This window comes from Delphinus delphis, chromosome 9 (assembly GCF_949987515.2).
Source record: "Delphinus delphis chromosome 9, mDelDel1.2, whole genome shotgun sequence".
Lineage (NCBI taxonomy): Eukaryota > Metazoa > Chordata > Mammalia > Artiodactyla > Delphinidae > Delphinus > Delphinus delphis.
In genome coordinates, this window is record NC_082691.1 from 95440886 (window position 1) to 95501833 (window position 60948).

General features: G+C 40.8%; 2 pseudogenes; one reads left to right on the plus strand and one right to left on the minus strand.

Moving 5' to 3' along the window:
- LOC132430559 (MSL complex subunit 3-like) overlaps positions 1 to 432 on the minus strand; it is a 1826-nt pseudogene extending 1394 nt beyond the window's left edge.
- A 30005-nt stretch (positions 433 to 30437) lies between these two features.
- On the plus strand, positions 30438 to 59519 carry LOC132430560 (taste receptor type 2 member 39-like; annotated as a pseudogene).
- The last annotated feature ends 1429 nt before the right edge of the window (positions 59520 to 60948 follow it).

Here is a 60948-nt window from a genome sequence, read left to right on the forward strand (position 1 = left end):
GAACTTCAGGGGTTTCTATAGTTTTGTTCTTTCTTCCATTTCCTTTTTTGCGTGCAGCTCTGGTTCTTCCTTCACTTCAGTCTTTTCTTCAATATCACTTTCTTCACTTATTTCTTCATCTTTTTCTTCACTACTGTCATCAGAGGAACTGCTGACTGAGTTTTCAACATTTTCATTTTTTCTTCAGCAGGGAGGCTTTTTAAGAGAGTCCACACCAGGCAGCCTGCAGCGCTTCCTCTCTTCCTGTGCTTCTCTGGCGAGCTACAGCTTTTCTTGCCAATTTACGCTGCAATCTCTGATTTTCATCGGTGTCACGAAGGACATGATCTTCAGCTGCCCATCTATCCCAGCTTCTGTTCCAACATTAAAATGGATCAGATATTCCGGGATCGTTCTGCCTTTTTCATCTTTCCCAACGATAACATCGACCATCTTGGCAGCCATCCAGCACTCGCGCCTTGGTGGGGTCAGGCTCGAAGCACAGCACTTCCTCCCCTGAGTGGAATTTAAATTTCATGCCCTCGCTGCCACTCGTTTGCTCATCGTGGTGGAGGGCGAGGCTCTGGGGTGGGCGGAGCGCGGGCGGTGGGGGACTCGTTGAGTAATTCTACATTCCAGGTTTTTGTTTACGATACTGCCAAATTAACATAGGTGAAGTTTAAGTTGAATGTAGAATCAACTTTTCTCTGCGTCGGGGTCTTCTGCAGACCAGAGTTTCCTCGGTGTAGGCTCTGTGGAAGCCCTTGCTACAGAACAAAACCTCTCTCGGGCCCAGGAGTCCTGCACCCCGTGACCCAGGGAAACTCAACTTCAGTCAGGAGATAATGAGGTGTCCCATCAAACCAGGCCAGGCGTCGCCTGAGACATTACAAGGCAGGCTGCTCAAGGCCTTGGTTGGCCATTTAGTGCGTGCTTTGCACCAGGCCACACACTGCCTATACTCGACAGTCTGGGGTCCCCGATGTGTCCTCAGTTTCCCTTACTCATTCCTGGTGAGCATTCTCACTGGCAAGAGATCCTGTTCCTCTCATTCAAGTCATTCATGCTGTAGGTTTTATAGGTCAGATTTCTGTTAAGATGTCAAATAGCAGGTATAAAAAGCCGTTGTGTCCACACAATAATCCTCTAGAGACTTGGAAGCCATCTGAAAGACCCCTCCTTGTTACACATCTTTCTCTCTCCACATCCATCTTCTCAGTTCTCCTGGCTGAGTTATTCCTATGCATTTTGGCTTCTCTTCCTACCCCAGAAAATGACTCTTAAAAAAAAAACATAACTGGGAATGCAGACGGGGGTGACGGTACCACCACCACGGTTTTTTGTAGCGATGATTCTGATCATCAGTGTCTTGGGACATGTCAAGCTTCTCAAGAGAATGAAAAAGTGGGGATGAAGAATGGGACAGAGGGATGGACAGAGTATGGACCTGAATATTCCCTTATGGTTCACTGGCCTTTACAAGGGGCGGTGACAGAGGGAGGACACAGAGGGAAACAGCAAACTGGGGCAAGCAGACCGGCCGGCAGCAAGAACTGGAGCGAAGAATGATGCAAGAGGACGACGTGTCAGGCAGCGAAAGGTCTGCGAAGACTCGAAGAGAGGCCAGAGACGCATCAGGAAGGAATCTAGGCTGAGCGTGCCCTGAACCCAGGTCTCTAAGGAAGGAGCAGATGGGGTGGGATGGCACAAAGACCTTTAGCTCCTCCCCAAGGGGGGGGGCAAGATGAAACCAATGCAGGGAATGGAGTCTTGTTGCCATGAGCTTCATGGCTGCCCCCAAATCAGCAATAGCACAGGCGGCAAGAAGACAAAGACAACTCGAATCATTCATCGTATTCACGCTTCACTCATTCATTCAGGAAAATATGGCTGACAGCGTTTGGTACTACCAGCGCTCTAGGAATACAGTGGTGAACAAAACAGACCCAGAACTTACAGGCAAATTGGGAAAACAGACAACAGAGAAGTTTTAAAATGACAAACTATGACCAAGTGCTATGAAGGCAATGAAAGGGGCATGACAGAGACTGGGGGGGAAGGCAAGGGACTCACCCATGTAAGGTCCCATCCGCCGCCCAAGTCCAGATGCAGGATTCGGCCGTGGCAGTCGCACCCGGTGGACAACAGCGCAAGTGCAATAGGTTGAAAGGAGCAAAGAGGTCCCTCTCACGCTTCCTGCGGGTGCAGTTGCCAAACCCGGGACCTGTGGGGCAGACCAGAGTAGACAGAATCAACACAACACCAGGGTGGAGACAACTCACCCTGCTCGGGCCCCTTTCTCTGTACTCCCTTCGTCCTGCTATCCAGGCACTCCTGGCTGGAAGATCTGAACCCAAAACGCACTGGGAAAAGTGGAAGCGTCCAGCTCTCCTCAGTGCTGACGCTGTGCTCCAGCAGGCTTGAATACAGCACGACAGCAGGTCTGAAGGAGCAGCTGCCTCCCCTGGGGACTTGGGAGCATCCTCAGTTTGGGAGATGTGAGCTCCAGGGTGCAGGCAGGCAACTGCGAGGCCACAGGGGCCTCCCGGGGAGCTGTGACCGCTCTCTCTCCCTCTGCTGTCCCCTCTGGGCACGGGGCTCAGAGCAGCCCAACAGCCCTGCGATCTGGGCTCTGGGGCGAGGCAGAGAGGGAGGAGGGGGAAAAGCAATGGGCACCAGTTGCTTTAGACGCAGACAACTCAGGAGCAAAGACAATGAGCTAAGAAATCTCCACCTCTGGTCAACCCAGAGGGAAAAACTGGATCCAGCTGTCTTCTTTTCTTATAAACTGGGAAAGAGAGAGATGCTGAAGTACTAAAAACATCTCTTTTAGAAAAAAAGGAATCACCAGGACCTGAGCATCAAGATATCGGGGAGGTTTACTCTCCTGCCCAAGAACGATCTTTGGAGCATCTTCTCCCAGGGCTTCAGTTTGCCCACTTAAGCAGGGGGCATGAGTCCTAAATGCAAATGTCTGAGTTGGTACTGGGAGGAGAGGAATCCATGATGAAGGGATCATGGTCATGCTTAGCAGAGAAAAGGTATCAACTGAAACCAGAGTGAGACATTGAGGACGTGCTTACAATTATGAAATAGTAATTATACATGCACACATGTACTATTTATAATTTTGTATATCACATAAGTTTATGAAGAAATGAAAAAATATTGCAAAGACACATTTTAATAGAGGTAGAATTCCATCCTTGTGAAAACCCAAACCAAAGGCATCTTGTACTTCTTTATCAGCAAGACCAGCTTCCCTGACTTCACCAACCCAAGGACACGCATCACCTCTACTGCCTAAGGATCCGGGGAATTACATACTTCTTCTTCCTTGTTCCTGATCTCTCTCACAGCAATAACACCTTTATCATGTGCTTCCCACAGGCACTGTCTCATCTGAGTCACTAAACAACCCCGTGAAGCAGCTGTTATTGGCGTCTTCATTTCCTCGCTGATGGTACAAAGGAAGCCGTTACTCTAGGATGCATCTAGGTGGTAGCACCTGGGTTTGAACCCCAAAGAGCAGAGAACAAGTGATCTTTGATTTGTGTACTTTAGACTTTTGTAGACATGACCTTGCCCACACTCATACCTAACTCACCTTTAACATTGCCAAGTTCATAGATCTGCAGATCTATGAACATTTCAAGTTATCTCATACAGCATCCCGTGCCACGTAACAGTTCAGTTTTGTCTGTGCAATTATTTAAGTATTTTAATGGGAAGATAATAAAAGGAGAACATGGAAAACTGAAAAGTGATGATGCCTGTGATTAAAAAAAAGTATACATCTCATAAATGTAATCAAGTAAAGCCATGTTGAGAAACATTGGGCATAGTAAGGGTGGAGCATTTTTGGCTTCCATCCAAAGCTGCTTGACTCTATGTTCAAAGAAGAAAGAACAAAATTAAATAACATTAAAAAAATCCTGGAATGCATAATGTAACCAGATACATCAGCTGATAGATCAGCTAGAAATAGTTTGAGAGTAGCGGTGTCTTTTTTGGTGGAATTCATCAGTAGAGGTAGAAAGGGAAGAAAACATCACACTAAAGATGTGATGAGATGAACACAGGAAAGGCCAGAAACGTGTCTCATTGGATTCAGTAACTAAGCTAAGCTTACTCTGTCACCAAGTCTCCTCACACGCAGCTAAAGTCCTTCTGTCACCCGAGCAGTGTGTTAACTTCTATTACTTGGGCTAATTGCTATGCAGGTGGAGCCCAGTAAGAAGGAACAGGCGCCTAAGATGGCACATTGTGAAAAGAACACACCACCTACTCCCTAACTTCCCAAGTGTTAGAAATCAGAAGCATAGCTAAGGAGAAGCAGGATTACACTTCCCTGAGACCAGGCAACCAAGTGTGGGGGGGTGTCTAACAGCATTTTATGAAGGGAAATGGGTAGATACGATGGCTGTTAAGGCCACGATGGAAAGATAACACATGGTGCAGAGTGAAGGCGAGATCATGAGTCATGCCCACGGGAAGGCTTCTCTGTGTCTGCTACCCTGCAACCCAAGACTGGAGACCACCCTCAGCCCCACCCTCATATATGGGAAGAGCTACTGAGAAGTCGTTTAGGATTTCCTATTCCATTTCATCACAAAATCAGGGTAGTTTTCAATCCTGGTACTTAACTTGCACTGGACTTATTTTCTTTCTCCAACTTTCCTCAATTACATCCCTGGTGATACACTTCTCTTATTCCAGGATTCCTTGGACTTTCCTGGAAGAACCAAAAAGGAACCTCCTGTTTTTCCACTATTAGGTTTTTACATATATCCAGAAGATACTGTTTGGTTACCCCTAATATCCCATCCTATGCCTCAAATGAGACAGCTCTGAGTTGCAGGTAATGATGAAATTGTTGATTTCTCATTTGGAATCGTACTTTGGAGTCCACTGTTGAGAATTAGAATTCCAGGCAAGACTTCCCACTCTTGCCTTTTATTCTTCATTCTCCATCCTCTATTCAAAACTCTTCTGTTGGGGCTTCCCTGGTGGTACAGTGGTTGAGAGTCTGCCTGCCGATGAGGGGGACGCGGGTTCGTGCCCCGGTCCGGGAGGGTCCCGCATGCCGCGGAGCGGCTGGGCCCGTGAGCCACGGCCCCTGGGCCTGTGCGTCTGGAGCCTGGGCTCCACGACGGGGGACGCTGCAGCTGTGAGAGGCCCGCGTATCGCAAAAAAAAAACAAAGAAACGAAAAAAACCTTCTGTTTCCATTTGGCTTATCTTCTCTTGGTCCCCTAATCACCCTTTTTGCTCTTTAACTCCCCATAACCTGACATAGAATAGCTCTACCCATCCAAAGATCTGGTTTACAGAGTACGTTCCCCATAGATCTGTGGGAGAAACAGTCCAAGCTTGGTGAACATCTACTTTCATAATAAATTTACATAACAATTCTGGGGGGGAAAAACACAGTACATCTATCTCAAAGGCTGATTCCAGGATAGAGTCCCATGAACATTTGTCTAAGCTCTGGAAGATAAGATCTGAAGGCAGAATTTAAAGGAAATATGACAGACATGCTTCTGTGAGATATCTGTCGTTTTCTACAATTCTCATCCTTTTGCCCAACCTATGGGAAAAATACGTTTTTCATGCTGGAGCTGTAAATACCTCATTAAGTTCATGAGCACTTAAATATGGTCATGGGCACAACTATCATCACTTTAATGTTCAAATGATAAAGTGTAACAAAAATGGAGAGGGTTTTGAAGCCCCAAATCATTTTTTTCTTTATATTTTTTAACATCTTTATTGGAGCATAATTGCTTTACAATGGTGTGTTAGTTTCTGCTTTATAACAAAGTGAATCAGCTATACATATACATATATCCCCATATCTCCTCCCTCTTGCGTCTCCCTCCCACCCTCCCTACCCCACCCCTCTAGGTGGATACAAAGCACCGAGCTGATCTCCCTGTGCTATGCGGCTGCTTCCCACTAGCTCTCTGTTTTACATTTGGTAGTGTATATATGTCCATGCCACTCTCTCACTTCATCCCAGCTTACCCTTCCCCCTCCCCCCCCAAATCATTTATAAGCAATTTTGTAACATATTTTGCTTGTATCTAGAAGCTGTGAGTGATCCATCTGAGGCTAAAGAAATGGTGGTAGAGAGAGAATGAGGTGAGGTGGAGAAATTGCGGGAGTGGGGAATGTTTAAAGAAACTGGGTTTAGAAAGTCATCACAAGGAACACAAGAAGAGCTGAATAAAGTGGAGGTGCTGCGATAATCATCCCACAAGAAAAATATCAAAGATAGAACAAGAGGATAGATGAAGAAATACTACCAAAGAGATTCTGCTTCATGCTAAGGCAAGACATTTGGCAAATCAAATGTAAGTAACTGTTCCGAGTGCCCAGATTCTGAAGAGATGCTGCTCAAAAATCCAAGGAAAAGGGCTTCCCTGGTGGCGCAGTGGTTGAGAGTCCGCCTGCCGATGCAGGGGACACGGGTTCGTGCCCCGGTCCCCGAAGATCCCACATGCCGCGGAGCGGCTGGGCCCGTGAGCCATGGCCGCTGAGCCTGCGCGTCCGGAGCCTGTGCTCCGCAATGGGAGAGGCCGCAACAGTGAGAGGCCCGCGTACCGCAAAAAAAAAAAAAAAAAAAATCCAAGGAAAAGTCTGAGGGCAAAGCTTATGGATGGATTTGCAGCTCCAGCAGGAAAAACGTATTTTTCTCATAGATTTGGGAGGAGGAGGAGAAGGCTAGAAAAAAAGAGAGTGAAAGCAACAGAGAGAGAAATAACATTAACAGGTAAACAAGCTCTTCCTGAGTGTGAGTGATTTCCTGACTTAAAAAAATGACCCCAAACCATGCTAAAGGAAGAATGAAATCAGGGAGTCCACCAGTGATTGTCTGCCTCTTCAAGCTTACACTTAGTAAAGACGAGGCACCTGTAATTAATCTCAACTGTATGTAATCTCTGCTTACATTTTCCTTAAGCTGTTTTGCCTGCGAGCAGATTCTGAGCTTGTTGCACTTCCTGGGGGTTGGTGGATGGTTAGATAAACCGTAAATAAGAGAAACGGAGACAGTCAGGAATTACAGGATATTTGTTTTAGAAAAAGAATATCACCCTCTGATGTCATCCCTCTTCCTACTGTATAGGCAATAGAAAAATGTCCCAAAGCTGATGGGGTGAAAACTCTGCCTGGAAGAGAATCTTGAATTTGGGCCCACTCAAGGAGAGTTTGGTCACTTTCTGGCCTCCTTGGAGGGGAATACTTGGTAGGTGGGTGAATGTGAAACCAAAGGGTAGTTATCAGATCCATTAAACTGTAACTTGCTTAATAAATAATGAGCTGGAACCTGCCTTCACTGATCAAGCTCGCTTTAACTGCTGCTACAAAAGCCTTGCATGTCCTTCAAGCATCATGTAGCCTCAACAATAAGCTGTTTGTCCAAGCTGTTTTCCAGGAACTTGGAGTCAGCTGCGTCCAGTTCAAGTTTGGCCGGTTGAAGCTGGTTGGAACCACTGAGCCTCCAACTGGGCATGCGTGGGTGCCCGTCTCGGTGACCTTTTGACTTTAGAGGGCCAACAATTCCACACTCAGAACATGCTAATGCCACCATTTTCTAAACATGCACACCGTGAAGAATCCTGTAGCTTAGTTGCACCTGCACAGAACGACCATTATGAAACTGAGTCCTAGGACTAGTTTATAATTAAAGCCAATGCTTGGATTTATACTCTTGTTCCTGTCGTTCCTCTTTTGTTCCCTTTTGTCCTAGCCCGTGCCTGTTTGATCACGTTTGCCTAATCCGTAAGGAGTAATGAATGTCAGGTGTCTTGAGACACAGCTTTCTGATAAGCATCCCTGTTTATGTGCTGTTCTGAGTTATCTTTCAGAGTCAAGTTACCTGCACAGATTACGTAGGGTCAGACCTCAGGTCATGGACCAGTAGACCAAAAACACGTAACAGATGAAGAAATAGCACAAGAAGATGACTGATCACTAGCTTTTTTGTTCTTCCCCTTTAAAACCCTTGACACAAAGACCAGAATGGAGTGGATCTGAGCCTCCCACTCCCTCACTTGGCGCCCTGCAATAAAATCCTTACTTTGCTGCAAACTCCTGCTGTCAAGACTGCAGCTCTCTGTGCCACGGGCATGTGAGCCCTTAGCTCGGTTTCCATTATCTCAAATTTTTCTTATTTCTAATCACTCTTCCCCACATTCTCCATGCCTCAGCTCTAGCCCATAAATATCACGAGCCCCTCACCTTCGGGGAGGAAGATTTGAGATTTGTTCTCCTGTCTTCTCACTTGGCTACCTCGTGAATAAACCCTTTCTCTGCTGCAAACCTCGGTGTCTCAGCATTTGACTTGCTGCACGTCGAGCAAATGAAACTCGTCCAGTAACAAGTGTATGGTTGAGAATTCCCTTAGGAATCTGGGGGGCTTGGGGGATGGTGGAGATGGGCCCATAAATGGGTACAATATCTATGCTCTGTCTCTCACGAGACTAATTACTCTCACTTTGTGCGGACTTAGAATCTAAAGAAATAAGTGGAAGCAATGATCTCCTCTGAGATGGAACACACCTTTTTTTTTTTAACTTTTTATTTTATATTGGAGTATAGCCGATTAACAATGTTGTGATAGTTTCAGGGGCACAGCAAAGCGACTCAGCCATACATATACATGTATACGTTCTCCCCCAGACTCCCCTCCCATCCAGGCTGCCACATAACATTGAGCATAGTTCCCTGCGCTATACAGTAGGTCCTTGTTTGTTATCCTTTTTAAATATAGCAGTGATTTTTTTTAACTTAGGAATTTCCCACTTCCTCACCTTGCCTTTCACCTCTTACAGTCCTCAGGCATTCTTTCTCATGCTCACATCACAACAGGTCTTCTTTTGTCCCAATTTCTGAGCTCAGATAGCACTCCTTTTCTCTACCTCCTTTCTATGTGTCCAAACTACCCAAGTCAAGACCAAGATGCATAAGAGTAATGGTAGTCATGGTGTCTAACAAGAGAAAAGAAAAACAGTTTCTTTTAGAAATAATTTGTGCTTTTTTCTTCTGATTACCAAAAGATAGAAATAAAAATTGCCTGTTATCCATCTACCCAAAGAAAATGAGAGTCACCATTTTGGAAAATCATAGCTTTTGAACCAAATTCAAAATGCCAGGTCTGAGAAATCATCCCACAGCCCTGTACACATGCATAGAAGATCTCTTCAGAGAACCAGGAAATTTCCCATCTCTGTCCTCATTCTCTGTTTATTAATCTATTTTTTCCAACTTTCAACATAGGACACTCTTTTTTCTAGGTTCAATTTACTGTTCTTCAGTTTTGCTTAATTACAAGTGTTGTATTAAAAAACAGAATATGTTTTCAGTTCAGTTTTAAGTTTATTTAGCCCTAAGACTTTTTTTGGAAACTTCACCCCATTCTTCCCTGGGGAGGTGTGGTATAAATTAAAGAAGAAACGTACACACTTTTTTAGCAAATTTTTTCCTTTCATGAAATTTGGAATGCCTGTTTATTATTCCTCATTCTTTGATAATTTATTTCGTATTCTTTTGACAGTTCACCTAGCCAGATCGAGAACCATTTTTGGTTGGACTAGGAAAGCAACTCAGAAGATGTTACAGTAAAGAAGTAGCGTTGAAACTCTGCCACAGCTACTACAGATTATAGACTAAATTTCTTATCAACTTCCTCATCTTTCTTGCTGCTACCTCTAAATAAAATGATGCATCTGTAGGGGCCATACCCCCAAGCTTCAGCCTGCCTCACAAAACCCTGTAGTCCCTCTATCTTTCAGGTGCCTGGTTAGAAATAATGAATTGTGGAGTTAGAGAATGGTGGAATAGGACACAATCTGAATGGCCCAGCTAATTGATAGAATTATAATTTATAGACTTGATCTGTAACTTAAATACCCACAGTTCTGAGTTCTTAATGACAACGAGGAAAGCAAGTCATTGGAGTGGAGTTCAGGAAGAAGTCAATGGGGTTGAGACGATCACTAGAGGCCAAGGTGTTGAATGGATTATCCACAGACATACTCATTACCTGGAATGATGGCATAACAGGGAGTGAGAAAGATAATTCCCAGCCAGAAGCCCAAGTCTTCGCTGATGTCTGGGAGAGCAACAGGTTACAGGGAGGAGTGATAAAGGAGAATATAATGAATGAAATTAGCCCCAAAGTAGCAGAGATAATCAAATTTAAAAGACTAAACTCAGACATCATCTTTTCCAAGAAGAAAGCACCGACTCCACCTCCACTTATGGCACTAAATGAATCTTTGAATGTCTGCATAGCACTCTGTGAAAATTTCTACTGTATTATATGCCAAGTGGTGTCCATTAGGTTACATCTCTCTTAATTATGATCTTTCCTGGTAACTCGTACATAGAAGGCGCTGACTAAAAATTTGTTAAATTGAACTCTTCTACTATACTGTACTGCCTCCATCTAGTGTGATTAACGTTCACGCCTCACCTATTCCATGATGCTCAACCTAATTAGAATTAGCAGAGAGAATGTTGGATTGAGCATTATAGGTTATTTATCACTGTAAATGTTAAAAAGCATGAGTGTTAAAGTCGGAGAGCCCTGGGTGGCTTTACAAAGTCAAATCCTGACTTCACAATTTAGGCAACCTCTTTGAGCCTCCATTCCCTTCTCTGTAGAAGTGGAGAAAATAAACACACCACAAGAATGTTGCATACATTAAAAGTAATTTGCACTGTAATACGTATACAATTACCTAACAAGGTGCATTACATACAGTAGGGTTTTCTTTCTCTGTCTCTTTTCCTCTGTTTCCCTCTCTCTCTTCTCACACTCCTGAATTTGAGCGTGGTCATGCGACTTGCTTGGACCAGGCACATATCAATAGAAATGCCGTGACTCAATCATGGTGCACACGTTTAAGAGACTCCATGTTCTATTCCCACATTAACTAAGGAAACATGTAATTGTATTGAGATGCACAAGAAAGGCACCTAGAATCTTGAGCCATATCCGCACAGAAGATAGCTGCCCTGGACTCAGGATAGATTTTGCCTAGTGAGAGACTTTGGGTGTGTTAATCCACTCCTATTTCTATTACGTTTGTTACTAGAGCATCATCTAGCCTATTATGTAATATACCTTTGAACTTTGCCTTCTCTGAAAGCTCCTCTATCCTTTTGGGAAGTAGCCCTATGTTAATTCTTTAGCATGAATAGTAGAGGACAGCTATCGGAAGAATCTTTTGCTGATAGCTATGGTGTTGCAACTGCATCTCTAAATATAATCTTATCTTTCTTAAAGTCCTCCTGTTTCTACTAGCAAAGATGCTAGTAGAAACAGGGCACTGTTACAGAATATTGTTCTATTATGATTATGTTTCTGATTTAGCTTCCTTTTTCTATGAAAAAGAACGAGAACTGATGCTAGCTCCCTGACCAAAAAAATCAACCTGGAAAACACTACAGAAGAACTAAATGGACATATTAGAAATTTACTATTTTAGAAAAAAAAATTTTAATTTCTAAATAAAACAGTATTTATTTCTACTTATTATTTTAATATTGCTGAAATAATTTAATATGTATAGATATTGCATTTATTTCATTAAAATTAACAATTTGTTCATTTAATTAGTATTTATTTAACAATTAGGTTTTTTTAGGCATAAAAAAATAAAGAAACCAAAATAAAAAGCTCAGTAGATGAGCTCATCAGCAGAATGGAGGCAACAGAGGAATGAAGCAGTGAACTGGAAAACAGAACAAAAAAGAAAATGGACAGAAAAAAAATGAACAGAGCTGTGAGACACAGATAAAGCAGTGCTGAAAGGGAAATTTATAGCACTAAAATGTATACACCAGAAAAGAGAAAAAGTCCTAAATCAATCATCTAAGCTCCCACCTTAAGAACATAAAAAAAGAACCTGCTGTATAGCACAGGGAACTCCACTTCACTTCGCTGCACAGTAGAAACTAGCACAACATTGTAAAACAACTATACCCCAATTAAAAGATGTTTTTTGAAAAAAAAAGAAAAAGAAAAAACTAAAAGTTTCATTTCCAGAATAAAGAACTCCTAAAACTCCACAACAAATAGACAAGACAATTAAAAATGAGCACAGGGAGATCAGCTCCGTGCTTTGTGACCGCCTGGAGGGGTGGCATAGGGAGGGTGGGAGGGAGGGAGACGCAAGAGGGAAGAGATACGGGAACATATGTATATGTATAACTGATTCACTTTGTTATAAAGCAGAAACTAACACACCATTGTAAAGCAATTATACTCTAATAAAGAAGTAAAAAAAAAAAAATGAGCACACGACTTGAATAGACTCCGAAGTTTTATATTGTGTGTGGTTCTGAGTAGCATGATGGAAAAAACAAAAAAAGAACCTAGAAAAAGAAAAGTAAAATAAACCCAAAGCAAAAGAAGAAATGAAATAATAAACCAAGAGCATAAATAAATAAAATCGAAAACAGAAAAGCAGTAGAGAACATCAATGAAAAGAAGATCTGGTTCTTTGAAAACATCAATGAAATTGGCAAATTTCTAAAAATGCAGACAATAAAAAGAGAAGACATAATTACCAGTATTAGGAACGACGCAAGAGATATCACTATGGACACTGAAGACTTACAAGGATAATAAGAAAATACTATGAACAACTCTACACACATAAATTTGACAATTTATACAAGATAGACCTCTTCCAAACTAGCACAACTCACACAATATAAAATAGCTGTGAATTCTGAATACCCAATTACTATTAAGGAAGTTGAAGTCATAATTTTAAAACTCTCCAAAAAGAAACTTTCAGGCCCAGAAGGTTTAACTGGATAATTCTACCAAAAATTTAGAGAAGAATTAATATCAGTTCTATACAGCCTCATTCAGAAAGTAGATGGAAAGGGGATATGTCTCAATGCACTCTAGGAAGCTAATATTACCCTAATACTAAAACCAGGTAAAGACAGTGCAAGAAAACCATAAATTAATATCCTTCATGAACATATACTCAAAAATCCCTAACAAAATATTAGCAAAGAGAATTGAGCAATATGTAAAAGGAATTATCAAAATGACCAAGTGGGGATTATTCCAGTGATATCAGAGAGATTCAATATTCAAAAATCAATGTAACCTACCGCATTAACAAGCTAAAAAAGAAAAATTACATCAACCAGTGCAGAAAAAAGCATTTGACAAATTCAACACTCATTTATAATAACTCTCAAAAAAATAGAAACAGAGGGGAAACTACCTCAACCTGATAAAGTGCATCTGCAGGAAAAAAACCTGTAGCTAACATTGTGTTTAATGGTGAAAGACTGAATGCTTTGCCCTTAAGACTGAGAATAAGGCACAGATGTCTGCTCTCATTACTCTTATTCAACATAGCACCAAATACAAGTTCTAACCAATACAAAAAGGCAATAAAAGGCATTTATGTCATAAATGAATAAATTAAAATGCTCTTACTTGCAAATGACATATTTGTCTATGTACAACTCTTAAGAAATCTTCCCCCAAAGCCTACCTAGAACTAAAAAGTGAGTTCAGAGGTTGCAGGATACAAGATAAACATGCAAATATCAATTATATTTTATATGCTAGCAGTGAACACATAGAAGATACTGAAATTTAAAATCTAACACCATGTACAATTTCTTAAAAAAGTAAAATACATAGGTGTAAATCTAACAAAATACATATAGGAATTGTATGCTGAAAACTACATAATACTGATGAAAAGAATCAAAAGATCTAAACAAACAGAAAGACAGGCATGTGAGTGGATGGGAAGTCTCAGCATCGTAAACATGTCAGTTCTTCTCAAATTGGTATACAGATTTAGCACAACTCTTATCAAATTTCCAGCAAGATTTTTTATAGATATCAACAAGATTATTCTAAAATTTACATGGAAATGCAAAGGAATTAGAAAAGCGCAAACAATTCTGGAAAAGAATAAAAAGAATAAACCCAATTTCAAGACTTGTTATATAGTTACAATAATCAAGATTATGTGGTATTGGCATTCAAGTAGACACACAGATAAATGGAACAGAACAGATAACCCAGAAATAGATCCATACAAATATGTCCAACCGATTTTTCACAAAGGTGCAAAAGCAATTTAATGAAGGAAAGATAGCTTTTTCAACTAATAGTGCTGGAGAAATTGGACATTCATAGATTTAAAAAAAACAAAAACAAAAAACCTTTAGAACCCTGACCCAAGTCCCATACCTTGTACAAAAATTTACTCAAAATGGATCATAGACAAATATATAACATAAAACTATAAAACTCATAGAAAAAAAGTATAGGAGAAAATTTTTTCAGGAGCTAGGGCTAGGCATAAAGAGGCCTCAAACTTGACATGGAAAGCAAAATCCATAAAGAGAAAATTGGATAAATTGGACTTCATCGAAATTTATAATTTTACTCTAGAAACTAATCTGTTAAGAGGATGAAAAGTCAAACTCTAGACTAGAAAAAATATTTGCAAACTAAACATCAAAAAAAGGCTATATCTAGAATATATAAAGAGCTCTCAAACCCAACATTAGAAATACAAAAAATCCAATTAGAGAGCTAGCAAAAGACAAGAAAAGGCATTTAATCAAAAAGGATATAAAGATAGAACAAAAAGCACATGAAAAGATGTTCAACATCATTAGCCACTGGGAAAATGGAATCACAATCAGATATAACCCATCATACATTTACTTATCAGAATACCTAAAATAAAAATAGTGACAACACTATATGCTGGTGAGGATGTGGTGAAACTGGATCACCCATACATTGCTGGTGGGAAGGTAAAAAGCTATAGCCATTATTGAATAAAATAAGGGTTACAGCACAAGGGTTACATTATAAGGGTTGAACACAAGCACTGTAATACCACAACAGTTGATCTGATAACCAGGTCACCTACTAAATGACTAACAGGCGTGATGTGTTGGACAAAGGGATGATTCACATCTTGTCAGATGGAGCAAAATTTGCTCACACTACTCAGAACAATGCATAATTTAAAACTTATAAATTGTTTATTTCTGGAATTTTCCACTTAATATTTTTAGACCAACATGTCAACCACATAGGCCATGGGTAACAAATCATAGAAAGCAAAATTGTACGCAGGGGTTGGGGGGCGGTTACTGTATGTTTTTTTAAGATGTTACCATTGGGCGAAACTGGGTTAAAAGTAAATGGGATCTTTCTGTACTATTTCTTATAAATTCTTGTGAATCTGCTATTATCTCAAAATAAAAAATTTTAAAGAATAAATAAAAGCATCTGCACACAAAGCATGATTATGTTTTCCAAGAACACACACAGAAAATAGAAACTGAGCAGATTAAATTGCTTGCTGGTAGGAAAGGTGAGGAAAATGGGAATGAGAAATGAGGGTAAAGGATATACTTTGTTAATAGGTGAAAACGTTTTAAATTTTAAAAAATACTCTTAATTCAGTTGGAGCTCATTAGTTGGTTCATATTCAGTTGGTTCATATTCAGTTGGTTCATATTCAGTTGGTTCAATTCAGTTGGTTCAGCTCATTAGAGGCTGACTTGCCAGTAGTGGACTGTAACACAAGACCTATAACTCTTTATTGAATGCATCCAAAGTCATAAATGATGGGTCACAGCCAAAAAAATATACTTCTATGAGGTTTATACACTATCCGCAGAGTTCCAGATATACTCATAGGTATCACACAATTGGCTCAGATAGGTATGCAAAATACTGTTCCATTTTGGTTCCAGGTGTCAAGTATTTACACAACCACTGATGTAATTCGAGTCACTGTGTCACTACAGAAACCATTAAGTTGGCAAGTTTCCCATGTTTGGGGCAGGATGTTAACTGGCTCATTTTAATTGTTTGGATAATTAATTTGTAAAGGCATACTGCCATTAAAGAACAAAACAGGTTCAGCCTAATAAATATTATTTTTTAAAATTTTTTATTGAAGTATATAGTTGTTTTACAATGTTGTGTTAATGTCTGCTCTACAGCAAAGTGATTTAGTTATACATATATATACATTCTTTTTCATTATGGTTTATCATAGGATAGTGAATATAGTTCCCTGTGCTATATAGTAGGACCTTGTTGTTTATAAACTAATCTTATTATTTTTATGTCTTAGTTCTCTTTTAAATTTTCTGTGAAAGCATTATGTTTAAAGACAGAAGAGGACCACTTTCTGCTAAGGGTTTTTAGTAGATATTTTAAATAAGAAACTATGGGGAAATTCACTCGCAAGCTTCAGATCTGGAATTCCGGGAAGACTTCAGGTTTATCAATGCTTTTCCGCGTTTATGAGAAAACAGAAAGTTTAACAAACTCAGGCCCATTTGATCTTTAAGAATGTATTCAATTAGCAAGCTTCTATTCAGCAACTCTATATGCCAAGAACTACATTAGATACTGGTGAAAAATATAAATCAGACCTAACCTCTATCCTTGAAGAGCTCAAAATCGAGTAAAGAAGACAGGTAAACAGAAAATTATAATTTAATGTGGAAAGGAATAAAGATATGAGCAAAATCCTGGGTGAGCAAAGGTGAGTAAAGAGAGGGTTGTAACTTGTTCTGAGGGAGCCCAGCAGAAGTGATATTCAAACTGTTCTTTAAAAAGAAGTAAGTGTGAGTGACAGAGAGGGAAAGGAAGTGCATTTGAGATAGAGGACAGGTATATGCCAGGCTTGAAGACATGACAGGAAATGGCATCTTTCCCACTTCAGGTTCTAAATCAGAGTCCTAGTTACGGTTCTTCTGGTTGCAATGCAATCTAGGAAAAGACCTCAGCAAGGTGAGAAATCAGGCATCTCTGAGGGCTAGCCATCCTTCCCTCCCTACATCCCCCACGTCACTCTTTTGCTCCTCCAGCTACTCTTTCACCCTCTTCCCTTTCCTGACCAACTTCCTCTGAGTCTCTCTACCTGATAAACCTTCAGGACCATAAACCCGTATAAAGACCACCACGCCCCAACTTATCCTAACTTTCAGGTCAGTCATCCACCACTGGATGACTTAAAACTGCTGAAAGAGAAAATCTAATTGGTCCACTCTGTTTTCAGACATGTCCACTGAACATGGTGGACAGTTCACCCAGCATCTCATATGGATAAAGGAGACATAGTCTCCCTTTCTATCCCTCCTTCAATATTGAGGTGCCTGGTTGATTCTTCTGGGTTCATGTTTCCATACGGAGGGGTGGCATAATTTCAGTGTTTTGCAAGCCTGGCTACATGATACAACCAGTTCTAAGTTGTATTTTAAAATACTGATGCCAAGGCGTTATCCCCAGAAATTCTGATGTCATTAATTGGTCATGGAGTGAGGCTCCCCAGGTGACTCTATTGTGTACTCACATCAAGAACCAGAACCTTAGTGCACCGTGGGAAAGGAGACGATCAGCTTCCTGGGTCAGCGACTAATGATGTCCTTACAACTTTGGTCATCGTCATCAGCCCCGTACCCAGATCCTCTTTGACAACTTCCAGCTGATCATCCCTTAGGCACAGAATTGCCAAAACCAGACAGTATTACCTCGAGGGAAGGAAGCAGCTTATTCCCTCATACTTATATCTCTCCCTTCAGAAACGCAGACATGGCAGATTATAGAATAGGGAATAAGCGAATGGAGAAGACAGGACAGTGTGTGATAGGTTAAATTCTCAGTGGATTTCCTGTACTCTATTAACCGGTGGTGACATTAGCTATGTATATGGCTTACGCAGTGATCCCGGGGCAGCTGAGCTTGACAGGCAGCACCCTTCCTCCCTATGACCTCACCTCCCTCAGTATTTCTCCCTCTTTGGTGCAGAAACAGTTCCTTCAAGGCTCAGTGAGGGACATCTTTTTATCTCACTCTTCCCCAGCCCCTAACATAGTCATTAAGTTAGAGAAACAGTCATCTCTCCGTTTGGATTATCTGCCTGGTTGAAGAATACTATAGGGGGTGGGTATGTTCCCTGGGATGACCCTCTAGGAGTTTGAGAAACAGGTCCTCCTTCAGTAGCTACTGGGGTGACTCAGTCCTGTCCAGGCTATTCCAGGACCAGCAGTCACAAGGTTAATTTTCTGTCCCAAAGATTCATGTCTCCCGAATCACCCAAAAACAACACTGTAGGATTAACCCAATGTCCTAAGTGATTTAGCCCAATGTTTCCTGGCTTGGCCCAGCATCCGGGTATCTATTCTGGTCTTCGACTTCCAGGGTCAACATATGGAAGTGGGGCAAAGCAGCAGAAAGACAGCTCTGGGGGCGCACAGGCATATACAGAACTCACAGACCCATGTGCAGAAAGACACTGACTTCCATTAGAAACATCAATACGCAGGTCCATGCACAGGCACATCAGACTGTGATCACCCACGCTCAGCTAACACGTGAAGTCACACACACACGTACTAGAATATCATTCCCTGCCCCCCCTTCCATGACTCATGATCAACACTTGCACAGATGTGTGTCAGAGGAGGATATGGTGAGCAACTAAAGCTGTCTACTTCTCCTCCTGTCTCACCTCCTTAGCTATTATCCTACACATCCAGGGATGTGAGGCCTTTGCCTATGGAGAAGGAAGTGTAATTCCTTTAGGAGATGACCTAGTCAGTCCCATTGCTCTTCTCTCTACCTAGGGGAAGAAGGGGAGCTCCCCTCCTGGCATAGGAGAAGCCCAAGAGTGAACCCACACGGTGAAGGCAGGAAGTAGGGCTCAGACATTTTGATGAAAAGAAAGTTTTCTTTCTCAAATTCTTATCCCTGCCACTAGAGAAACATTGGCCACGGTGGAGGGCTGAGAATCCTAATTCAATACACTTCTCTCTTTCAGCCTTCTCCTCATATCCCTTTACTTGCCAGAGGGCATCTCTTTCATCCCTCTACTTCCAGGAGTTGGCAGTTGCCATGGTGATGAGAAAGCCTGCGCGCAGGAACGAAGACCCAACGCAGCCATAAATAAATAAATAAAATAAATAAGCACGACGGAGAAAAATAAAGTAAGGCAAAGGGTGAATAGTCTGCAAGTGACCATTTTAAAAAGCTTATGATGGAAGAGCTCCCAGAAAGTGAAACATTTGAGCAGAGTGAGCCAGCCATTCACACACCTAAGGGAGAGGTTGACATGTAGGACGGAGGCCCCGAAGCAAGCGTTTGCTTTTGGATTGTTTAACAAAGAGCAAGAGGCCAAGGCAAACGAAGCAGAGTAAGGAAGAGGAACAGCAATAGGTGTTGAGATTGGAAAATTTTGTAGTGACCAGATCTCCTAGGGCTTCCTAGGCCATGACAGGGGAGGGGAATTGACATTTACTCTACGTATAATGGAAAGCCATCAGGAAAGGGTCTTGTTGCTGTTTTGAGGGGGTAGTACACAATCTGACTTATTTTTTTTAAAGGATCACACTCTGGCTCCTACCCATAGAACAGAATATATGAGGGCAAAAGTGGAAGCAAGGAGAACTGTTAGCAAATGCTGCCCGGGTGACGGGGGCTTAGGGCTTGACGGAGGGGGTAGCATCAGAGATGGGAAATGTGACGGCATTCTAGGTACTTTTAAGGCAGAAACCACAGGATTTGCTGGTCGATTGGATGTGGGTTACAAGAGAAAAAGCACCATCAGTGATGGCTCCAAACCACGTTCAGGACATTCAGAAGCTCGGTTTGTTTGGAACACAGATTCCGTCTATGGCGCGTGCACATCCTGTTGATAACATCCAAGGCTGTTTGCCTGAAGGTGGGGTCCCTGTGTGTGACGGTGTTGGGCAGTAGGAGAAGCACACAAAAATACTTCCCTCATCTCCCTCCCTACATCTCTCAGTCTTGCTTCCACATGGCTTCCTCCAAGGTCAATAAAATCATGGAATAATCACGTCAAACTATTTCCTTAACAAACACTATATGTATTTGAAACGTAAGTACATTAGTCTAAATTTTAAAATGCCAAAGCCCTGCATACCCAGAGATTTTGATTCAGATCTCTAAGATGGGCCTCAATGTTTTTTTTTTTTAACTGCTCACTCAATTCTTACTCACATGGGGATTTGAGAACCTATGGTTTATTAAATTCTAATGCTCCAACTTCATTAGAGCTTCAGGTTAAATTCGTAACTAAAAACTCCTTAAAAACATCATCAGGGAAGAAGGGATTGAACCTCAGGGCAGGGTTATAATATCTTTAGGCTTGTTTTAGACCACGCTGGGAGATGTCCATCTTCCTGGCTATCTTTTTAGCTTTCAGGTTTCCCTCAAGTTGCTGCTCCCTAAGAATATGACCCCCCACCCTAATCTATGTATTTTAGGTTTTCTATATCATTGGTAGCACATCAGAATCTCCTAGAGGTTTTTATCAAAATACCAAATTCCTACGTCATTTTACCGAACTCCCGAATCAAAATCAATGTGTATGGAGTCCAGGAATCTGTTTTATGTTTAAAGATACAACCAGCACAACACTTGCCTACTGGCCATAGTATTAAACAGCTTCTACTCTGGGCGCAGAGTCTGCCAAACGGGTTCTTCGGGACCTGAGCCATTCAGACTTCTCCCTTTCTGAACCCCGAATCCTTCTAATTTGACCTCTGCCCACCTCTCCATGACCCATTTATACCTTAACCTTCTCCAGATTCAACCAGCTAGGTACTTTCCAGGCTCCCATCCCCATAAAGAATGTAGTTTTCTTCATTATCTCATTCACTTCATTCTGAAGTTTTCATTCTTCCATGAACATGGTACCTTGTATAACTCAACGTGAAGAATACAGTTTTTTCAACCTCAGGCACTAAAATCTCTGGTTGATTAAAAATGTGACTACAGGGACTTCCCTGGTGGCACAGTGGTTAAGAATCCGCCTGCCAATGCAGGAGACACGAGTTCAAGTCCTGGTCAGGGAAGATCCCACATGCGGAGCAGCTAAGCCCGTGCACCACAACTACTGAAGTCGGCGCGCCCTACAGCCCCCACACCACACTACTGAAGCCCGCGCACCTAGAGCCCGCGCTCTGCAACAAGAGAAGCCACCGCGGTGAGAAGCCTGCGCATCGCAACGAAGAGTAGCCCCCACTCGCCCGTCACAACTAGAGAGAAGCCCACACATGGCAACGAAGACCCAACACAGCCAAATAAATAAATTTTTTTTAATGTGACTATACAAGCATGTCTAGTAACATCAACTTTGAGGTACTGTATCTCTTCGAGATGATGAAAAAATAATAATTCGAGAGGAATTTGAAGATTGCCAAATGATACACATAAGTATAACGGCCTAAAGAGAGGACAGTGTCAGCCAATCAAAGAATATGGCATCTCTGGCAAGGAGCAACTAGGACTTACATTAAATCCTTCTGACTGTTGCATCACTAACCCAACAGGAACATCATCTGAATTGGAGCTATCATCATTCCAAGGAAAGATCAAAAACACTTAAAATCATCTCAAATCGAAAGGCAATGTTTGACAGTTTAAATTGCTTCCTAATAACTGAAGAGGGAACAGGTGACATACTCAATCTGTGGGGTGGGATGGTACCCTATTCTCACACAACACCAAATATGTAGCATCCTGAAATGTCAATGTCACACTCAGGAAAATATAAGTCCCTGAAGCCAAACAGTTCCTGGACTTAGTCAACAGCTGTATGGAATAAATAAATCTCTGTGGGTTAGGTCGCGTTGAGAATGATGGCCTATCTTCTTCTAGGAAATCTACTGTACAAGAAGAAATCTTGCAAATTCTAACAAAACATTCATAGAAGCACAAACTTCTACAAATAAGGAAGTACTATGATTTTGCTACCTAGGGACAGCTCTGCATTATTCAGGCCTACAAACTCCTCCACAGTCGGAATCCTCTAACCACTATTAAATATTTGACCACACACTCAAATCTGAGAAAGGTTCCAAAAGACCTTGTGCCATAATAACTATTCTGGTTCCAACCTGAGATAAATCCCTTGATATAATTTCCTCATGAAAATTATGGTACATCCATGTGATGAAACTATGAGCTTCCATTAAAAATAGGGATAAGTAACATTTTTGAGTACTTAATATGAAAGGTAAAGAAATTAGTACAGAATCACACTACCAGTTAGAGGCAGAACAAGGCTTTAAACTGAAGTCTGTCTGATTTCAAGACCTGTGTTCTTGACTACTCTGCTACTTTGCTGGATCCCAAATGAATAAGAATATATAACAGCATGGAAAAGACTTATATAGGGATTCCACAATTGAGTGTGTACAAATGGGCAATAATCTTATGATAATGGCCTCATTACTATTGGTCCCTGGGTAAATACAAATAAAAACTACCATCAGATTTCATTGCACACATTACAGAATAGCTAAGGGGGAAAAAAAGTGACAAAATACTGCTGGTGAGGATGTACAGCCACAGAACACATTGCTGTTGGGATGAATACTAGAAAACTTTTTTGGCAATAGCTAAAGTTGAACAACTGGATACCCTTGGAATACTGGATGTTTCATGACCGGTCTATTCCATTCTCAAATACAGTCAATTATGCTGTAACATTTGTTTTGAAAACTTGAATTTTTTCAGTTTGATTGATTTATTGGAAAACAATTTGAGCATAATGAGAATTTCACATTTCCTTGCAGACAGTTTCACCAGCAAGAACCACAAGATGAAGTAGAAACTGCACCCAGGTGAATCAATCCACATAGGAATACACAAAACACACTCACATACCTCAAAGGTCTACCAGCTACCCCAGTTCACTGGGTGTGTTATCTTACAAGGTTGTATTCTATTATGCCTTTGTATTCACAAACTTTTCTATATAAATAAATATACACTCAACATCCCAAACATATCTAAGTGACCTGGCTCAAAATGCCAAGCGATGCAAACTAAAAAAAGACAATACTATTTATATCTGAGAACTTTAAACAGAAATTACCAAATTCTGCAGAAGTGGCTCCTTTTAGTGCTACTAGTTGCTAGTTTGATGACTTCATATATCACTACAATTTCCAAAGCCTTCAGCTCTCAGGTGAAACCATGAATGCAGATTAAAAAAAGCCACAAAAAGCAAGTGTCACTTTCCAGCAGTGACACTAAAGTTAATTGAAGAAGGAGGCTACATAGTGGATCAAAAATTGCAATTTTGATGAAACAGGCATCCATTATAAACCTTAAAAGACCTATAATCCAAAGGCAAAAACAACATGCTCAAGGATTTAAGGGTTTTAAAAGATCAGGAGCCAATACCAAAGCAAGGAAAATGAATCACACCTACCCACCCACATCCAGTGTTACAACTTTCTGTCTGATTTCAGATAATCCTCCTCCCACGATTTCACAATAACTCACAAGCTGCCACCCTCTGATATCTACTTCCACAAGCAAACATCATGTCTTTTTTTAAGGTTGTGTCATATTTACTGTAGTGTTTATATTTATATTTCTTAACCATCTGACATATGTAATATTATACCATTCTTTTATTAGGTTCCTCCCTTTATGTATTACTGACAATGTTTTTGAGTGTTATGCCCTTACTCCCATTTTTCTCATAAGTCTTAAGGGTTTTGTTGTGACATTTTGCATAGCATAGTAATTTTTAGGAATACATGTGTCACAGTATAGTAGCTCTGACTGTATATAGTCAAGATAAATGAGTGGATCTGTGGTAGTGAGTTGTGTCTGGGGCAGAGCTCTGAGCTGGACCTGGGCAGGGCCACAGGGATCTGTAAGTGTTGCAGCTAGTTTCTGGTGTGTACTAAAACCATGTATGAAAAAAAATAACAGTTTTCTTCAAAACAGAAAAAATGGGGAAAAAATCTCAATTGCGCCTCAAGAGTAGAATGAAAAATAATGGTACGTTTATATAATGTAATATTAAACAAGAATGGAAAAGATTTAATTACTGCTAAGTGCAATAATTTACAGAAGTTATGTTGACAGAAAGAAGCCCAGAAGCCAACAAGTGGAGACTGATATAGATAGATAGATAGATAGATAGATAGATAGATAGATTCTATTTATATGAAGCTCAGGAAAAGAAAAAAAAGGTCTTAGGTGATAGAAATAGGAATTTTGGTTTAACGTTGGGGCTATTGACTTGAAGGGGGCACAAATGAGGTTTCTAGTGTACAAGGAATAAACTGTATCTTAATTTGGATGGTGGTTTCAGAGGGGTATTCCTTTGTAAAAAATTCATTAAGCTCTACTTGAAATCTGGGCATTTTATATACGTTATACCTCAATAAAAACGTTTACAGGAAAACTGTTTTCAAAAATATATAAAGAGAATTAAAATACACCACAACAACGGCATACAAAGTTGCAGGTACAGGTAAAGGAATTAAAATTATCTAAGGCTTTGTACTGTTCAGAGAAAGTTGATGTAATTAATATTAGACTCTGTCTTGTTACATATGCATGTTAAAATTTCTAGCATAACCACAAAAACAGTAATAGCCTATATAACATGAAAGCTAATACAGAAGAGATATTGAATAATAAGAAGTGTTATCAATTCTAAAGAAAACAAAAAAGAATGGAAAAGGGAACATAGAGGAGATAGAAAAATATAAATTATATAGTTTGATACTAGTTAAAACCCAAATATATCAATTATTATGCCAGGTGTAAATTAATTAAATGCCTAAATTAGAACACTAATATTTTCAGACTGTATAAGCATTCCAAAACTCAATGACATACTGCTTATTAAAGACATCTCAAATATGAGTATGAAAATACTGAAAATGAAAGTATATAAGAGGACTTAACAGACAATAACTAACCAAATATAGCTTATATCACTATGTTAATATGAGATAGACAGAACTTACAGCCAAAAAATTACTAAAGTAAAAAAATAAAATTTTATTGACAAAAGTTTAGTTCAACAGGAAAATACAACTATCTTGAATGTATATATACCTAATAACACAGGCTCAAAATGCATAAAGCAAACTTTTATAGAATAAAAAGAAATGAAAAATTAAAATCTTTGACTGTAAAAAGATTCCAGCACACCACTATTAGTAATTTATAGAAAAAATTAATATAAATTTAGTAAGCAAGTAGACTATTTGATGATGACAATTTTCTAAAACTTGACCTATTAGATACAGAAAAAACATGATACTCAAAAATACACATTCTTTTCAAGCACACAAATAACATCATAGAAACTAAAAAAAAAATTTCAATATGGATAAAATGATGGAAATTATGCAGCATATATTAGTTTCCCAATGTTGCTGTAACAAGTTACCATAAATTTAGTGGACTAAAACAACACAAATTTATTATCTTATAGGTCTGGAACTTATAAGTCCTAAATTAAGGTGTCAGCAGGCCTGTGTTCCTTCTGAAGACTCTCCTGGAGAATGTAATATTTCCTTTTCCAGATTCTGTCAATAGAAGCCACATACATCCCTTGGCTTGTGGCCCCTTCCTTGTATCGCTCTGACCTCTGCTTCTCTCATCCTATCTGCTCTCACTCTAACACTCCTGCCTCATTCTTTCCCTTATAAGTATTTTTGTGATCACAATAAGCCCAGCAAGGTAACCTAGGATAATCTCCCCATCTCAAGGCCCTTAATTTAATGATATTTAGAAAGTCCTTTTTGCCATACAAGGTAACATACAGGTTCCAGAGATTAGGACATGGACAACTGGGGGTGCCATTATTCTTTCTGCCACTTACTGTATACCCTTCAAATTCAATATAAATAAGCTAAAGTCAAAAATAAAAAATTCTATATCTAGTACCTTGATTGTGGTGATAGTTTCACAGGTATATGCATATGTCCAAACTCATAAAACTGTGTAATTAAATATGTGCAGTATTTTTTGTATATCAACTATTACCTCAGTAAAACCTTAAGAAAAACCCTATATGCGGAAAGTAAGAAAGGCATACTCCTAAATAAGACATATATCAAAGAAGAAATCACAATGAAAATTAGAAAATATTTTAAACTAAGTGATGATTAAAATTCAACATATAAACTTACAGGATGCAGCTAAAGCTATGCTTTGAAACAAATTTATAGCTTTAAAATATATATATATATATATATATATATATTTGTTGTTGTTGTTATATATATAACAAAAGAAGAAGATGAAAACCAATCAAGCATGCATCCCAAGAAATTGGGGGGGGGGAAGCAAATTAAACATAAAGTGGTAATAAATAAATGAGAGAAAAAAAGCATAAACTAAAAAAAATTTACAATGTCAAGAGTTTCTTTAAGGCTAATAAAATTAATAAATACCTGGTGAGACTAATTTTTAAAAGGACAAAAAATACACATGTGAGGGATATAATTAAAGATCCTGCTGACATTAAAAATAGAATATATGTACAACTTTATGCCAATAAATCTTAAAAATAATATGACATAGACAATTTCTTTTTGTCAACACAGCTTAATAAAACATAGCTTTAAAAAGTGAAGAATAGTCTGAATAATCCAATACTTAATTATAAAAGCACTGAAACTATAAAATATTTCCAGAAAGAGAACACCAAGCCCTGTTATCTTCACCAACCACTTCCACCAAGTATTTTAGGAACAAATAACAATTATACACGATTATTTCAGAGAATAGAAGAACCATACTTCCCAACTCAATTTATGAGACCAGCCTAACCCACATAACAAATTCTGACAAATAAATTATGAGAAAGTAAAATTACAGGTCAATATCACTCATGGACAGATAAGCAAAGATACCAAGAAAATTCGATCGAACTAAATCCATCTATTTATCTACCTATCTATATATCTATATCCACCTACATGTATCTATATATGTTTACATATCTATATATGTGCATATATATTATATATAAAACATATTGTGTCTGAGTTTTTGTCTGCAATGAAAGGTTGCTTTAACATTCAAAAAGCAATGTAATGCTTCATATTAAGGTGCCAATCATATAATGATCTCAACTGAAACAAAAATATTTGATAAAATTTATTCTCTCTGATTTTTTAAAACTCTTATTAGTGAATTAGTTTTCTATTGCTACCACAGAAAAACTGCCACAACGTTAGTGGTTTAAACAATCAAATGTATTATCTTTGACTGTTGTAGGTTAGAAGTCCCAAACAGGTCTCACTGGGTTAAAATCAAGGTATCCAAAGCCTGCATTATTTCCTGGAGGCATGAAGGGAAAATCCATTTCTTTCCCTTTTCCAGCTGAGGCTGTCCTGATGCCTTGGCTCACGGTTCCCTTTCTCCATTTTCAAAGCCAGCCATGTTACGTCTCCCTGACTTTTCTTCCATCTTCACATCTTTCTAACTGACCCAAGAAATATTCTCTGATTTTAACAATTCACAAGATTATATTCGGCCCACCTGCAAGATCCAGGCTAATCTCCCCATCTCAAGATCTTTAACATTAATCCCATCTGCCAGGTCCCTTTGCTGTGTAACACATTCCCAGGTTCTGCGGGGGAGGACTTGGACACCTTTGCGGGGTGGAGGCACTATTCTGCCTACCACAACTAGTATGAAAGGGAAATTCTCTAATCTTACAAAGAATACCTACAAAAAACCACACCACGTATTAAAATTTCACATTGAACTATTAGCAGCTTTCACTTTGCAACCAGAAACACCACTGGGCATCCTTTATAGTTACTCCTATGGAACACTGGACCGGAAATTCTGGGTGGTCTAATAAGTCAGGAAAAGATATCAAAGTATACGGTAAGAATAAAAAACTTGTTATATTTGTAAGTGATGTATTTGTGGCTCTTGAAGACTCAAAAGAATTAATGAGAAATTATGAGAATTACTAAGTGATTGCAAGATTTCTGGACACATGATCAATTTAAAAAACAAGTGTATTTCTATATACCAATAACAAACTATTGGAATATGAACATTTTTAAACCATACCATCTACAGTGGCATAAAATGTCAAGTACCCAAGAAAAAAAATCTAACAAAAGATTTTCCACGGGAAATATTACTGAGAGAAATTAAAGAAGGCCTAAATAAATGAAAAGATATACTATCTTCATAGACTCTAAACTCAATACTGTGAAAATATTAATCCCCCAACACTGATCTATGGAATCAATGTATTCCCAGTCAAAATACCAACTTTTTATTTGCAGAATTATACAAGCTGATTTTTAAATACGCATGAAATGTAAATGGTCAAGAATAAGGACAAGATAAAATCTTGAAGAAGAGCTGGTCTGAAAGAATTACTGGAGCAGGTGACATAAGTAATTTTTGTCTTAACATTATCATCATTAAAAGAGTAAAACTGGTATAAAGAAAACAAATAGAACAATGATAGAACATGGACATTTGATATGCAAAGAGGTTGGCATTGCAAAGCCATGAGAAAATAAAATTTTCAACAACAGTAGAGAGATAATTGAAAATATGGAAATATATTTATCTTGGTCCCTTTTCACATCAAACACAAAAGCCATCTAGTGAATAGTAGATCTAAATGTCTAAAGAAACAAAACAATAACCTTCTAGAAGATAATTTAAATGAGTATTTTCATGAACTTGGAGTAGAGAAAACATTAACCATAAAGCAAAAGATTGATGCATGTACAAATTAAAATTAAGAATATCTGTTCATCAAAAGACATTATTAAAAGAGCAAAAGGCAATACATACAGAAATCCTGCAATCAATAAGGAAAGACAAGCAACCCAGTTGAAAAATGGAGAAGAACCTTGGAACAGGCACCTAAAAAACGGAATATACAATACCCAGAAAACATACGATAATTACAAAAGTCAAAGTAAAATTTGTATGAGCTCCACTACACCCACCAGAATAGCCAAGGACTGACAATATCAAATATCGCTGAGGTTGTAATGAGATGGGAATTCTTACACCCTGCTGGTGTGCATATTGGTACAACTTTGGAAAACATTTTGGTATTATCTACTAGTAATGAAGATACACACACCATATGTATATAGTAACAGCAGTTTCACCAAAACCATGTCCTTTTCCTCCTAGGCACACAGGTGGTCTACATTTCCCATCTCCCTTGCAGTGTGGTGTGGCCATATGACTAAGCTGTGACCATGGGGACATAGGATGAATGACGTAAACTACTTCCAAATCTGGCCCATAAAAAATAATCCTCCATAACCCTCAATCCTCAATTCTCTCTCTCACCTTTTACCAGCTAGATATTAATGCCAAGATGACCTTAGAAATGACATTAAAATGACAGAGTGTTTAATAACAGAGTCACACCCCTGCCCTCTCTCACCTCTGATAGGTTCTAAGGCAGCTAGCACGACAGTTGCTGAGACACACACGCGTGCACACACACACACACGCACACGCTTATGCTTATCTCAGGCTGGTTAGGACTCACATTGCAACACTTCAAAACTCAACTTGGTTGCAGCTTCCTCTGGAAATTCATTACATCCTCAGTATGAGTTAAATACCCTCTGTGCAATTTTTATAGCACTCATGCTTTTAGTAATTAGGAGGCAATTTAAGATAGTCATTATGAGTACCAACTCTAGATCTGCTTCTATCTGGGTTTGAATATCACCTTTTTATTTTAATTTTTATTTTTTATTGAAGTAGAGATTACTTACAATGTTTCAGGTATATAGCAAAGTGATTCAGATATATATATATAAACACACACACACGTATATTCTTTTTCAGATTGTTTTCTGCTATAGGTTATTACAAGATATTGAATAAAATTCCCTGTGCTATACAGTAGGGCCTTGTTGGTTATCTATTTTAAACATAGTAGTGTGTATCTTTTAATCCCAAATTCCTAATTTATCCCTCTCCCACTCCTGTCCCCTTTGGTAACCACAAGTTTGTTTTCTATGTCAGTGGGCCTATTTCTGTTTTGTAAATAAGTTCATTTGTATCACTTTTTAGATTCCATATAAAAGTGATATCATATGTGAATATCATCTTTTTTATCTGTTGTCTGTATGACTTGTACAAGTTATTAAACCTCTGCTGAGTTTCCTTTCCTCAGCTATAATGTTGTCACATTAAGACACAGTTAATGTACTTAAGGACTTAGGATCTGGTATCAGATAACTTAGTTTTGAACCCCAACTCTGTCCGTTACTAATTTTGCCAACTGGAGCCAGTTACTTTATCCCTCTAGGCCTCAATTTCCTCATCCATAAAATGGGAAAATACTTAAATTACACAATTGTTTAAGGAATAGGTGAATTAATATGTTAAGCACTTAGAACAGAGTCTGACGTATAGTAAGCGCTCTGTAAGTATTTGTTCTTGCTGTTATTTTTGGTGTTTGTAGAAGCTATTCATGGCAATTCCAGGGTGTGTGATTCTCATGAGAAAAGGAGACAAAAGGAACTGAACTCTACTTCTGAGGTCTCTCGCACTGGGAGGGAGGGTCATACATCAAAAGTACTCAGTGTATAAAAAGGTGATAAAAGTGGGGAAGCACCATGGCGGTGGCCACACTACATAGGTGAGAGAGACAAGGGGAGATGTCCAGCAGCTACCATTAAGAGAGAAATGTTGGGATCAGGGAAGACCTTAAGAAAGGTGTCTGTGGAATATAACGTGTAAAATTTCTCCATCTCCCCTAAAAGAAAAATCTATGATATTATTCCAAACTTGTGATCACATTGGTATTTTATTGTTTTTAGGTATGCTTGTTTGGATGCTTTTTAAAATATATGGACATATAGGGCTTCCCTGGTGGCGCGGTGGTTGAGAGTCCGCCTGCCGATGCAGGGGACACAGGTTCGTGCCCCGGTCCGGGAGGATCCCACGTGCTGCGGAGCGGCTGGGCCCGTGAGCCACGGCTGCTGGGCCTGCGTGTCCGGAGCTTGTGCTCCGCAACGGGAGAGGCCACAATAGTGAGAGGCCCGCGTACCGCAAAAAAAAAAAAAAAATTTTATATATATATAGACATATAGAAACAGGTTCCAAGGCTGTCAGTTCCATTTAGGTTAACCCTGCAAAAGACTTAGTAGTCCTCAATAAACAGAAACTATTATTAGTGCTGATCATGACCTACTAAATTTGTTATTTTGACTCTTCTCCCCCACTACACTTTGTCATATTCATCTCTGCATGTCCATCATCTAAAGCCTCTCTGTAATGATAGGTACTTAACCAATATTTGTAGAATGGATTATCTGAAGGGATTGGGACGATGATGGGTGGAGAGACGGATAGATAGAAGAAAGGATAAATGCTGAGATTGTTCACATCAACTTTATGGGGAAACACCCTAGAATGGTTGGCCATGGAAGGGAAAACGTGTGCTTAGAGTGGGCCTTGTATCTACCCGCTCTGGGACACTCCGTTTGGGAGGGCTCACTGGGGCCCTGTCCTTACCAGTAGGCAGTGGAATCGCTAAAAGCTCAGGTTCTAGAACCAGAAGGCCTGTGTTCAAATTCTGGCTCCATCAAAAGATGTATTCACAGTAAAGTTAATGATGTGAAGACTCAGGGCCCCTCGCTTACAGCCTCTTCCAAGGTCCTGTATCTGTATTTCATATGTGTAAGCCTGTACTCTGCTTCTGAAAGAGGTTCCCGATACTATAAAACAAAACTTCCAGATTCCACAAAACCTGGATCCAAAATTGGCTCTACCAGGTACTGGCTACGGGACCTGGGCTCAATATATTTACCTGCTATGTGCCTCCACATCCCCACCTGTAAAACGGGATACAACTGGAAACCTACTTTATGGGGTTGTTATGAAGATTAAGTGAGTTAGTATATGTGAGATACTTAGCACAATGTCATGCACACAGTACTTGCTGAATGCGTTGTTGGCTTCTATAACTCCCTTGTTTGGTCTTAACTTCCTCTTTTTTTTTTTTTTTTTTTCTGTCCGCGGGCCTCTCACTGTTGTGGCCTCTCCCGTTGCGGAGCACAGGCTCCGGACGCGCTGGCTCAGCGGCCATGGCTCACGGGCCCAGCCGCTCCGCGGCATGTGGGATCTTCCCAGACCGGGGCACGAACCCGTGTCCCCTGCATCGGCAGGTGGACTCTCAACCACTGCGCCACCAGGGAAGTCCTCTTTCTTCCTCTTTCATTGGTCATCTCAACTTCCTCTTCCTTCTTTCAGCACTGTCAGGTCCAGGATCACCTTTCTCTTTGCAAATTTAGCCTGTGGCAAACCTGTCCCTAATCCTTAATCCCTTCCCCTTGCACTTGAGCACATTTTCACTGTGAGCCTCCTGAGTGGTTTACAATCTGATTTCATCAGCCTCTATTCGGTTTCTTAAACTACTATACTTGTTCATTACTTAAAAGACATGACAATTTTGGTTTCATTTTTTCCCTTTAGGAGCCATCTGCTAGCTTGGCTTTCTGAACAATAACATGGAGAAGAAGATGGCATTATCCTCAAACTTTTTTTTTTTAACATCTTTATTGGAGTATAATTGCTTTACAATGGTGTTAGTTTCTGCTTTATAACAAAGTGAATCAGCGATACGTACACATACATCCCCATATCTCCTCCCTCTTCCGTCTCCCTCCCACCCTCCCTATCCCACCCCTCTAGGTGGTCATAAAGTACCAAGCTGATCTCCCTGTGCTATGTGGCTGCTTCCCACTAGCTATCTATTTTCCATTTGGTAGTGTATATATGTCCATGCCGCTCTCTCACTTCGTCCCAGCTTACCCTTCCCCCTCCCCGTGTCCTCAAGTCCATTCTCTAGTAGGTCTGCATCTTTATTCCTGTCCTGCCATTAGGTTCTTCAGAACCTTTTCTTTTTTTTTTTAAGATTTCATATATATGTGTTAGCATATGGTATTTGTTTTTCTCTTTCTGACTTACTTCACTCTGTATGACAGTCTCTAGGTCCATCCACCTCACTACAAATGACTCAATTTCATTTCTTTTTATGGCTGAGTAAGATTCCATTGTATATATGTGCCACATCTTCTTTATCCATTCATCTGTCGATGGACACTTAGGTTGCTTCCAGGTCCTGGCTATTGTAAACAGAGCTGCAATGAACATTGTGGTACTTGACTCTTTTTGAATTATGGTTTTCTCAGGGTATATGCCCAGTAGTGGGATTGCTGGGTCGTATGGTAGTTCTATTTTTAGTATCCCCAAACTTTTGTCATAACATTTTGAAAACACTCGTACATACCATCTACAGAACTGTGGCCGCTAATTAGATTCTATCTTGCCCCTGAAATATTGATCTTTTCAGATATATGTAGCCCCATGAATATTGACACCTCTGTGTCAACTGTGGAACCGACTTGGGACACATAGATTTTTGCCTCATGTATTTGCCTAGTTCCTGATTTTAAGCTAAACCCAGTGAAAACGTAAAAGAAAACATGGTGTTGCAAGGTTTGCCTGATATTCTTCATCTCCATCCAGATCTTTTCTTTTAAAGGAAGTTTTTTTGTATATACATTTATTTATTTTTGGCGGAGTTGGGTCTTTGTTGCTGCTTGCGGGCTTTCTCTAGTTGCGGCGAGTGAGGGCTACTCTTCGTTGCGGCGTGCGGGCTTCTCGTTGTGGAGGCTTCTCTTGTTGCAGAGCACAGGCTTTAGGAGTGCAGGCTTCAGCAGTTGTGGCTCACGGGTCTAGAGTACAGGCTCAGTAGCTGTGGTGCATGGGCTTGGTTGCTCTGCAGCATGTGGGATCTTTCCGGACCAGGGCTCGGACCCATGTCCCCTGCATTGGCAGGTGGATTCTTAACCACCGTGCCACCAGGGAAGTCCTCCATCCAGATCTTCTATGCAGTTTGGGTAGCAGTTGAGGAAACTATGCTGTAATGATTAATGGGCTTAATGGCTCTCAAACCACATCACTTTCCAGAACAGATATCCATTGCTGCTTACATCAGAATTATTTAACCAATGTCTGAAAACGTTCACATCAGGCTAACATACCCAGGAGTCCTATAATCAAACATATGTGATGGAATGAAAGACAAATGATGGTCATTCATACTGGTCCTTAAGTCATCCTCACCATGTTCCATTATTCCATGACCATCAATTTCTATGATGTCCTTGACCAATACGCGACCCCATCACTTTAAAAAAATAATAATTTTTAGGGCTTCCCTGGTGGCGCAGTGGTTGAGAATCTGCCTGCCAATGCAGGGGACATGGGTTTGAGCCCTGGTCTGGGAAGATCCCACATGCCGCGGAGCAACTAGGCCCGTGAGTCACAACTACTGAGCCTGCGCGTCTGGAGCCTGTGCTCCGCAACAAGAGGCCACGACAGTGAGAGGCCCGTGCAACGTGATGAAGAGTGGCCCCCACTTGCCGCAACTAAAGAAAGCCCTCGCACAGAAACGAAGACCCAACGCAGCCAAAAATTAATTAATTAATTTTAAAAAAAATGATAGCCCCTCCCCCTACACTGTTTCATTTAAAAAATAATAATTTTTAAACTAAAATAGAGGTAAATATCATTATGTAGTGCCTTTCAAAATTATGCTCAATAGGCAATAATCTGTCTTACATCCCAGGACTTTACCGCATCATAAAGTAACACTGAAACATCCTGAAGCCCAGAGAAATAGCACTGAGAATTCAGCCCAAGGTGCCTAAGTGGTATATTTTCTCCACTCTTCATCAGCCCTTCCCAGGTGAAATGTCTGCTATATCATGTGTTTAGAAACCGATTTCAACGCAAGGTTTCAAATATACCAATTCACCAATATGAATTCCAACCCTTTCAACATATATTATCCCTTTCCAAACACCAGTTGTATTAGGGTTCTCAAAAAAGAAACAAAACCAACAGGGTGTTTGTATATAAAAAGAGAGATTTTTCTAAGGAACTGAATCAGGTAATTGTAGAGACTGGCCAGTTTGAAATCTACAGGGCAGGCCAGCACACTGAAGACCCAGGGAAGAGCTGGTGTTGCAGGTCAAGTCTGACGGCATTCTGGAGGCAGAATTTCCTCTTCGTTGGGGACCTTAGTCGTTTCTCTAAAGGCTTTCACCTGAGTGGATGAGACCCACCCACATTAAGGAGGGTAATCCGCTTTACTCAATGTCTATTGATTTAAAAATAGCTCACAGTGACATCTAGACTTGTACTTAACCCAAAACTAGGTACCATGGTCTAGCCAAATTGACATACAAAATAATTCATCAAATTAGCCGTGACCTGCACGATACATAAGATTTGTCATGTGCACTGAAGGTTCTGAAAACTGCAGTTCCCTGCCGCCCTATGGGAGAACATAGATTCAATAGATTCTCTCAACCCATTGTCAGCTGCACCTTTTGGAGCACTGCCTTGAGAATATGCTAGAGGTGTGTCCTCAAGGATGTGGCTAGTCCTTCAAAGGGAGTTAAACCGCAGCAAGGAGCTCTTCCTGGATTTTCCCACATGGACACTTCCTAGATTCTTTTGCCTTACTTCACTGATCTCAGCTAGCATGTCCCTCTGATGAAAATTATTCAAGTAAATAAGAGAAGAAGCAGGTGTAAAGAAAATTACAACACTGGAGAATGTTTATGAAGGAGGGCCACTGTGACCAGGGCGAGGTGGAATGAAAGCATTGTTCTTGAGTACATGGAAAGGAAACAAAGAAGAAAGCATGTGATCACAATAATAGTTGAAGTTATAAGTGAGGAATGACATGAATAATGTCAGGTGCAAAGGAATGAAAAGGGAAATGAAGGGGTAGAATAAGCAGGCAGAGCAATGAATAAAGATATATTCAGGGACTTCCCTGGTGGCACAGTGGTTAAGATTCCACCTGCCAATGAAGAGGACACGGGTTTGAGCCCTGGTCTGGGAAGATCCCACATGTCGCGGAGCAACTAATCCCCTGCGCCACAACTACTGAGCCTGAGTTCTAGAGGCCACGAGCCACAACTACTGAAGCCCACCTGCCTAGAGCCCGTGCTCCGCAACAAGCCACCGCAATGAGAAGCCCACGCACCGCAATGAAGAGTAGCCCCCACTTGCCGCAACTAGAGAAAGCCCGTGCACAGCAACAAAGACCCAACACAGCCAAAAATAAATTAACTTTAAAAAGAAAAGTAAGCATTTGTACACACACACACACACACACACACACACACACACACACACCCCAAAAAAAGGCAGGATAGGAGGGTTTGTGGGTGGAGCCCAAGTGAGAAGACCAGAAGTGGAGTCCGGTTGCCTGACATAGCTTTGCTTCTTCTCTCCAGAAAATACGATCATACCAGGGAAGGCTCAAGTTGTGTCAAAGGAGAATATATGCCCTTCTGACGTGGAATCGTACCCCTCCACTGGTTATGAAGTTTGTGTCACACGCATTGTCATCATACTCTGATCTGGAAAGTCTGCTATCCCTGCGTTTGTAGGCATCTGTGTGGACAGTAAAATAAACTTCCTACTGGCTTCGCACTGTCCTACCTGTGCTCTTTCCCCAAAACTTAGTCCTGTATCTGCTTAGACACCCCAGGGTTCTAAGGCACTGGAATTTCAAGAAACCTTCTCAGATATAACACATGAGCATTCACTCCCTAGCAAATGAGGAGAAAGAGAAGACAGGAAGTATTCTCACCATTTAACATAGGAGGGGAAATGTCCAGAGAGAGAGAACTGTCCCTAGGGCTAAAATTAAGGGTAGAACTGAGCAACGGTTCTAAGTTTCCCTCCTGTTTCAGTCCAGTTATATCCTGCTGCCCCTCTCAGTTATCTGAAAGTTCAACTCATCTGAAGTCCTAAAATTATCACATCTTATTCCTCTTCAACTGGTGGCAGGGAAAAGACTCACAGAAGTTCAGGTTTGCTAGGCTCCTAACCATGATGTCCCTTCCCTGTGCCCATGCTCTTTCCTCACAATAAGACAAAACTCAGAAAGCAAGGTGATACCAATTGTTAGCGGGCAATGAGGGGTTATGAGGACCATTCGGCGCTGCTAGTGGGAGTGCGTAAATAGGTGCAGCTATCTGGAGAACCACCTGACATTACTTTAATTATGTACATACCTTCTGACCCAGCACTTCCACAACCAGAAGTGATGGTAAGAGAGACCATTTTGATCCCTGGGCCAATCTATTCTAGCTATCAAAGACAAAGTAACATTGAATGGCCATTGTTTCCAAACACATGCCACATCTTGAAGGACATCACCATACCCCTAAAGAATATGACTGCCAAGTCATTTCCTTAGCGGCTCATTTATGAGATTTTTTTCCTGGCATGCCATAGGGCCAGTAGTTTCCTGATAATGCAATTAATTTGAGAAATCAGTACATACCTTGATCATGTGTCCCTTGCGGCAACTTTCATTTAAAAATTGATTCCATTGATCTAAGAGATATTAGATGGGTCTAGAAATCAGATACTCTGTGAGCTCTCAGACAGTGATGCTGGCTAAGACACTGCACGCAGGAAAGAGATCCGTATCTAGAATATGTATCATTCTCAGTAAACACAAGACACTGCCCGCTCAAGAGTCAAAAGGATCCAGTGTAATCATTATTCTATCAAGTGGCCTCCTTGAGAGACGGTACTCAATTAACGGTCTCAGTATTTAGTCTGCTTTTGAAAGGTCGGCAGCTGCAACATTTAAATCACTTATGGTAGGAAGTGTATTTTTTTTAATTTTAGCATATACTTTATTTTTTTTTTATTTTTATTTTTTTTCTGTCCGCGGGCCTCTCACTGTTGTGGCCTCTCCCGTTGCGGAGCACAGGCTCCGGACGCGCTGGCTCAGCGGCCATGGCTCACGGGCCCAGCCGCTCCGCGGCATGTGGGATCTTCCCGGACCGGGGCACGAACCCGTGTCCCCTGCGTCGGCAGGAGGACTCTCAACCACTGCGCCACCAGGGAAGCCCTATACTTTATTTTTTATTAAAGTATAGTTGATTTACAGTATCATGTAGGTTTCGGGTGTACAGCACAGAGATTCAGTTATATCTATTCTTTTTCAGATTCTTTTCCTTTACAGGTTATTACATAATATTGAGGATAGTTCCCTGTGTGATTTTAGCATATACTTTAACATCTCAGGGCATGAGTCAATGTCAATGTCAATGGCAGTGATAGGAAGTGCTTATTTAGTAAAAATCCCCACCTCATTAGCCAGCACACAAGCACTGGAGCAGCAGAGGACAGGAGCTGGCTGACATCCATAGAACAGGTCATCCTACCCTCTAATTGTTCAGCGTCTGCTCTGTGTCAGATCCTTTGTTACAAGCACTAACGTGAGACACCAAGAACCAAGCATTCTGTGTTCACATCCACTGGTTCTTTCGATGGCTCTCCTCCAGACCTGCTGGGTCAGATATTCTAACCTTGTTCCTCCCAGGCCCTGGACCAACCAGCCAAGAGATTTACCACTGCTCAAGAGCCCATGGTGTATCTTTACTTCAAGTCACTTTTCCTTCCATACAAAATTGATGACCGGGTATACTGCTTGTAGCTTTGCCCACTGAGAATATTCTCCCCCAGCTGTTTTCCTAGAGTACCCCTGAGTGAAGTTCAGGCGTGCCAACCGTCTACCTTTAGCTCACAAAAACAAACCGAGCCAACTAATCTGTGAAGCACACCTGGGTTTATTTCCTCCGAAACCTAGATATAGGAACTCCCCCACCCGTGAGGCTGTAGGTCCAATCTGAAGGGGGGGATTTAAGTGCAGCCAAAGTAGTTGACATGGGGTATGAACCACGTGTTTCTGTACCATAAGCCCTCTGGAGCCAGTTGGGTCCAATTTCAACTGTGCTATTTCCGTTGTATGAAGGATTGCTGCTGTACCGACTCAAGTATATCATTTGTGGGCCTCCCAATGCCTAAGTCACAAGAGGGAACTCTGGTTTCTTAGTGTTTCCTGATCAGGTATTGGGTCTCTATAATGCCCAAGTGCAGCTTTTCAAATAATTAGTTTTCTGCTGCAGAGAGTATAGTTTGCTCCAGAATGCTATCGGTCTGCTCTGCAACTCTCCTCCTCAGGCTTAGCAGAGACTACACTCAGGGTCCTTAATCTACCACAGATCTCTCTAGCACCACAGGTTCTACCAAGCAGTATGGCCAAAATAAAGGATTTATATTAGCTCGGGCGGCCATAACAAAATACCATAGACTGAGTGGGTTAAACGACAGAAATTTATTTTCTCACAGTTCTGGAGGCTAGAAGTCTGAGATCAGGGTGCAGGCATGACCAGGTTCTAGTGAGGGCTCTCTTCCTGCCCTGCAGCCACCTTCCCGCTAGCACATTTTTTTTTTTTAACTGTTTTACTGAAGGGTATGTCTTCTGGGCTTTCTCAAGCAACCATGTCTCCTGATTCTCTGGCCTTATATGATATATCCATTCTGACATGTCCACCTCCCGGAGTCTTTTTTTTTTTTTTTTTTGGCCGCATTGGGTCTTCACTGCTGCACGCGGGCTTTCTCTAGTTGCAGTGAGCGGGGGCTACTCTTTGTTGCGGTGCACGAGTTTCTCATTGGGGTGGTTTCTCTTGTTGCGCAGCACAGGCTCTAGAGCCCAGGCTCAGTAGCTGTGGCACACGGGCTCAGTAGTTGTGGCTCGCGGGCTCTAGAGCACAGGCTCAGTAGTTGGCGGCGCACGGGCTTAGTTGCTCCGCTGCATGTGGGATCTGCCCGGACCAGGGCTCGAACCCGTGTCCCCTGCATTGGCAGGCGGATTCTTAACCACTGCACCACCAGGGAAGCCCCTCCTGGAGTCTTCTGAATCCTTCCCAGATACTCTGGCCAGACAGTTTGACCGTATCCACATAATCTTTAAGTCACCACATCTCCAGACTTCAAGGAACCATACCAGCAGAGTTTCAAACTGCTTACAAGTATCCTTTGCCAGAAGGCCTCTATGGTAGGCAGCTTCCAAGATCCCCAATGATCCCTGCCTCGTGGTATTCATGCCTTTGTGTAATCCCCTTCACTTGAGAGTGGGCAGGAACTATGTCTTGCTTCTAACTAGTAGAACATAGCAAAGGTGATGAGATGTCAGTTATCAACGAAGGTCACATAAGATAGTGATTTAAACCTTGCTAATAGACTCTCTCCCTTGCTGAGTTAACGAAGCAAGCTGCCATTATGGAAAGGCCCACATGGCAAAGAACTGAGCATAACCTCTAACCAACAGCCTGGAAGGAACTAAGGCCCTCTGTCCAACAACTCACAAGGAACTGAATCCTGCCATCAACTACACATGCTTGAAAACAGATATTCCCATAATTGAGCCTTCTGACGAGAACTGAGTCCTGACTGACACTTTGATTGCAGCCTATGAAAGATCCTAAAGCAGAGGACCTACCTACGCTGTGCCCAGGATTCCTGACCCACAGAAACTGTGAGATAATAAATGTGTGTGTGTTTTAAAGCCATGACATGTGTGGTCATTTGTAATGCAGCAATAGATAACACACCCTCTATGTCAACAAACTCTAACCTTATACTCTGTCTTCTGTGGTACAAGACAGTTAAAAGCATTTCCACACATGTTCTCCTCATTCCTGCTGATAGACACTGCCAGCGCTTTGATGAGTAATCCTTCCTTCCCAGAACAGAGACAGTCCTTCTTTGCTTGGGCCAAGCTGATACTGACTCTATAGTTATTGGCTAAAAGCAATGAAGAGATGTAGAGGTAGATTTCAAGAGGAACAAGGCGAAAACATCCATCTCAGGTGCATAGTCTCTAGGCAAAAGGAGTCTGCTCTTTTCTAGCAAAGTTCAGAGGTTCAGGGTTATTTTGGGGTAAATGTTCTCATTTGCATCTACCCAAATCTCTCCATCCCAAGTCTTAGAATCCATTCACTCCTTGTGAGTATCCTGACTTTATCATAGGAATCTTGCTAGGGTTGTGAATCCAGTTCTTTTAAAATCTGCAACCATGACAATAAAATCTTGGGCCTGATTTTCAGTATACCTGATTTTCATTAGGTGTACTGAAAATTGCAAGAGATGAGGATCTCTTTAAACTGCTCTGAACACTTTGACTTTGAAATCATATGCTGAATTAATCATCAACTTTCTTGACCCTGTCACTTCTTCTAGGTTCCTATGATCAGTAACTACAGGCCAGGACTTCCCTGGTGGTCCAGTGGTTAAAAATGCCTTCCAATGCAGGGGACGCAGGTTCGATCCCTGGTCGTGGAACTAGGATCCCACATGCCGCGGGGCAACCAAACCCACATTCTCTAGAGCCCGCATGCCACAATTAGAGAACCCGTGTGCCGCAACTACTGAGCCCACGTGCTCTGGAGCCCGTGCCCCACAACTAGAGAGAAGCCTGTGCGCCACAGTGAAGAGCCCCGCGTGCCGCAACTAAGACCCAATGCAGCCAAATAAATATTTAAAAAAATAACTACAGGCATCCAATGCCACACCCTTACAATTACCCTCATCCACATATTATTCAAACACTGCCTATACAGCATCCCAACCTCCCAAAAGTTAAAGTCCAAATATTTTAATGCTACAGTAGGCCAGGAACTATCTTCATCTCATTTAACACTGACAGTGGAGTTCTTGTTGCCCTATAGCAGGTGGGTTGATACAACTCTGGAATCTCACCTTAAGCGAGGAACTGAGATATGAAATAGGAGGAAGAAAATACAGAGTGAGCTGATGAATAGGTTTCAACTGTGGACAACTGGAACCCAAGTATGCTCCAATCATTGAAGTTGTCCCACTTGAAGGACAAAGAGTTGGGGTCTTTTTCCATTGGTTCCCCTCCACTGTTGGCTGATAGCTGTTTTCCCAGAGCATTAACTCCCAGGCACACTGTGCCCCTGCATTCCAAGAGATCCTCCAAGGGTCAAGTTGCAGGTGTCTGCAGCAAGAAGCCTTAGAGTTACTGCCAGTGTCTTGTCCATATCCCTCGGATCCTACCATTTCTGTAGGTGCTGAACAATTCCATCCACCATTATCTATATATGTAGGGGAAACTCAGTTTTTCACCTGTGTAGGGAAAAATCCAGACGTTTCCTCCTCTGTTTTTCTCCTGTGCGTCTCCTTTATTTTTACACTACTACCACACTCACACAGAACGCTTCTGTCACCAAACGTGCGGGGGTTTCCCCACACCAAGCAATTCTCTGTGACACCAGCTGGGAGTCCTACAATTCAACTTAATACGGACACCACCTACTCAGAGATAGAATCCCATCTCACAGGTTAAGGGATCAGTTCCACCAGATTCTCCCACCCCAACTTCAGATGCCAATCACAAGCCCATGTTGCCACCTGTGCTTCTGACTGATCTTCTATCAATCAGAGGTTCAATTAATTTGCTAGAGCAGCTCACAGAACTTAGGAAAACAGTTTACTTATGTTTACTGGTTTATTATAAAAGGATATGATAAAGGATACAGATGAACATTCAGATGCAAGAGATGTGCAGAGCAAGGTATGTGGAGAGGGGTGCAGAGCCGTCTCCAGGGACCACTCCCCCAGCACCTCAAGTGACCACCCACCTGAAAGCTCTCCAGACCCTATCTTTGTGGGTTTTCATGGTGGCATCATTACATGGGCACAATTGATTAAATCATTGGCCATTGGCTATTGATTCAACTTCCAACCCCTCTCCCCTCTCCAGAGGTCATGGCAGGTGGGACTGAAAGGGCAAGAACCACGGAGGACCAAATATATTATATAATTATATAATATATTATATATGAGAAATGCATTTTCATCTAAATGACCAAATATATTTTTCTTCTAAACCACAGTATTACAATCTGTATCTCTGTGCTGGTAGGTTTTTTCCAGAAATACAGAAGACCACTCCGCCCACACACACGGCAGCCTGGAAGCGCTGGGTGGGAATGCGAACTCTAACGACCCCGAGGAGCAACCTTCAACCAGTGACCGATGGAAACTGACACAGATCACCTGTGCTCTTAAGCCTCTCTGGGGGGTCATAATTATGAGCGCCCGCCTTCAGGATTCAGCGTCTGTCTTCCACTGTGGTAACTGGCTTCATAATGACCCTTTATTACATTCCTCTGACTCTATTAATAACCACACTCCCTTGCCTATGTTCCCTAAATTTTCCAGAAAGCTAAAAAATACTTCCATTCAAATCTTCATCTCAAAGTCCGCCCGAGGGGGAACATAAACTAAGGTAAACATTTCACTGTGTTAAAGAACAGTGATGGATGAGGACAGATGACTAGAAGACCAACAACAACTCCTAGGAAGGAAGGGAAGAGAAAGAAAACTGTTGCATCACATCAGACAGTTCCGCCATAAAATGGTTCCAAAACATTTTGACGTGACTCTTTCGGTGTCGCCGCTGGAGCTAAGGTCACATTTTTATGGGACCTAACAACAAAACAAAAATAAAACACTAAAAGTTTAGTCATTTATTAGGGTCAGAAATGGGGTGAGGGTTAAGAGGAGAAATCATTTTGAAGAAAAACGATGTAAAACCTGGAGCCAAATCGTTACCCAAAATGTACACATGAAAAGGGCCACAAATCACAGAAACGAAATACCTGCAACACCCAACAATATCAGAACCACGCAAGAATTCTAGTTCTGGACCGGGAAGCCAGGGGTCCAGGAAACGAGTGACGTAAATGCTATAAGACTGCTAGACGGGGACAGGTGACTACTGAGGGGGGAGAGACTCCCGGGATCAAGATGAAACTCCAAACCCAAACTGTGAAACACATATAGGAACTAATCATCAGGGAGTTCCCTGGTGGTCTAGTGGTTAGGACTCAGCCCTTTCACTGCGGAGGCCCAGGCTCGATCCCTGGTGGGGGAACTGAGATCCTGCAAGCCACAGGGTGCAGCCAAAATAAAAACAGAACAAAACAAAAACCCTAATCATCGGGCAGACAGTGTCAGTTAAGCGAGATGAATAAACTCTACAGACTTCCTGTTCAAATTATATCTACAGTCAACGATACTACACTGTACACTTAAACATTTGTTAAGAGGGTACATCTCAAGCATTCTTGCCACAATCAAATTAATTCTTTTTAAAAAAGAAATCAAATGCCAACCTATTATTAAACTAACAGAACTATCTTGAAAGAGGCAGAGTTTTCTAAAGAGGCGGAAACGAAACAATAAGTGCTAAACAGGAAAAATAACCAATGAGAAACCTTGCAAATACATATATGTACTCACCGAAGTTTTCAAAGTGCAAAGGAACTGTGAAGTTGACTCAATAAATTAAATATTTGTAAATTAAAAGACAGTGTTGAAGAATTCATCTAGTGCTACAGAAGAGCTCTGTAAGTGTATCAATTTATGCCTTTTGCTCCAGGACCCTGTCCAATTTAGCGTTTGTCCCATATTTTAATTTTTTGATTATTTGCATTAAAACATGCCAGGATGGGCTGAGTACTTTCACTTTGTATTCCGACTTCTGCCAAGGTCTTCTGGGCATAAGTCACAGTAGAAAGTGAGATGTTCCACTGAAAACCCAGCCGGCTATTCCCTACAGTTTCCAGAAATAGCAGGACTAATACCTCTTTTTAAAGGACAATATCCAGGGAACTTACTTCGAAAACAAAGTGTACTCATAAATGAGTGGCTTGGGACCACTGGCTCCTCCCAGCCTTGAGTGGCAGTAGGAAAGAAAACAACGCTGCTGCTCTTGCCATCTCCACCGGGCAGAGCGTGGCTCATGCTGCAGCATGAGGTTTGCAAGCGGGCTTCAGGCCACCAGGTGGTGAGAACAGTAGGGGGGCAATGAGAAATTATAGCTTAGGTGCAAAGTGTACAGGAAACAGAAGCTGAGCAGCTCTTTCATGGAGCAAGTAGAGAGGCGTCTGAATGCTCCTGCTATGGTACTTGTGTCATTTTTCTGTCCAGTATAAATTTATGAGTACTTATGTATTATTTGACTTTGTGTATGTGTGTGTGTGTGTGTGGTACGCGGGCCTCTCACTGTTGTGGCCTCTCCCGTTCCGGAGCACAGGCTCTGGACGCGCAGGCTCAGCGGCCATGGCTCACGGGCCCAGCCGCTCCGCGGCATGTGGGATCCTCCCAGACCGGGGCACGAGCCCATGTTCCCTGCATCGGCAGGCGGACTCTCAACCACTGCGCCACCAGGGAAGCCCAATTTCTCCTTTTGCTCCTTCTCATCAGTCATACTTTAGATATGTTTGAATCTTTTTTTTTTTTTTACGTTGTGTTTTATGAGCATTGCACACAGGAATTCTTATTTTCTAGGTGTTTTCCTGGCTCGCTTGTGGGTAATTTGAGAGAAGGACTTCACTATCTAGTCACTCAGCTAACTTAGCCAGACTCCATTTCCATTAACCATCTTTAGCAGAGTTACAGTCATATGATGTTTTTCTTTCTCCTAGGAGAAAACAGCACTAAAAAAATCATGGCAAAATAACCTGGTAACTTTTTTTTTTTTGGCTGTGTTGGGCCTTCATTGCTGCACACGGCCTTTCTCTAGTTGCGGCTAGCAGGGGCTGGTGGCTTCTCTTGTTGCGGAGCACGGGCTCTAAGCGCGCGGGCTTCATTAATTGTGGCACGCAGGCTCAGTAGTTGTGGTGCACAGGCTTAGTTGCTCGGCAGCATGTGGGATCTTCCTGGACAAGGGCTCAAACCCATGTCCCCTGCATTGGCAGGCGGATTCTTTACCACTGTGCCACCAGGGAAGCCCCAACCAGGTAACTTTTAAAGAACTGGAAGCAGAGGCCTGGTAACAGAAGCATCTTTAAGACTCACCTCCTACCACTCGGGCTTCTGCTTCATCTTAATCCAGCAGCTCTGGCTGTCTGGCTTCCTCTTCTTCAAAACTAACGTTTCCCTGATCTAAGCTGTCGTAGTGGAATTCCTCTCCATCCTCCCTGCTGGCGTCTCCCTCCTCCTCTCCAGGATGCATTGAATCAAATTCCCCCCTGACACGTCGTCGGTCAGAGGCTGGACCTCCTCCGCCGGCTCTCCCCCGCCGATATGTTTGAATCTTTGATGAACTACTTAATAAATGAACCTAAGTTGCCTACAATTATGCTGAATGTTTTGGTAAGCAATTTCTGTAAATTTTGATTACTTTTGTGGAAAATATACACTGTATAATCAAAAGATTAAACAAATGGCGCAAAAAAAGTTTCAGCCTATAAAGGTTTTAGTAAATTACAATGATTGAAACGCAACTTAAAAATAGGAAAACACTGTCATTTAACCCTACAAAACTAAGGGAAAAAACCTAAAAACTAAACCACGTGTACTCAATAGTACAGAAGATTTAATTTCAAAACTTAAAAATTATTCTTTAGAATATCTCAACTTCTAAAAAGAATATTTAATAGAGTTAATATTTTTGATTGGGTAAGTGTATACTCACCCAATGAAATAAAATAAATACCCTCAGTGAAATAAAATTAAGAAATGGAATCATGCAGAATTTGCATTTTGTGGAATATTCAAAGAATTATGGACAGAAAAAAAAGTATTTGAGTTTTGTCTTATAAAATATTTTGAAGAAACCCTTTCTGAATGGAAGATAAAATATTTACATAATTCACTACCAAAAAAGTTGGAATTGAGAATATCCTCCCTTTAACAGAATTTGCTAATGCTCAGCATGTACTAATTATCTCAGCATCTATAAAGACTATTTTCTTAATATTCAGAGGAAAACCAATTGAAGGTGTCAACAATTTCAAATGTATTAGCCATAAAATGCAACTTCAAATAATATTGCAGGCAATTTTATGAAGATAAGAGAGATAAAAACATACTGAAATATATATTATTCAGAAAAATACCAGTGACATAGTATTAGAAATATATATGACTAATAAGTTCATTAAAGTACATGAATATACAACAGGAAAATTGTTTATGTTATTTTTAATATTCAGTGAATCAATACAAGGAAGTAGTTTTTATTTTGCTTTAGAGATCAAGGATAGGTAGTTTTTAGAAAGACTTTTTTAAAACACTTTTTGGGACTTCCCTGGTGGCACAGTGCTTAAGAATCCGCCTGCCAAGGCAGGGGACACGGGTTTGAGGCCTGGTCCAGGAAGATCCCACATGCCATGGAGCAACTAAGCCCGTGCGCCACAACTACTGAGCCTGAGTGCTTAGCCCACGAGCCACAACTACTGAAACCTGCGCACCTAGAGCCTGTGCTCCGCAACACAATGAGCCACCACAACGAGAAGCCCGTGCACCACAATGAAGAGTAGCCCCCACTCGCTGGAACTAGAGAAAGCCCACGCGCAGCAATAAAGACCCAATGCAGCGAAATATAAACTAATTAATTAATTAATTTTTTAAAAAGTCTGCGAGACAGTTTTAAAGATATTATTGCTGAAAGTTTTCCAGTTTTTAAAAATATATAAAATATCATATCTAGAGCCCCTTCTGAATGTCAAGCAGGACAAATTTTAAAAATAATTATAGTCCAAACTAGACACATAGTAGAAAAAAATTCAGTAAACCAAAGAAAAAGAGATCATCGTAAAACTTACCAAAGACACAATAAAAAAGGATAACTACTAATGAATGACAGTGTATTTCTCATCAACAATAATACCAGAAACAAGAGACTGACAAATCCAAATATTTAAAGTGCTAAGGGAAAACAGGTGTCTCTTTTACCTAATCAAATTCTCATTAAAATAAGAGCAAAATAAAAATATATTCAGATATACAAAAACCAAGAGAACCCTACTCATGCAGGAACAGTCATCTGAAGATTAATAGATAGCTGCTGAAAATCTTTACCAAAACATATAAAGACCAAATCAGAGAGGCATGAACTTACAGGAAATAGACAGTATGGAAGATGGAAACTTGAAGAGACAATAGTAACTTCATGCATATAGCAAGAGATGGACATTATTATAAAGGAGCATTCAGAGGGGAGAAAACGACACAAGGAATTTTAAAGTATTATAGTGAAAATGAAAACACTCAATGGAATGGTTGGAAGACAAAGTCAAGGATACCTCCAGAAATGAGAACACAATGCTAGAGAGATGAAAAAATTTTAAAGGCCAACATTGAACATTAGGAATTCAGAAGAGAGAGAAGAGAGAAAACAAAGTAAAAAGAATCATTAAATAAATGATCAACAGATTGCCCAAATTGGAAGATGTAATTTTCCAGATTAAAATCCCAATCCAGTGGGTAAAACAGGCATGCAGCAAAGAATATCATGAAACGAAAATTCAGGACACTATGGACAAAGAGAATGTATTTCATAATTCCAGAGAAAGAAATGTAAATTAAACGCAAAGGAACAAGATTGGGGTTAGACTCCTCAACAGTAACCGTGGAAGCTGGAAGAAATTCCAAGGGAAAACGTATCCCAACGTAGAGTCCTATTCACAGCCATACCATTAATCAGGAAGTTAGAATAAAGATATTTTTAACATGTAAATTTGAAAAAAGAAAAAAAAAAGGATCTCCCATGCAAACTGGTGACCTAATACAAATAGACAGCCAGTTATTTCTCCAGCAAAAATGAATTTACAGTATTCAGGATTACCAAAGAATTATAATTCAACGTCTACAACCATGGTGAGCCACGTGTAAGCCCCCCACAAAAATGGAGAGGATAACTCTTTTATAGCGGGGTGGGGGGGTGGGGGGGGAGGAAGTTAGGAGGGCTATAGTAAACAGAGTCCTTGGCTTTTCATTGGCTGAGTTGTGACTGCCTCTCATTGACTAAGCTCTTGCCAAGAAAGAAGAGGAAGTCTTTCTTCTTCCTGTTGGGCTCTGCTATCATCATGGGGTATGCGAGCGCCCCCTTCTGGCCTCCTGACTCTATTTTAATTGAGGTTTCTCTTCATTAATTTTTACAACCCTTTCTCAGGAAGCTATTGGAGTATGTGCTCTGCCAAAATAAGGGAGTAAACCAAGAAAGAAGAAAACATGGGAACCAGGAAAGAGAATTCACCGTAAGACAGAGGCAAAGAGAATCAAGATAATGAGTAGGGGAGAGTCTAAAACGGCAGGTGTGAGCAAGCCTAGAGAGAACCAGTCCAGATTGGAGCAGGTAGAAAGGATCAAGGAGATGTGTCTACAAAATATAAAACACCTGATGTAACTGAGCATATTGAAAAACATGTGGAAGTTTAGGGTCAAATCTGGAATGAGATGGTGACAAATACATAAAAAACTAAGAAACAAAGTCCCTTTTCATTGTTCTAAGGAGAACAAAAATATGCATGTGAAACAAAAAGTAATCACAGGGTATCACATGGCTCAACTACAAACTGTATTTGCATTGTCATAATAATGTAAAACTTGAATATCATTTTAACCAATGTTATAAATGTATGGGCAGCATGAAGGTTAGGAAGTATCTGTGAGAGAGTGTGTGTGTGTGTGTGTGTGTGTGTGTGTGTGTGTATACTAAGCTGGGGTGTGGAGAATGAAATAGAGATAAATCCTCAACTTCCAAACTGGAAGTCAAAAAAAATGCCCAAAACTGGGGGAAAAAAATCAAGAGGTAGCAGAATAACTAAGTTATTTAGAGACACGGACAAAAATATCAAATAAAATAAAGGATGGGACTTCCCTGGTGGCGTAGTGGTTAAGAATCCGCCTGCCAATGCAAGGGACACAGATTTGAGCCCTGGTCCGGGAAGATCCCACATGCCACAGAGCAACTAAGCCCATGAGCCACAACTACTGAGCCTGCGCTCTAGAGCCCACAAGCCACAACTACTGAGCCCACATGTCACAACTACTGTGCCCACGTGCCACAACTACTGAAGCCCGCACACCTAGAGCACGTGCTCTGCAACAAGAGAAGCCACCGCAATGAGAAACCTGCGCACCGCAATGACGAGTAGCCCCCACTCGCTGCAACTAGAGAAAGCCCGCGCACAGCAACGAAGACCCAACACAGCCAAAAATAAATAAATAAGTTTTTTTTAAAAATTCATAAAAGAGATGAAAATGGCTTCCTCTGAGTAGGGGAAATGGATGGTGAGGGAAAACGGGGTTTTTTGTAAATGAAAAACCATGTAGAAATATGATTCTTTAAACTATGTGTACATTGAGAAAAACTAAACTAGGGCTTCCCTGGTGGCGCAGTGGTTGAGAGTCCGCCTGCCGATGCAGGGGACACGGGTTCGTGCCCCGGTCCGGGAAGATCCCCCGTGTGCGTCCGGAGCCTGTGCTCCACAACGGGAGAGGCCGCAGTGGTGAGAGGCACGTGTACCGCAAAAAAAAAAAAAAAAAAAACTAAACTAAAAAACGTGACCTAATTACATTATTTTTTCCTGTGTCAAGGTAACTGTTTACAAGATCACTAAATGAGATTAGCTGTACCAGGAACAAAGAGAGGCTGATTTATGGTCATACATACTATACATTAATCTTGGCCTCATCCGGCCAGGGCCCTCTACCCAACCACTGTAGGCAACTTGATCAGTAAACATACAGGCTGACTCAGTCAGAGGCCTACTTAACATGAAAAAACATACCATGCCATTAAGAGGAAACACCTTTTATGCCTGTGATAGCTATAAACACTGATCTTCTCGAAGGTAGGGCCCCTGTGTTTCATTTCTGTATCCCACGTGCCTGGAATACAGCACGCGCCCAAAAACGTATCAATGTGTGCGTATTCTACCTACGCAAAAACATTCTCAAAGAGGAAATCATAAAGTTACAAAATATTTAGAATCACGTGACAATGTACTACACATCAAATTATACAGGGTTCATGTAACATGGTACTTAGCAGTAAATGATACACTTCTTTGTTGAAAAAAATAAGAAAAACTGAAAATCAGTTTGTTAGGTGTTCAATTCAAGAAACTTTAAAGAGGTGACAAAATAAAACTAAAGGAAGATGGAAAATTATATTAAAGATAATTGAAGAAGGGTGGCGCAGTGGTTAAGAATCTGCCTGCCAATGCAGGTGACACGGGTTCGAGCCCTGGTCCAGGAAGATCCCACATGCTGCCGAGCAACTAAGCCCATGCGCCACACCTACTGAGCCTGCGCTCTAGAGCCCGCGAGCCACAACTACTGAGCCCATGTGCTACAACTACTGAAGCCCACGCACCTAGAGCACGTGCTCCGCAACAAGAGAAGCCACCGCAATGAGAAGCCCGCGCACCACAACAAAGAGTAGCTCCTGCTCACCGCAACTAGAGAAAGCCCGTGCACAGCAACGAAGACCCAGTGAAGCCAAAAATAAATAAATAAAATAAATTAATTTTAAAAAAAGATATTGAAGAAATTAATGCAACAGGAATCAAGGAAACAATGGATGATATGCAAAACCCAAAACTGAATGTTCAGGATAAGGGTCGTATATCTACTTAAACAAGCAAACCTCTACACAGAAAGCAACAAGAAAAGACACAGACAATATGAGAAAAAAAAAAAGGATGGAATAACTATAGTACAGCAGAGATTTACTAGGTGAGGTTTCCAAATCTTCAAGGAAAAGATAATCCTTACTTTAAATAAATAGTTTCAGGGCTTCCCTGGTGGCGCAGTGGTTGAGAGTCTGCCTGCCGATGCAGAGGACACGGGTTCGAGCCCTGGTCTGGGAAGATCCCACATGCCGCGGAGCGGCTGGGCCCGTGAGCCACAATTACTGAGCCTGCGTGTCTGGAGCCCGTGCTCCACAACAAGAGAGGCCGCAATAGTGAGAGGCCCGCGCACCGCGATGAAGAGTGGCCCCCGCTTGCCACAACTGGAGAAAGCCCTCGCACAGAAACGAAGACCCAACACAGCCATAAATAAATAAATAAAGCAAAACTGTCAACAAGTAAAAATAAATAAACATTATTAAATAAATAAATAAATAGTTTCAGAGACTAAGAGAGAAAGCTACCCAACTCATTTTATGAAATAATTATGTCCTAAACAATGACAGTACAAGAAAACAAAGTTAAAAATAAATCTGAGGTAGTAGATGCAAAAATTTAAATAGAATATTAATGAATTGAATTCATCAGTATATTTTTAATATATTATGATTCTAGCAAACACTGCTAGTTTTTCTTCAATATTCATTTTCCTCTATCCAATGTAAAAGAAGTTTCAACCAGACACATAACTACCTACAAACAGATGGCATTTCTAAGCCTCCTTTGCAGACAAATGTTGCAATATGACTAAAGCCAGCCAGTGGTATGCAAGAACTGCTACTCTGTAGTGTATGGGAGTCTTACTTCAGGGTCATGTCAACCTCTTTCGTCTCTTCTTCTTTGCCCTTCTTCTACACTACCACCCTGACAGCAGATGCCACCGCCTTGAATCTGAGGCTGAAGGCCACACCCTAGAGATGGAGGAGCAATGACCTGAAAGAAGCATTGTCCCTGAGGACTTGGTGAAGCAAAGTTACCGTCATCATGGACCACTTAATCACCGCGGACCAGACTTTAATATAATAGAGACTAAAGCTCTATCTTGTTTAAGCACTGCTTGTTATTGCTGTCATTGTTATTATGTAACCAATGACTTTAGATAATTACCATTAAGAACTGTAAAATGTCAAAAAAGGTTTTCTTTAATAGCATATCTGAACCAATTATAAAATACAACTAAAGGGCTTTTATTTGGTGCAAAATGTTTACGATTCCTTCTTTGCTTTTACAAAAAATTTTAAAACAACATATGTAGAAATTAGATATATAAAAATACTGAGTACAGTGGTCATTGCTGTGTCATGGAATTATGAGTCCTTTTTATTTAAAATGTTCTATATTTTTCATATAAAAATCATTATTAATATAAAAACTATAATTGACCACATAGTATATTTTCATGGAATCTCAAGTAAGCAGAGTTATAGCATGCACACTGGGGGGAAAAGAAACACAGAGCTTATTACATGATGAAACGGTCATGGTGACATGAAGGAAACAAAAATCTTAACAAAATCAACCATGGGGATCTCTAGAGTGTAATAAATTTGAAATGTAAATCCTGATGATCTTGTAATAATCAGTCTAGATTACCACTTGCCTCTGGATCTAGTATGATAAAAATAGAAAGAAAGAAAGAAGAGAATGTCCCTCTGCTTTTTACTTCAGTACAAAAGACGGCTGAAAGATGTGGCAGTTTCTGTGGCAGGAAACAGAAACCACAGGAAGAAAATGCTCCTCTGAAATGCTATGGTGGTTTTACTGCTGAAAAGAATCTGCTCAAACTTTTTTTCCAGAGCCGCTACTCACAGCATAATCACTCTGAAAAGCTTGAATAAATTTGGAAGAGTCACACTATCCAATTTCAAAACTTATCATAAAGTTATAAAACTTATTATAATAGTGTGTTAGTTACAAAAGGATAAGCACATAGATCAACAGAACAAATAGTTGAGAAGCAGACCCACACAAATATAGACAACTGAGTTGTTTTTATTTTAACAATTTCATCAGGAGTTTATTTTTGTATTATATGAAGGAAGGCTAACTCCATTTTACTCTAAATTTTTCAACACTTTCTTTTCCTTACCTAGTTTCTTCTTTCTCACTGATGTGAGATTTAATAAATAATCATTGTATTAGTCAATACAGTAACTCTAAAATCTCAGTAAACAACTGATTTTTGACAAGGGTGCCAAGGCAACTCAATGAAAAAAGAATACTTTTGTCAACAATTGGTTCTGGAACAGTTGGCTATCCGTGTGCAAAAAGCAAAACAAAAACAAGACAGAGGGCTTCCCTGGTGGCGCAGTGGTTGAGAGTCCGCCTGCCGATGCAGGGGACATGGGTTCGTGCCCCGGTCTGGGAAGATCCCACATGCCGTGGAGCGGCTGGGCCCGTGAGCCATGGCTACTGAGCCTGCGTGTCCGGAGCCTGTGCTCCGCAACGGGAGAGGCCACCACAGTGAGAGGCCTGCGTACCGCAAAAACAAAACAAAACAAAACAAAAAAACAAGACAGAACAAAACCCTCCACACATTCCTCACACTCTATACAAAAGTTAAGTCAAAATGGATCATCAACCTAAACATAAAAGGTAAATTATAAAACTTCTCAAAGATAACCAAGGGGAAAACTTTTTGTTGCCTTGGGACTGGCAAAGAGTTTTTCAATATAACACCAAAAGCATAATTCATGGTATAAAAATTAATAAATTGAAACTTATCAAAATTGAAAACTTTCATTCTGTGAAACACATTATTAAGAGAATGAAAAGCTAAACCATGGACTCAGGTTTGAACATTTGCAAAGCACAAGGTGTTAAAGATCTTATAACTAGAATATATAAAGAATTTTAAAAATTCAACAATAAGCAAGCAACTCAATTTTTAAAAAACAGGCAAAAATCTGTAAACACTTGACCAAAGAAGATATACTTATGTCCAACTGGCATATGAACAGATGTTCAACATCACTAGTCATTAGGGAAACGCCACTTAAAATCACAATGAAATACCACTATACATTTTTTAAAATGACTTAAAAACAAACAAAACACTGACAATTTAATTTAGATCTTGGAAGAGGACACTAGTTGAAAACTGGAAGATCCAGATCAAGCCTACAGTTTCACTAATAGTATTGTAACTAGGCTAATTTATTAGCTTTGATCATTTGTACCATGGTTATTTACGTAAGATGTGAGCATATGCGGAAGCTGGGAGAAGGGTATATGGGAATTCTCTGTACTGTCTTTACAACGCATCTCTGCGTCAAAAACAACTTCAAAATCATAAGTTAAAAATATAACCAAATAAACTGGACTTTTTAAAGCCATTCTTTCTGTCCTTAACGCTACAGCTTTCTTCATGAGTTTTCCTTGGTTAGAAATACACTTGAATACATCAGGATATATTTAGCAAACTGGATATGCCATTTAGGTATTGGTCCACCAGTTCTACTTTAAAAGATCACCTCTTCGCCTAGAAACGTTACTTCCCCCCAACTTTAGCCTAACTTTGGGAATTCCCATCAACAACATTCTTCTTTCCATTGCAGGAAGCAACACTGCCAGCAGCTATGGCAAGCACAGCCTCTTCTAAAATGCCTTTGATGATTGCAGCAACATGGATGCAACTAGAGATTATCATACTAAGTGAAGTAAGTCAGAAAGAGAAAGACAAATACCATGTGATACCACTTACATGTGGAATCTAAAGTATGGCACAAATGAACCTATCTATGAAACAGAAACAGACTCACAGACATAGAGAACAGACTTGTGGTTGCCAAGGAGGAAGGGGGTGGGAGAGGGAAGGGCTGGGAGTAAGGCATTAGCAGATGTAAACTATTATATATAGGAGGGATAAACAACAAGGTCCTACTCTATAGCAGAGGGAACTATAGGCAATATCCTGTGATAAACTGTAATGGAAAAGAACATAAAAAAAGAAGGTCTATATGTGTGTAACTGAGTCACTTTGCCATACAGCAGATTGGCACAGGATTGTAAATCAACCATACATCAATTAAAAAAAGTAAAATTTAAAAAATGCCTTTGATGATGTACACAGCCCGTGCTCCTGCTGACTACCTCTCAGCAGCACCCAACACTGTGAAACCCGGCCCCCAGCTGAGGTTACTCCAGTCCTGTGTCTCCTTCCTTTGTCCTCTGTCTCCCACCAGTGTTTCTCTAACAGAAGCACAAAGAACTGCTGTGTTTTTATGCAGTCTCACTGTTCACGTTCCCACACTTGATTTGGGCATCAGACCCGCAAGAGGTCAACACTTACTGGGTGGTGGAACTGCCATTTCTCTGCCTGTCTCTCATTATAAAGAACTTCTCTGAAATTCTGAATTCACTGGTCTGGTCATTCATTCACCAGCAAGTATCTAGGTACTGGGGTTAAGAGCTAGGAATGAGCTACCGTTGTTAATAATGAAACAACAAACCCCAAACGGAGTCACTTGTGCTAAGTCCCACATCAGCAAACCAAGACTTAATATCTAACCTAATTGCAGTTTCAGCCTCTCTCAGGAATGTGACCTTTAACCAACAGATCTGGAATTACCTGGTCAGCACTAGAGGGGTGACCCCCACCTTCCCCCCACAAAAGGAAGGTGATCCTGCCTGAAACAATCCACTCTTAGGTAGAAACTTCCCTTTTCTGCCCCCTCCTGCCTGTAAAGTTCTTCCATTTTTTACAGCTCCTCCGAGCTCCTTTCTACTTCCTCGATGGGATGCTGCCCATCATTGAATAAAGCCAATTCGATCTTCAAATTTCTCAGTTAGAATTTTATTTTTTTAATACAGTGATGAGCAAAACAAATAAAAAGAGAGACATCAAACTCTTCAGAGAGTGTATCCCATGATCCCTCACACTCTTGGAAGCCTGGGTCAGCAGAAATGGAAGAGAGCCAGTGACAAGCAAAAGCCTCTTGAAAACCAAATCAGAGGTCCTGAAACACTACAGACTGACTTGTACAAGTGGGTGGGAACAAGCAGAGAGGAGCAGGTGTTTATTATTGTACACTGTATTCGAGGGAAACATCTGGAGTTCAAGAATGGAGATTTAAAGATGAGATGGTTAAAATTCATAACAACTTCTCCAAAACAGGCCAGAAAACCTTAAGTTTTCGCCTTGTTTAAAAGAAGTCCTAAGTAAAGGGAAAACCAAATATTATGAAACATTTTGGAGACCTCTCACACACCAACCTTCCCTTTATTAGAATTACTTCATTATCATTACTTTAGAGTTATATACACTCATAAAAGTTACTTTACTCTGAGTCGAGAAGTCCATTTTCTCATCATGTGTATTGTGCTTACATTTTAAAATCAGAAACAACTTCCCCAAGATAAAACTGATTCTTCATCTCTTTTGGTTTTAATATTCCAAAAGAGACTAGGTGACTTGGGGTATTATTTTTACCCTATGTTGATTTGCCTACCTTGTAAAGGAACAAGGAACTTTTCCTTCAACCCTTATTTTCCCAGTGATTTGTTTAAAATGAAAGGTAAATGTGTGTTTGTGTGCCCACAAGTGTGTGTGTGTACAACCATTTTTATATAGAGATTTATTATCTCTCAATTTATTTTGTGAAAGAGGCTTGTCTCAGCAAATCACTGTCTTCTTGCTTTACTATTGTGATATTGTGATTTATAATAAGAAATACATTTGGTCTTTGCCCCCTTTTCTGGCACAGAGCTCCTAAAACCCTTGGAATTTCCTCAGTGAGATCAACAAAAATGCCTTTGTTATGTTAACAAGGTGACTTTTGGAACACACCTAAGGAGGGGGACTGATTGCCAGGAAAACCAACTGTGAATAGAGGTTGGAACTTTCAGTCCCACCCCCAGGTTTCCAGGAAGTGGGGAGAGGCTGGAGGTTCAAACAATAACCAATGGCCAATGATTTAATCAACTGCACCCAAGTAACAAAGCCTCCATTAAAACGCAAAAGGACTGGGTCCAAAGAGCTTTCAGACCGGTGAACACATGAGGTGCTCGGGGTGTGGCACCCCAAAGGGGGCGTGGAAGCTCCATGTCCCTTCCCACAACCTTGCTCTATGCATCTCTTCCGTCTGGGTGTTCATCTATGATCATAACCTATTATAATAAATCGGTAAATGTGAATAAGCTGTTTTCTTCAGTTCTGTGAGCCACTCCAGCAAATTAACTGAAACCAACAAGAGGGTCATAACTCTAACTTATAGCCAATAAGTCTAGGTGACAACCTAGACTTGGGACTGGCATCTGAAATGGAGGGCAGTCTGGCGGGACTGAGCCCTTAACCTGTGGATCTGATGTCATCTCCAGGTAGATAGTATCAGAATTGAGTTAAATTGTAGGGCACCGAGACAGCGTTGCAGAATTGCTTGCTGTGGGGAAAAAAAACCACACGTGTTTAATGACCAGAAGTGTCCAAAGGAAAGTGTTCTGTGTGAGCAGTGAAAAAAAAAAAATCTCACAGGTGGGTTTTTTTCCCAACTCAATTATTCTTCCCTTAAGCCCTGAGGGCATCGCAAAAGACCATCAGGATAAAAAGTTACAGTTAAGCCAACCCTGCCTTCAGTCTTTGGTGCACACAACAGGATCCACAGGGGTAAGTAGTGTAACATAGTGGGTAGAACAAGGACTCTGGGACCATGGGACTCAGGTTTGAATCCCAGCTCTCTCTCTCTCCTTCTCCGTCTCCCTCTCCCTCTTTGACTTTGGACAAGTTATTTAGCCTCAGTTTCCTCCCCTGCAAAATGGAGATAATAAAAGTACCTTCTTCAGAGGGTTGTTGTAAGGCTTAAATTTCATGATAGGTATAAAGTGTTTGGACAGGGCCTAGCCCATAGCTATAAATATCTGAAGTTATTATCACTTTCAATCAGTTCCCTGAGGTCACACATGAAACGCAGTTATATGGTGACTTAGTGGACAGATGGCTGACTTAACTGGAGCTATTAAAGAACACAGCTCTCAACACTATGTTAGTGATTTATAAAGGAGCGTCTACTCAAGTTCCTCCCTGGGCCCCAGGATTGAACTCACACACAGTGCGTCCAAAGGACACACGGGAGAGGATTAGAAAACAACTCCTTCCATCATTTGCATCTCCAGATTTAGAACTAAGAGTCCTAAAATAAACAAATGGAGTAGATTTGGAAACGAGGCATCCACTGCTTCTTCTTTTGTCGTGAATAGTGGGAGATCTGCCCATCACACGCTAGGGAGACATTTTCCTCCAGACACCAAAGAGAAGCAACAACTCAGGATGACTGAAACCTGCAATCCCCCAGAAAATCAACTGTCACCATCTCGCATCATTTTGATGTGAATCGTTATAGGCACCGAATGCGTCCCTGGTCTCACTGCAAATGGGTTCATTGTGGCTATAGATACAGCAGGATGGATTCACAACAAGGCAGTTTCCACAAGTGGCAAGATCCTGCTTCTCCTGAGCGCATCCGGAAGAGTGCTACAAAGCTTCATGATGCTAGAACTCACCTTCAGTTCAACATCCCCACACTTTTATAATCAAGACATTCATCGTATATGATACGTTCAAAGGAAGTTTCATGTTCTTCAATGATTGTAGCCTCTGGTTTGCTGCCTGGCTTAGATTCTTCTACTTCGTGAAGATGGCGGATTTCTCCTACCCCCTTTTCCTCAAGCCGAAGTAGAGAATTTCTGGATGGATGCCCTGGTTTCTGTGACTATCAGTGTTTGTTTCCTTTGGGCCACAGTGTGTTCTTCCTCAAAAACATCTACACTATGCATTGCAACCATCCTTTTTCTAGCCCCTCCTTCAACTCCACTAAGAAAAATTACTTCACTGAGACCAACGTGATCAGCCTGGTTCTTTTCTTTAACGTGGGAATCTTCGTTCCTCTGATCACGTTCATCCTACCTGCCACCCTGCTGATCATCTCTCTAAAGAGACACACCCTACACATGGAAAGCAATGCCACTGGTTCCAGGGACCCCAGCATGGAGGCTCATGTGGGGACCATCAAAGCTATCAGCTATTTTCTCATTTTCTAAATTTTCAATGCAGATGCTCTATTTCTTTCCATGTCCGACATCTTTGATATCAATAGTTCCTAGAATACTTTGTGCAAAATCATCATGGCTGCCTATCCTGCTGACCACTCCATCCTACTGATACAGGACAACCCTGGGTTGAGAAGAGCCTGGAAGCGGCTTCAGCCTGGAAGCGGAGTTCACCTTTACTTGAGAGTGGACTCTATGACCCACACCCAAAGCACCTATCCCAACCAGCTCTGCCTTTCCCTCACCTAGATCTCTCTCTTCCTGCCTCCTTTCTTCCCCAAACCTGATCTGATCCTTTCACTCGATGTGTTTTTTGTATTGGAATTGGACCTTCATTCCTCTTTTGCTTCATGGGCACAATCTTAGTGATGCTTGACATATGCTTCACCTGAGTCTTCCATTTCTACCTCCCCTTTCTCTATCTAAAGCAGTGGTTCTGGACACTGGCTACACATTAGAATCTCTAGGGGAAATTTTTTTTAAAAAACACCCATGTCCAGGCCTGACCCCAGATCAGTGAAGCCAGGATTTCTGGTGTTTGAACTTGGACAATTTGTTCAGTTCTCAAGGTGATCCTGATGTGTAGCCAGAGTTGATGTAGCCACCAAAATAAAGGAAGGCTTTGCAACTTGAACTTCTGGCAACTCCTCTCTTTCCCCATCCACATGTCTTTTAAACAGATTCAGATTATTCGGGAAGCTTTCTGAGTAACAGCTGGAAATGCATCTTATCTCCATCCTCCAAAGACATAATCTGAATAATTTGGAATATTTATCAAAATTAACAGTACATAAAATATCTTTCAACCTAAAAATTACTAAGAACTTTTCCCATAGATAAGATATGGTTTATATATATATATATATGGAAAAAAATATGTGCATGACGATGTTCACTGCAGGACTATTCATTAATGAGGGAACTCATATCTGAAATGGAAACTTATGCAAACATTTTTAAAGTGAGACGGATGCATGTGTCCTGAAATGAAAAGATCACCAATATGTTGTTAAGTACAAAATGCAAGCAGATATTCTGTGATTCCATTTATGTTTTTAATGCAATATAAATGCTTCTTGTGTATATATATGTATATATAATGTTTCTAGAAGGATGTACCAAAAATGATTTAACATAGGACTTCTGAATAGTGGCATCAGGTGTCTGGGGATAAATGAAACATTTACACTTAATTTTATAGCTTTCTGCGTTTGAACCATTTAGAACGTGTATGCACTAATTTCAAAATTTTAAAACATATATAGTTTTTTTTAATTACAAAGAAAACTAGGTAAGTGAGCAACGTTTGAGGGAAAGAACCGTGTATCTTAATGAGTTGATTGAAACCATCGCTTTTTATGAAAATGCAAACCTTCAAAATCCTAAGTTAAACATCTCCACTCCTATCACTACCTCGTATTTTTCATTTTATTAGCTCAAGGGCTGCCGTGGAAAATCGCCAGCTTTCAATCCACTGACATGTCTAGATTCTCTGTCCCTCTATCAACCCCTCTTCACTTTCCTTCACAGCAGTTTGGAATACTGGTTAATCATACCCACACCCTTGAAAATGTTTTCAGCATATACAGATGAAGTGAGATGATGTCTGAGATTTGCGTTGAGATAATTCAGCAGGGCAAAGGGGTAGAGAGGTTTTGATGAGTCTCATGTTGATGAT